Source organism: Pseudophryne corroboree, unplaced genomic scaffold, assembly GCF_028390025.1.
Source record: "Pseudophryne corroboree isolate aPseCor3 unplaced genomic scaffold, aPseCor3.hap2 scaffold_643, whole genome shotgun sequence".
In the NCBI taxonomy this organism is placed as follows: domain Eukaryota; kingdom Metazoa; phylum Chordata; class Amphibia; order Anura; family Myobatrachidae; genus Pseudophryne; species Pseudophryne corroboree.
The window spans coordinates 72,214-144,302 of NW_026970232.1; positions in this window are offsets into that span (position 1 = coordinate 72,214).

Below are 72,089 nucleotides of genomic sequence, written 5' to 3' on the forward strand. Positions count from 1 at the left end.
ATCTATCTTAACTTACCTTTAGGCTTATCTAATTACAATCTATCTTATCTATATATATATCTTATCTATAATATTATCTATTTACAGTTAGCTTAACTTATCCATCTACCTTATCTATCTACCTTATCTATCTATCTATCTATCTATCTATCTATCTATCTATCTATCTATCTATCATCATTACCATGCTCGTTGTTGCAGGGGTGAGCAGGTGACTGGTGCTGTGGCAGATTGGGGAGCCACTACTAATACCTTCTTTGCCCCTTCCCTATTGCCCTATTTTTTAAGCATCAATGTATACCAGTGACATATTATCAGTAATTAATAATTATTAATTACCTGTCCTGGGTCTTCTTCTGCTGTAGTTGACCTTTGATCGTTGCCGTGAGAAGTTTTGAGTCAAGGGGGCCTCGCAGTAAGCAGGGATGTAGCTTGCTTGATGTTCTCCTCACATGCTGCTTCATGGAGAATGCCCACCTGGAAAAGGGAGAGAAGCGTGATAATATGTTCCTGGCAGACAATGATGCTTAAAAAAGACAAAGGTGCAACGTCGGGCATGATAATGATTTTATCTTAACTCTAATATTATTTATTTACAATCTATCTTATCTAAATATCTATCTTAACTTACCTTTAGGCTTATCTAATTACAATCTATCTTATCTATATATATATCTTATCTATAATATTATCTATTTACAGTTAGCTTAACTTATCCATCTACCTTATCTATCTACCTTATCTATCTATCTATCTATCTATCTATCTATCTATCTATCTATCTATCTATCTATCTATCTATCATCATTACCATGCTCGTTGTTGCAGGGGTGAGCAGGTGACTGGTGCTGTGGCAGATTGGGGAGCCACTACTAATACCTTCTTTGCCCCTTCCCTATTGCCCTATTTTTTAAGCATCAATGTATACCAGTGACATATTATCAGTAATTAATAATTATTAATTACCTGTCCTGGGTCTTCTTCTGCTGTAGTTGACCTTTGATCGTTGCCGTGAGAAGTTTTGAGTCAAGGGGGCCTCGCAGTAAGCAGGGATGTAGCTTGCTTGATGTTCTCCTCACATGCTGCTTCATGGAGAATGCCCACCTGGAAAAGGGAGAGAAGCGTGATAATATGTTCCTGGCAGACAATGATGCTTAAAAAAGACAAAGGTGCAACGTCGGGCATGATAATGATTTTATCTTAACTCTATTACAATCTATCTTATCTATATATATATATCTTATCTCTAATATTATCTATTTACAGTTAGCTTAACTTATCCATCTACCTTATCTATCTACCTTATCTATCTATCTATCTATCTATCTATCTATCTATCTATCTATCTATCATCATTACCATGCTCGTTGTTGCAGGGGTGAGCAGGTGACTGGTGCTGTGGCAGATTGGGGAGCCACTACTAATACCTTCTTTGCCCCTTCCCTATTGCCCTATTTTTTAAGCATCAATGTATACCAGTGACATATTATCAGTAATTAATAATTATTAATTACCTGTCCTGGGTCTTCTTCTGCTGTAGTTCACCTTTGATCGCTGCCGTGAGAAGTTTTGAGTCAAGGGGGCCTCGCAGTAAGCAGGGATGTAGCTTGCTTGATGTTCTCCTCACATGCTGCTTCATGGAGAATGGCCACCTGGAAAAGGGAGAGAAGCGTGATAATATGTTCCTGGCAGACAATGATGCTTAAAAAAGACAAAGGTGCAACTTCGGGCATGATAATGATTTTATCTTAACTCTAATATTATTTATTTACAATCTATCTTATCTAAATATCTATCTTAACTTACCTTTAAGCTTAATGAATACAAAAAATGTGCAGTAGTATTGGCGCTGAGTCCGTAAGATGTACCCTTATATTACTAAGGGAATATATAAATGAGATCTAGTTGGATCCACAAACTTGAAAAAGGTCTAAAATAAATGACCGAAACGCGTTGTTACACTGGATTGAACACTGGACCTGGGAACGGTGAACACCTGGCAAAGGACCAAGAAGCTGATTTTTGCCCTGTGCGGTGGTGCCGGGCTACATCAGCGCCGGACCAGCATTGCTTCCTTAAGCTAGCCCACCGCAGGGCCACCAAAGGGTGAGAGACTTACCATCTGCTTACTGCACCAGCACTTTAACCAAGTCACTGTCTCCCAGCTCCAGTTGCACATATATGTACTGTATCGTGTCCATTAAGTTTGCATTTTTAATTTTTTAAACTTCATTCTATGTTGTGTATGTATGTTCAATAAAATGTACTGTACTTCATACATCAACTAGATCTCATTTATATATTCCCTTAGTAATATAAGGGTACATCTTACGGACTCAGCGCCAATACTACTGCACATTTTTTGTATTCATTGAGTATCCAGGGATTTTGTGTTTGTCCCTATCCGTGTAGTTAGTAAGGCTGCCTTGTCTGCTTTTATTGCGCAACCCTTGTGAATGCACATCCATTTCTTTGTTACCTTTAAGCTTATCTAATTACAATCTATCTTATCTATATATATATCTTATCTCTAATATTATCTATTTACAGTTAGCTTAACTTATCCATCTACCTTATCTATCTACCTTATCTATCTACCTTATCTATCTATCTATCTATCTATCTATCTATCTATCTATCTATCTATCATCATTACCATGCTCGTTGTTGCAGGGGTGAGCAGGTGACTGGTGCTGTGGCAGATTGGGGAACCACTACTAATACCTTCTTTGCCCCTTCCCTATTGCCCTATTTTTTAAGCATCAATGTATTCCAATGACATATTATCAGTAATTAATAATTATTAATTACCTGTCCTGGGTCTTCTTCTGTTGTAGTTCACCTTTGATCGTTGCCGTGAGAAGTTTTGAGTCAAGGGGGCCTCGCAGTAAGCAGGGATGTAGCTTGCTTGATGTTCTCCTCACATGCTGCTTCATGGAGAATGCCCACCTGGAAAAGGGAGAGAAGCGTGATAATATGTTCCTGGCAGACAATGATGCTTAAAAAAGACAAAGGAGCAACGACGGGCATGATAATGATTTTATCTTAACTCTAATATTATTTATTTACAATCTATCTTATCTAAATATCTATCTTAACTTACCTTTAGGCTTATCTAATTACAATCTATCTTATCTATATATATATCTTATCTATAATATTATCTATTTACAGTTAGCTTAACTTATCCATCTACCTTATCTATCTACCTTATCTATCTATCTATCTATCTATCTATCTATCTATCTATCTATCTATCTATCATCATTACCATGCTCGTTGTTGCAGGGGTGAGCAGGTGACTGGTGCTGTGGCAGATTGGGGAGCCACTACTAATACCTTCTTTGCCCCTTCCCTATTGCCCTATTTTTTAAGCATCAATGTATACCAGTGACATATTATCAGTAATTAATAATTATTAATTACCTGTCCTGGGTCTTCTTCTGCTGTAGTTGACCTTTGATCGTTGCCGTGAGAAGTTTTGAGTCAAGGGGGCCTCGCAGTAAGCAGGGATGTAGCTTGCTTGATGTTCTCCTCACATGCTGCTTCATGGAGAATGCCCACCTGGAAAAGGGAGAGAAGCGTGATAATATGTTCCTGGCAGACAATGATGCTTAAAAAAGACAAAGGTGCAACGTCGGGCATGATAATGATTTTATCTTAACTCTAATATTATTTATTTACAATCTATCTTATCTAAATATCTATCTTAACTTACCTTTAGGCTTATCTAATTACAATCTATCTTATCTATATATATATCTTATCTATAATATTATCTATTTACAGTTAGCTTAACTTATCCATCTACCTTATCTATCTATCTATCTATCTATCTATCTATCTATCTATCTATCTATCTATCATCATTACCATGCTCGTTGTTGCAGGGGTGAGCAGGTGACTGGTGCTGTGGCAGATTGGGGAGCCACTACTAATACCTTCTTTGCCCCTTCCCTATTGCCCTATTTTTTAAGCATCAATGTATACCAGTGACATATTATCAGTAATTAATAATTATTAATTACCTGTCCTGGGTCTTCTTCTGCTGTAGTTCACCTTTGATCGTTGCCGTGAGAAGTTTTGAGTCAAGGGGGCCTCGCAGTAAGCAGGGATGTAGCTTGCTTGATGTTCTCCTCACATGCTGCTTCATGGAGAATGCCCACCTGGAAAAGGGAGAGAAGCGTGATAATATGTTCCTGGCAGACAATGATGCTTAAAAAAGACAAAGGTGCAACGTCGGGCATGATAATGATTTTATCTTAACTCTAATATTATTTATTTACAATCTATCTTATCTAAATATCTATCTTAACTTACCTTTAAGCTTATCTAATTACAATCTATCTTATCTATATATATATCTTATCTCTAATATTATCTATTTACAGTTAGCTTAACTTATCCATCTACCTTATCTATCTACCTTATCTATCTACCTTATCTATCTATCTATCTATCTATCTATCTATCTATCTATCTATCTATCTATCATCATTACCATGCTCGTTGTTGCAGGGGTGAGCAGGTGACTGGTGCTGTGGCAGATTGGGGAACCACTACTAATACCTTCTTTGCCCCTTCCCTATTGCCCTATTTTTTAAGCATCAATGTATTCCAATGACATATTATCAGTAATTAATAATTATTAATTACCTGTCCTGGGTCTTCTTCTGTTGTAGTTCACCTTTGATCGTTGCCGTGAGAAGTTTTGAGTCAAGGGGGCCTCGCAGTAAGCAGGGATGTAGCTTGCTTGATGTTCTCCTCACATGCTGCTTCATGGAGAATGCCCACCTGGAAAAGGGAGAGAAGCGTGATAATATGTTCCTGGCAGACAATGATGCTTAAAAAAGACAAAGGTGCAACGTCGGGCATGATAATGATTTTATCTTAACTCTAATATTATTTATTTACAATCTATCTTATCTAAATATCTATCTTAACTTACCTTTAAGCTTATCTAATTACAATCTATCTTATCTATATATATATATCTTATCTCTAATATTATCTATTTACAGTTAGCTTAACTTATCCATCTACCTTATCTATCTACCTTATCTATCTATCTATCTATCTATCTATCTATCTATCTATCTATCTATCTATCTATCTATCTATCTATCTATCATCATTACCATGCTCGTTGTTGCAGGGGTGAGCAGGTGACTGGTGCTGCGGCAGATTGGGGAGCCACTACTAATACCTTCTTTGCCCCTTCCCTATTGCCCTATTTTTTAAGCATCTATGTATATTAGTGACATATTATCAGTAATTAATAATTATTAATTACCTGTCCTGGGTCTTCTTCTGCTGTAGTTCACCTTTGATCGTTGCCGTGAGAAGTTTTGAGTCAAGGGGGCCTCGCAGTAAGCAGGGATGTAGCTTGCTTGATGTTCTCCTCACATGCTGCTTCATGGAGAATGCCCACCTGGAAAAGGGAGAGAAGCGTGATAATATGTTCCTGGCAGACAATGATGCTTAAAAAAGACAAAGGTGCAACGTCGGGCATGATAATGATTTTATCTTAACTCTAATATTATTTATTTACAATCTATCTTATCTAAATATCTATCTTAACTTACCTTTAGGCTTATCTAATTACAATCTATCTTATCTATATATATATCTTATCTATAATATTATCTATTTACAGTTAGCTTAACTTATCCATCTACCTTATCTATCTATCTATCTATCTATCTATCTATCTATCTATCTATCTATCTATCTATCTATCTATCTATCTATCTATCATCATTACCATGCTCGTTGTTGCAGGGGTGAGCAGGTGACTGGTGCTGTGGCAGATTGGGGAGCCACTACTAATACCTTCTTTGCCCCTTCCCTATTGCCCTATTTTTTAAGCATCAATGTATACCAGTGACATATTATCAGTAATTAATAATTATTAATTACCTGTCCTGGGTCTTCTTCTGCTGTAGTTGACCTTTGATCGTTGCCGTGAGAAGTTTTGAGTCAAGGGGGCCTCGCAGTAAGCAGGGATGTAGCTTGCTTGATGTTCTCCTCACATGCTGCTTCATGGAGAATGCCCACCTGGAAAAGGGAGAGAAGCGTGATAATATGTTCCTGGCAGACAATGATGCTTAAAAAAGACAAAGGTGCAACGTCGGGCATGATAATGATTTTATCTTAACTCTAATATTATTTATTTACAATCTATCTTATCTAAATATCTATCTTAACTTACCTTTAGGCTTATCTAATTACAATCTATCTTATCTATATATATATCTTATCTATAATATTATCTATTTACAGTTAGCTTAACTTATCCATCTACCTTATCTATCTACCTTATCTATCTATCTATCTATCTATCTATCTATCTATCTATCTATCTATCTATCTATCATCATTACCATGCTCGTTGTTGCAGGGGTGAGCAGGTGACTGGTGCTGTGGCAGATTGGGGAGCCACTACTAATACCTTCTTTGCCCCTTCCCTATTGCCCTATTTTTTAAGCATCAATGTATACCAGTGACATATTATCAGTAATTAATAATTATTAATTACCTGTCCTGGGTCTTCTTCTGCTGTAGTTCACCTTTGATCGTTGCCGTGAGAAGTTTTGAGTCAAGGGGGCCTCGCAGTAAGCAGGGATGTAGCTTGCTTGATGTTCTCCTCACATGCTGCTTCATGGAGAATGCCCACCTGGAAAAGGGAGAGAAGCGTGATAATATGTTCCTGGCAGACAATGATGCTTAAAAAAGACAAAGGTGCAACGTCGGGCATGATAATGATTTTATCTTAACTCTAATATTATTTATTTACAATCTATCTTATCTAAATATCTATCTTAACTTACCTTTAGGCTTATCTAATTACAATCTATCTTATCTATATATATATCTTATCTATAATATTATCTATTTACAGTTAGCTTAACTTATCCATCTACCTTATCTATCTATCTATCTATCTATCTATCTATCTATCTATCTATCTATCTATCTATCTATCTATCTATCATCATTACCATGCTCGTTGTTGCAGGGGTGAGCAGGTGACTGGTGCTGTGGCAGATTGGGGAGCCACTACTAATACCTTCTTTGCCCCTTCCCTATTGCCCTATTTTTTAAGCATCAATGTATACCAGTGACATATTATCAGTAATTAATAATTATTAATTACCTGTCCTGGGTCTTCTTCTGCTGTAGTTGACCTTTGATCGTTGCCGTGAGAAGTTTTGAGTCAAGGGGGCCTCGCAGTAAGCAGGGATGTAGCTTGCTTGATGTTCTCCTCACATGCTGCTTCATGGAGAATGCCCACCTGGAAAAGGGAGAGAAGCGTGATAATATGTTCCTGGCAGACAATGATGCTTAAAAAAGACAAAGGTGCAACGTCGGGCATGATAATGATTTTATCTTAACTCTAATATTATTTATTTACAATCTATCTTATCTAAATATCTATCTTAACTTACCTTTAGGCTTATCTAATTACAATCTATCTTATCTATATATATATCTTATCTATAATATTATCTATTTACAGTTAGCTTAACTTATCCATCTACCTTATCTATCTACCTTATCTATCTATCTATCTATCTATCTATCTATCTATCTATCTATCTATCTATCTATCATCATTACCATGCTCGTTGTTGCAGGGGTGAGCAGGTGACTGGTGCTGTGGCAGATTGGGGAGCCACTACTAATACCTTCTTTGCCCCTTCCCTATTGCCCTATTTTTTAAGCATCAATGTATACCAGTGACATATTATCAGTAATTAATAATTATTAATTACCTGTCCTGGGTCTTCTTCTGCTGTAGTTCACCTTTGATCGCTGCCGTGAGAAGTTTTGAGTCAAGGGGGCCTCGCAGTAAGCAGGGATGTAGCTTGCTTGATGTTCTCCTCACATGCTGCTTCATGGAGAATGCCCACCTGGAAAAGGGAGAGAAGCGTGATAATATGTTCCTGGCAGACAATGATGCTTAAAAAAGACAAAGGTGCAACGTCGGGCATGATAATGATTTTATCTTAACTCTAATATTATTTATTTACAATCTATCTTATCTAAATATCTATCTTAACTTACCTTTAAGCTTATCTAATTACAATCTATCTTATCTATATATATATCTTATCTCTAATATTATCTATTTACAGTTAGCTTAACTTATCCATCTACCTTATCTATCTACCTTATCTATCTACCTTATCTATCTATCTATCTATCTATCTATCTATCTATCTATCTATCATCATTACCATGCTCGTTGTTGCAGGGGTGAGCAGGTGACTGGTGCTGTGGCAGATTGGGGAACCACTACTAATACCTTCTTTGCCCCTTCCCTATTGCCCTATTTTTTAAGCATCAATGTATTCCAATGACATATTATCAGTAATTAATAATTATTAATTACCTGTCCTGGGTCTTCTTCTGTTGTAGTTCACCTTTGATCGTTGCCGTGAGAAGTTTTGAGTCAAGGGGGCCTCGCAGTAAGCAGGGATGTAGCTTGCTTGATGTTCTCCTCACATGCTGCTTCATGGAGAATGCCCACCTGGAAAAGGGAGAGAAGCGTGATAATATGTTCCTGGCAGACAATGATGCTTAAAAAAGACAAAGGTGCAACGTCGGGCATGATAATGATTTTATCTTAACTCTAATATTATTTATTTACAATCTATCTTATCTAAATATCTATCTTAACTTACCTTTAAGCTTATCTAATTACAATCTATCTTATCTATATATATATATCTTATCTCTAATATTATCTATTTACAGTTAGCTTAACTTATCCATCTACCTTATCTATCTACCTTATCTATCTATCTATCTATCTATCTATCTATCTATCTATCTATCTATCTATCATCATTACCATGCTCGTTGTTGCAGGGGTGAGCAGGTGACTGGTGCTGCGGCAGATTGGGGAGCCACTACTAATACCTTCTTTGCCCCTTCCCTATTGCCCTATTTTTTAAGCATCTATGTATATTAGTGACATATTATCAGTAATTAATAATTATTAATTACCTGTCCTGGGTCTTCTTCTGCTGTAGTTCACCTTTGATCGTTGCCGTGAGAAGTTTTGAGTCAAGGGGGCCTCGCAGTAAGCAGGGATGTAGCTTGCTTGATGTTCTCCTCACATGCTGCTTCATGGAGAATGCCCACCTGGAAAAGGGAGAGAAGCGTGATAATATGTTCCTGGCAGACAATGATGCTTAAAAAAGACAAAGGTGCAACGTCGGGCATGATAATGATTTTATCTTAACTCTAATATTATTTATTTACAATCTATCTTATCTAAATATCTATCTTAACTTACCTTTAGGCTTATCTAATTACAATCTATCTTATCTATATATATATCTTATCTATAATATTATCTATTTACAGTTAGCTTAACTTATCCATCTACCTTATCTATCTACCTTATCTATCTATCTATCTATCTATCTATCTATCTATCTATCTATCTATCTATCTATCTATCATCATTACCATGCTCGTTGTTGCAGGGGTGAGCAGGTGACTGGTGCTGTGGCAGATTGGGGAGCCACTACTAATACCTTCTTTGCCCCTTCCCTATTGCCCTATTTTTTAAGCATCAATGTATACCAGTGACATATTATCAGTAATTAATAATTATTAATTACCTGTCCTGGGTCTTCTTCTGCTGTAGTTGACCTTTGATCGTTGCCGTGAGAAGTTTTGAGTCAAGGGGGCCTCGCAGTAAGCAGGGATGTAGCTTGCTTGATGTTCTCCTCACATGCTGCTTCATGGAGAATGCCCACCTGGAAAAGGGAGAGAAGCGTGATAATATGTTCCTGGCAGACAATGATGCTTAAAAAAGACAAAGGTGCAACGTCGGGCATGATAATGATTTTATCTTAACTCTAATATTATTTATTTACAATCTATCTTATCTAAATATCTATCTTAACTTACCTTTAAGCTTATCTAATTACAATCTATCTTATCTATATATATATCTTATCTCTAATATTATCTATTTACAGTTAGCTTAACTTATCCATCTACCTTATCTATCTACCTTATCTATCTACCTTATCTATCTATCTATCTATCTATCTATCTATCTATCTATCTATCTATCTATCATCATTACCATGCTCGTTGTTGCAGGGGTGAGCAGGTGACTGGTGCTGCGGCAGATTGGGGAGCCACTACTAATACCTTCTTTGCCCCTTCCCTATTGCCCTATTTTTTAAGCATCTATGTATATTAGTGACATATTATCAGTAATTAATAATTATTAATTACCTGTCCTGGGTCTTCTTCTGCTGTAGTTCACCTTTGATCGTTGCCGTGAGAAGTTTTGAGTCAAGGGGGCCTCGCAGTAAGCAGGGATGTAGCTTGCTTGATGTTCTCCTCACATGCTGCTTCATGGAGAATGCCCACCTGGAAAAGGGAGAGAAGCGTGATAATATGTTCCTGGCAGACAATGATGCTTAAAAAAGACAAAGGTGCAACGTCGGGCATGATAATGATTTTATCTTAACTCTAATATTATTTATTTACAATCTATCTTATCTAAATATCTATCTTAACTTACCTTTAGGCTTATCTAATTACAATCTATCTTATCTATATATATATCTTATCTATAATATTATCTATTTACAGTTAGCTTAACTTATCCATCTACCTTATCTATCTACCTTATCTATCTATCTATCTATCTATCTATCTATCTATCTATCTATCTATCTATCTATCTATCTATCTATCATCATTACCATGCTCGTTGTTGCAGGGGTGAGCAGGTGACTGGTGCTGTGGCAGATTGGGGAGCCACTACTAATACCTTCTTTGCCCCTTCCCTATTGCCCTATTTTTTAAGCATCAATGTATACCAGTGACATATTATCAGTAATTAATAATTATTAATTACCTGTCCTGGGTCTTCTTCTGCTGTAGTTGACCTTTGATCGTTGCCGTGAGAAGTTTTGAGTCAAGGGGGCCTCGCAGTAAGCAGGGATGTAGCTTGCTTGATGTTCTCCTCACATGCTGCTTCATGGAGAATGCCCACCTGGAAAAGGGAGAGAAGCGTGATAATATGTTCCTGGCAGACAATGATGCTTAAAAAAGACAAAGGTGCAACGTCGGGCATGATAATGATTTTATCTTAACTCTAATATTATTTATTTACAATCTATCTTATCTAAATATCTATCTTAACTTACCTTTAGGCTTATCTAATTACAATCTATCTTATCTATATATATATATCTTATCTATAATATTATCTATTTACAGTTAGCTTAACTTATCCATCTACCTTATCTATCTACCTTATCTATCTATCTATCTATCTATCTATCTATCTATCTATCTATCTATCTATCTATCTATCTATCTATCATCATTACCATGCTCGTTGTTGCAGGGGTGAGCAGGTGACTGGTGCTGTGGCAGATTGGGGAGCCACTACTAATACCTTCTTTGCCCCTTCCCTATTGCCCTATTTTTTAAGCATCAATGTATACCAGTGACATATTATCAGTAATTAATAATTATTAATTACCTGTCCTGGGTCTTCTTCTGCTGTAGTTGACCTTTGATCGTTGCCGTGAGAAGTTTTGAGTCAAGGGGGCCTCGCAGTAAGCAGGGATGTAGCTTGCTTGATGTTCTCCTCACATGCTGCTTCATGGAGAATGCCCACCTGGAAAAGGGAGAGAAGCGTGATAATATGTTCCTGGCAGACAATGATGCTTAAAAAAGACAAAGGTGCAACGTCGGGCATGATAATGATTTTATCTTAACTCTATTACAATCTATCTTATCTATATATATATATCTTATCTCTAATATTATCTATTTACAGTTAGCTTAACTTATCCATCTACCTTATCTATCTACCTTATCTATCTATCTATCTATCTATCTATCTATCTATATCTATCTATCATCATTACCATGCTCGTTGTTGCAGGGGTGAGCAGGTGACTGGTGCTGTGGCAGATTGGGGAACCACTACTAATACCTTCTTTGCCCCTTCCCTATTGCCCTATTTTTTAAGCATCAATGTATTCCAGTGACATATTATCAGTAATTAATAATTATTAATTACCTGTCCTGGGTCTTCTTCTGTTGTAGTTCACCTTTGATCGTTGCCGTGAGAAGTTTTGAGTCAAGGGGGCCTCGCAGTAAGCAGGGATGTAGCTTGCTTGATGTTCTCCTCACATGCTGCTTCATGGAGAATGCCCACCTGGAAAAGGGAGAGAAGCGTGATAATATGTTCCTGGCAGACAATGATGCTTAAAAAAGACAAAGGTGCAACGTCGGGCATGATAATGATTTTATCTTAACTCTAATATTATTTATTTACAATCTATCTTATCTAAATATCTATCTTAACTTACCTTTAAGCTTATCTAATTACAATCTATCTTATCTATATATATATCTTATCTCTAATATTATCTATTTACAGTTAGCTTAACTTATCCATCTACCTTATCTATCTACCTTATCTATCTATCTATCTATCTATCTATCTATCTATCTATCTATCTATCTATCTATCTATCATCATTACCATGCTCGTTGTTGCAGGGGTGAGCAGGTGACTGGTGCTGTGGCAGATTGGGGAGCCACTACTAATACCTTCTTTGCCCCTTCCCTATTGCCCTATTTTTTAAGCATCAATGTATACCAGTGACATATTATCAGTAATTAATAATTATTAATTACCTGTCCTGGGTCTTCTTCTGCTGTAGTTCACCTTTGATCGTTGCCGTGAGAAGTTTTGAGTCAAGGGGGCCTCGCAGTAAGCAGGGATGTAGCTTGCTTGATGTTCTCCTCACATGCTGCTTCATGGAGAATGCCCACCTGGAAAAGGGAGAGAAGCGTGATAATATGTTCCTGGCAGACAATGATGCTTAAAAAAGACAAAGGTGCAACGTCGGGCATGATAATGATTTTATCTTAACTCTAATATTATTTATTTACAATCTATCTTATCTAAATATCTATCTTAACTTACCTTTAGGCTTATCTAATTACAATCTATCTTATCTATATATATATCTTATCTATAATATTATCTATTTACAGTTAGCTTAACTTATCCATCTACCTTATCTATCTACCTTATCTATCTATCTATCTATCTATCTATCTATCTATCTATCTATCTATCTATCTATCTATCTATCTATCATCATTACCATGCTCGTTGTTGCAGGGGTGAGCAGGTGACTGGTGCTGTGGCAGATTGGGGAGCCACTACTAATACCTTCTTTGCCCCTTCCCTATTGCCCTATTTTTTAAGCATCAATGTATACCAGTGACATATTATCAGTAATTAATAATTATTAATTACCTGTCCTGGGTCTTCTTCTGCTGTAGTTCACCTTTGATCGTTGCCGTGAGAAGTTTTGAGTCAAGGGGGCCTCGCAGTAAGCAGGGATGTAGCTTGCTTGATGTTCTCCTCACATGCTGCTTCATGGAGAATGCCCACCTGGAAAAGGGAGAGAAGCGTGATAATATGTTCCTGGCAGACAATGATGCTTAAAAAAGACAAAGGTGCAACGTCGGGCATGATAATGATTTTATCTTAACTCTATTACAATCTATCTTATCTATATATATATCTTATCTCTAATATTATCTATTTACAGTTAGCTTAACTTATCCATCTACCTTATCTATCTACCTTATCTATCTATCTATCTATCTATCTATCTATCTATCTATCTATCTATCTATCATCATTACCATGCTCGTTGTTGCAGAGGTGAGCAGGTGACTGGTGCTGTGGCAGATTGGGGAGCCACTACTAATACCTTCTTTGCCCCTTCCCTATTGCCCTATTTTTTAAGCATCAATGTATACCAGTGACATATTATCAGTAATTAATAATTATTAATTACCTGTCCTGGGTCTTCTTCTGCTGTAGTTCACCTTTGATCGTTGCCGTGAGAAGTTTTGAGTCAAGGGGGCCTCGCAGTAAGCAGGGATGTAGCTTGCTTGATGTTCTCCTCACATGCTGCTTCATGGAGAATGCCCACCTGGAAAAGGGAGAGAAGCGTGATAATATGTTCCTGGCAGACAATGATGCTTAAAAAAGACAAAGGTGCAACGTCGGGCATGATAATGATTTTATCTTAACTCTAATATTATTTATTTACAATCTATCTTATCTAAATATCTATCTTAACTTACCTTTAAGCTTATCTAATTACAATCTATCTTATCTATATATATATCTTATCTCTAATATTATCTATTTACAGTTAGCTTAACTTATCCATCTACCTTATCTATCTACCTTATCTATCTATCTATCTATCTATCTATCTATCTATCTATCTATCTATCTATCTATCTATCATCATTACCATGCTCGTTGTTGCAGGGGTGAGCAGGTGACTGGTGCTGTGGCAGATTGGGGAGCCACTACTAATACCTTCTTTGCCCCTTCCCTATTGCCCTATTTTTTAAGCATCAATGTATACCAGTGACATATTATCAGTAATTAATAATTATTAATTACCTGTCCTGGGTCTTCTTCTGCTGTAGTTCACCTTTGATCGCTGCCGTGAGAAGTTTTGAGTCAAGGGGGCCTCGCAGTAAGCAGGGATGTAGCTTGCTTGATGTTCTCCTCACATGCTGCTTCATGGAGAATGCCCACCTGGAAAAGGGAGAGAAGCGTGATAATATGTTCCTGGCAGACAATGATGCTTAAAAAAGACAAAGGTGCAACTTCGGGCATGATAATGATTTTATCTTAACTCTAATATTATTTATTTACAATCTATCTTATCTAAATATCTATCTTAACTTACCTTTAAGCTTAATGAATACAAAAAATGTGCAGTAGTATTGGCGCTGAGTCCGTAAGATGTACCCTTATATTACTAAGGGAATATATAAATGAGATCTAGTTGGATCCACAAACTTGAAAAAGGTCTAAAATAAATGACCGAAACGCGTTGTTACACTGGATTGAACACTGGACCTGGGAACGGTGAACACCTGGCAAAGGACCAAGAAGCTGATTTTTGCCCTGTGCGGTGGTGCCGGGCTACATCAGCGCCGGACCAGCATTGCTTCCTTAAGCTAGCCCACCGCAGGGCCACCAAAGGGTGAGAGACTTACCATCTGCTTACTGCACCAGCACTTTAACCAAGTCACTGTCTCCCAGCTCCAGTTGCACATATATGTACTGTATCGTGTCCATTAAGTTTGCATTTTTAATTTTTTAAACTTCATTCTATGTTGTGTATGTATGTTCAATAAAATGTACTGTACTTCATACATCAACTAGATCTCATTTATATATTCCCTTAGTAATATAAGGGTACATCTTACGGACTCAGCGCCAATACTACTGCACATTTTTTGTATTCATTGAGTATCCAGGGATTTTGTGTTTGTCCCTATCCGTGTAGTTAGTAAGGCTGCCTTGTCTGCTTTTATTGCGCAACCCTTGTGAATGCACATCCATTTCTTTGTTACCTTTAAGCTTATCTAATTACAATCTATCTTATCTATATATATATCTTATCTCTAATATTATCTATTTACAGTTAGCTTAACTTATCCATCTACCTTATCTATCTACCTTATCTATCTACCTTATCTATCTATCTATCTATCTATCTATCTATCTATCTATCTATCTATCTATCATCATTACCATGCTCGTTGTTGCAGGGGTGAGCAGGTGACTGGTGCTGTGGCAGATTGGGGAACCACTACTAATACCTTCTTTGCCCCTTCCCTATTGCCCTATTTTTTAAGCATCAATGTATTCCAATGACATATTATCAGTAATTAATAATTATTAATTACCTGTCCTGGGTCTTCTTCTGTTGTAGTTCACCTTTGATCGTTGCCGTGAGAAGTTTTGAGTCAAGGGGGCCTCGCAGTAAGCAGGGATGTAGCTTGCTTGATGTTCTCCTCACATGCTGCTTCATGGAGAATGCCCACCTGGAAAAGGGAGAGAAGCGTGATAATATGTTCCTGGCAGACAATGATGCTTAAAAAAGACAAAGGAGCAACGACGGGCATGATAATGATTTTATCTTAACTCTAATATTATTTATTTACAATCTATCTTATCTAAATATCTATCTTAACTTACCTTTAGGCTTATCTAATTACAATCTATCTTATCTATATATATATCTTATCTATAATATTATCTATTTACAGTTAGCTTAACTTATCCATCTACCTTATCTATCTATCTATCTATCTATCTATCTATCTATCTATCTATCTATCATCATTACCATGCTCGTTGTTGCAGGGGTGAGCAGGTGACTGGTGCTGTGGCAGATTGGGGAGCCACTACTAATACCTTCTTTGCCCCTTCCCTATTGCCCTATTTTTTAAGCATCAATGTATACCAGTGACATATTATCAGTAATTAATAATTATTAATTACCTGTCCTGGGTCTTCTTCTGCTGTAGTTGACCTTTGATCGTTGCCGTGAGAAGTTTTGAGTCAAGGGGGCCTCGCAGTAAGCAGGGATGTAGCTTGCTTGATGTTCTCCTCACATGCTGCTTCATGGAGAATGCCCACCTGGAAAAGGGAGAGAAGCGTGATAATATGTTCCTGGCAGACAATGATGCTTAAAAAAGACAAAGGTGCAACGTCGGGCATGATAATGATTTTATCTTAACTCTAATATTATTTATTTACAATCTATCTTATCTAAATATCTATCTTAACTTACCTTTAGGCTTATCTAATTACAATCTATCTTATCTATATATATATCTTATCTATAATATTATCTATTTACAGTTAGCTTAACTTATCCATCTACCTTATCTATCTACCTTATCTATCTATCTATCTATCTATCTATCTATCTATCTATCTATCTATCTATCTATCTATCTATCTATCATCATTACCATGCTCGTTGTTGCAGGGGTGAGCAGGTGACTGGTGCTGTGGCAGATTGGGGAGCCACTACTAATACCTTCTTTGCCCCTTCCCTATTGCCCTATTTTTTAAGCATCAATGTATACCAGTGACATATTATCAGTAATTAATAATTATTAATTACCTGTCCTGGGTCTTCTTCTGCTGTAGTTCACCTTTGATCGTTGCCGTGAGAAGTTTTGAGTCAAGGGGGCCTCGCAGTAAGCAGGGATGTAGCTTGCTTGATGTTCTCCTCACATGCTGCTTCATGGAGAATGCCCACCTGGAAAAGGGAGAGAAGCGTGATAATATGTTCCTGGCAGACAATGATGCTTAAAAAAGACAAAGGTGCAACGTCGGGCATGATAATGATTTTATCTTAACTCTAATATTATTTATTTACAATCTATCTTATCTAAATATCTATCTTAACTTACCTTTAAGCTTATCTAATTACAATCTATCTTATCTATATATATATCTTATCTCTAATATTATCTATTTACAGTTAGCTTAACTTATCCATCTACCTTATCTATCTACCTTATCTATCTATCTATCTATCTATCTATCTATCTATCTATCTATCTATCATCATTACCATGCTCGTTGTTGCAGGGGTGAGCAGGTGACTGGTGCTGTGGCAGATTGGGGAGCCACTACTAATACCTTCTTTGCCCCTTCCCTATTGCCCTATTTTTTAAGCATCAATGTATACCAGTGACATATTATCAGTAATTAATAATTATTAATTACCTGTCCTGGGTCTTCTTCTGCTGTAGTTCACCTTTGATCGCTGCCGTGAGAAGTTTTGAGTCAAGGGGGCCTCGCAGTAAGCAGGGATGTAGCTTGCTTGATGTTCTCCTCACATGCTGCTTCATGGAGAATGCCCACCTGGAAAAGGGAGAGAAGCGTGATAATATGTTCCTGGCAGACAATGATGCTTAAAAAAGACAAAGGTGCAACTTCGGGCATGATAATGATTTTATCTTAACTCTAATATTATTTATTTACAATCTATCTTATCTAAATATCTATCTTAACTTACCTTTAAGCTTAATGAATACAAAAAATGTGCAGTAGTATTGGCGCTGAGTCCGTAAGATGTACCCTTATATTACTAAGGGAATATATAAATGAGATCTAGTTGGATCCACAAACTTGAAAAAGGTCTAAAATAAATGACCGAAACGCGTTGTTACACTGGATTGAACACTGGACCTGGGAACGGTGAACACCTGGCAAAGGACCAAGAAGCTGATTTTTGCCCTGTGCGGTGGTGCCGGGCTACATCAGCGCCGGACCAGCATTGCTTCCTTAAGCTAGCCCACCGCAGGGCCACCAAAGGGTGAGAGACTTACCATCTGCTTACTGCACCAGCACTTTAACCAAGTCACTGTCTCCCAGCTCCAGTTGCACATATATGTACTGTATCGTGTCCATTAAGTTTGCATTTTTAATTTTTTAAACTTCATTCTATGTTGTGTATGTATGTTCAATAAAATGTACTGTACTTCATACATCAACTAGATCTCATTTATATATTCCCTTAGTAATATAAGGGTACATCTTACGGACTCAGCGCCAATACTACTGCACATTTTTTGTATTCATTGAGTATCCAGGGATTTTGTGTTTGTCCCTATCCGTGTAGTTAGTAAGGCTGCCTTGTCTGCTTTTATTGCGCAACCCTTGTGAATGCACATCCATTTCTTTGTTACCTTTAAGCTTATCTAATTACAATCTATCTTATCTATATATATATCTTATCTCTAATATTATCTATTTACAGTTAGCTTAACTTATCCATCTACCTTATCTATCTACCTTATCTATCTACCTTATCTATCTATCTATCTATCTATCTATCTATCTATCTATCTATCTATCTATCTATCATCATTACCATGCTCGTTGTTGCAGGGGTGAGCAGGTGACTGGTGCTGTGGCAGATTGGGGAACCACTACTAATACCTTCTTTGCCCCTTCCCTATTGCCCTATTTTTTAAGCATCAATGTATTCCAATGACATATTATCAGTAATTAATAATTATTAATTACCTGTCCTGGGTCTTCTTCTGTTGTAGTTCACCTTTGATCGTTGCCGTGAGAAGTTTTGAGTCAAGGGGGCCTCGCAGTAAGCAGGGATGTAGCTTGCTTGATGTTCTCCTCACATGCTGCTTCATGGAGAATGCCCACCTGGAAAAGGGAGAGAAGCGTGATAATATGTTCCTGGCAGACAATGATGCTTAAAAAAGACAAAGGAGCAACGACGGGCATGATAATGATTTTATCTTAACTCTAATATTATTTATTTACAATCTATCTTATCTAAATATCTATCTTAACTTACCTTTAGGCTTATCTAATTACAATCTATCTTATCTATATATATATCTTATCTATAATATTATCTATTTACAGTTAGCTTAACTTATCCATCTACCTTATCTATCTATCTATCTATCTATCTATCTATCTATCTATCTATCTATCATCATTACCATGCTCGTTGTTGCAGGGGTGAGCAGGTGACTGGTGCTGTGGCAGATTGGGGAGCCACTACTAATACCTTCTTTGCCCCTTCCCTATTGCCCTATTTTTTAAGCATCAATGTATACCAGTGACATATTATCAGTAATTAATAATTATTAATTACCTGTCCTGGGTCTTCTTCTGCTGTAGTTGACCTTTGATCGTTGCCGTGAGAAGTTTTGAGTCAAGGGGGCCTCGCAGTAAGCAGGGATGTAGCTTGCTTGATGTTCTCCTCACATGCTGCTTCATGGAGAATGCCCACCTGGAAAAGGGAGATAAGCGTGATAATATGTTCCTGGCAGACAATGATGCTTAAAAAAGACAAAGGTGCAACGTCGGGCATGATAATGATTTTATCTTAACTCTAATATTATTTATTTACAATCTATCTTATCTAAATATCTATCTTAACTTACCTTTAGGCTTATCTAATTACAATCTATCTTATCTATATATATATCTTATCTATAATATTATCTATTTACAGTTAGCTTAACTTATCCATCTACCTTATCTATCTACCTTATCTATCTATCTATCTATCTATCTATCTATCTATCTATCTATCTATCATCATTACCATGCTCGTTGTTGCAGGGGTGAGCAGGTGACTGGTGCTGTGGCAGATTGGGGAGCCACTACTAATACCTTCTTTGCCCCTTCCCTATTGCCCTATTTTTTAAGCATCAATGTATACCAGTGACATATTATCAGTAATTAATAATTATTAATTACCTGTCCTGGGTCTTCTTCTGCTGTAGTTCACCTTTGATCGTTGCCGTGAGAAGTTTTGAGTCAAGGGGGCCTCGCAGTAAGCAGGGATGTAGCTTGCTTGATGTTCTCCTCACATGCTGCTTCATGGAGAATGCCCACCTGGAAAAGGGAGAGAAGCGTGATAATATGTTCCTGGCAGACAATGATGCTTAAAAAAGACAAAGGTGCAACGTCGGGCATGATAATGATTTTATCTTAACTCTATTACAATCTATCTTATCTATATATATATCTTATCTCTAATATTATCTATTTACAGTTAGCTTAACTTATCCATCTACCTTATCTATCTACCTTATCTATCTATCTATCTATCTATCTATCTATCTATCTATATCTATCTATCATCATTACCATGCTCGTTGTTGCAGGGGTGAGCAGGTGACTGGTGCTGTGGCAGATTGGGGAACCACTACTAATACCTTCTTTGCCCCTTCCCTATTGCCCTATTTTTTAAGCATCAATGTATTCCAGTGACATATTATCAGTAATTAATAATTATTAATTACCTGTCCTGGGTCTTCTTCTGTTGTAGTTCACCTTTGATCGTTGCCGTGAGAAGTTTTGAGTCAAGGGGGCCTCGCAGTAAGCAGGGATGTAGCTTGCTTGATGTTCTCCTCACATGCTGCTTCATGGAGAATGCCCACCTGGAAAAGGGAGAGAAGCGTGATAATATGTTCCTGGCAGACAATGATGCTTAAAAAAGACAAAGGTGCAACGTCGGGCATGATAATGATTTTATCTTAACTCTAATATTATTTATTTACAATCTATCTTATCTAAATATCTATCTTAACTTACCTTTAAGCTTATCTAATTACAATCTATCTTATCTATATATATATCTTATCTCTAATATTATCTATTTACAGTTAGCTTAACTTATCCATCTACCTTATCTATCTACCTTATCTATCTATCTATCTATCTATCTATCTATCTATCTATCTATCTATCTATCTATCTATCATCATTACCATGCTCGTTGTTGCAGGGGTGAGCAGGTGACTGGTGCTGTGGCAGATTGGGGAGCCACTACTAATACCTTCTTTGCCCCTTCCCTATTGCCCTATTTTTTAAGCATCAATGTATACCAGTGACATATTATCAGTAATTAATAATTATTAATTACCTGTCCTGGGTCTTCTTCTGCTGTAGTTCACCTTTGATCGTTGCCGTGAGAAGTTTTGAGTCAAGGGGGCCTCGCAGTAAGCAGGGATGTAGCTTGCTTGATGTTCTCCTCACATGCTGCTTCATGGAGAATGCCCACCTGGAAAAGGGAGAGAAGCGTGATAATATGTTCCTGGCAGACAATGATGCTTAAAAAAGACAAAGGTGCAACGTCGGGCATGATAATGATTTTATCTTAACTCTAATATTATTTATTTACAATCTATCTTATCTAAATATCTATCTTAACTTACCTTTAAGCTTATCTAATTACAATCTATCTTATCTATATATATATCTTATCTCTAATATTATCTATTTACAGTTAGCTTAACTTATCCATCTACCTTATCTATCTACCTTATCTATCTATCTATCTATCTATCTATCTATCTATCTATCTATCTATCTATCTATCTATCTATCATCATTACCATGCTCGTTGTTGCAGGGGTGAGCAGGTGACTGGTGCTGTGGCAGATTGGGGAGCCACTACTAATACCTTCTTTGCCCCTTCCCTATTGCCCTATTTTTTAAGCATCAATGTATACCAGTGACATATTATCAGTAATTAATAATTATTAATTACCTGTCCTGGGTCTTCTTCTGCTGTAGTTCACCTTTGATCGCTGCCGTGAGAAGTTTTGAGTCAAGGGGGCCTCGCAGTAAGCAGGGATGTAGCTTGCTTGATGTTCTCCTCACATGCTGCTTCATGGAGAATGCCCACCTGGAAAAGGGAGAGAAGCGTGATAATATGTTCCTGGCAGACAATGATGCTTAAAAAAGACAAAGGTGCAACTTCGGGCATGATAATGATTTTATCTTAACTCTAATATTATTTATTTACAATCTATCTTATCTAAATATCTATCTTAACTTACCTTTAAGCTTAATGAATACAAAAAATGTGCAGTAGTATTGGCGCTGAGTCCGTAAGATGTACCCTTATATTACTAAGGGAATATATAAATGAGATCTAGTTGGATCCACAAACTTGAAAAAGGTCTAAAATAAATGACCGAAACGCGTTGTTACACTGGATTGAACACTGGACCTGGGAACGGTGAACACCTGGCAAAGGACCAAGAAGCTGATTTTTGCCCTGTGCGGTGGTGCCGGGCTACATCAGCGCCGGACCAGCATTGCTTCCTTAAGCTAGCCCACCGCAGGGCCACCAAAGGGTGAGAGACTTACCATCTGCTTACTGCACCAGCACTTTAACCAAGTCACTGTCTCCCAGCTCCAGTTGCACATATATGTACTGTATCGTGTCCATTAAGTTTGCATTTTTAATTTTTTAAACTTCATTCTATGTTGTGTATGTATGTTCAATAAAATGTACTGTACTTCATACATCAACTAGATCTCATTTATATATTCCCTTAGTAATATAAGGGTACATCTTACGGACTCAGCGCCAATACTACTGCACATTTTTTGTATTCATTGAGTATCCAGGGATTTTGTGTTTGTCCCTATCCGTGTAGTTAGTAAGGCTGCCTTGTCTGCTTTTATTGCGCAACCCTTGTGAATGCACATCCATTTCTTTGTTACCTTTAAGCTTATCTAATTACAATCTATCTTATCTATATATATATCTTATCTCTAATATTATCTATTTACAGTTAGCTTAACTTATCCATCTACCTTATCTATCTACCTTATCTATCTACCTTATCTATCTATCTATCTATCTATCTATCTATCTATCTATCTATCTATCATCATTACCATGCTCGTTGTTGCAGGGGTGAGCAGGTGACTGGTGCTGTGGCAGATTGGGGAACCACTACTAATACCTTCTTTGCCCCTTCCCTATTGCCCTATTTTTTAAGCATCAATGTATTCCAATGACATATTATCAGTAATTAATAATTATTAATTACCTGTCCTGGGTCTTCTTCTGTTGTAGTTCACCTTTGATCGTTGCCGTGAGAAGTTTTGAGTCAAGGGGGCCTCGCAGTAAGCAGGGATGTAGCTTGCTTGATGTTCTCCTCACATGCTGCTTCATGGAGAATGCCCACCTGGAAAAGGGAGAGAAGCGTGATAATATGTTCCTGGCAGACAATGATGCTTAAAAAAGACAAAGGAGCAACGACGGGCATGATAATGATTTTATCTTAACTCTAATATTATTTATTTACAATCTATCTTATCTAAATATCTATCTTAACTTACCTTTAAGCTTATCTAATTACAATCTATCTTATCTATATATATATATATCTTATCTCTAATATTATCTATTTACAGTTAGCTTAACTTATCCATCTACCTTATCTATCTACCTTATCTATCTATCTATCTATCTATCTATCTATCTATCTATCTATCTATCTATCATCATTACCATGCTCGTTGTTGCAGGGGTGAGCAGGTGACTGGTGCTGCAGCAGATTGGGGAGCCACTACTAATACCTTCTTTGCCCCTTCCCTATTGCCCTATTTTTTAAGCATCTATGTATATTAGTGACATATTATCAGTAATTAATAATTATTAATTACCTGTCCTGGGTCTTCTTCTGCTGTAGTTCACCTTTGATCGTTGCCGTGAGAAGTTTTGAGTCAAGGGGGCCTCGCAGTAAGCAGGGATGTAGCTTGCTTGATGTTCTCCTCACATGCTGCTTCATGGAGAATGCCCACCTGGAAAAGGGAGAGAAGCGTGATAATATGTTCCTGGCAGACAATGATGCTTAAAAAAGACAAAGGTGCAACGTCGGGCATGATAATGATTTTATCTTAACTCTAATATTATTTATTTACAATCTATCTTATCTAAATATCTATCTTAACTTACCTTTATGCTTATCTAATTACAATCTATCTTATCTATATATATATCTTATCTATAATATTATCTATTTACAGTTAGCTTAACTTATCCATCTACCTTATCTATCTACCTTATCTATCTATCTATCTATCTATCTATCTATCTATCTATCTATCTATCTATCTATCATCATTACCATGCTCGTTGTTGCAGGGGTGAGCAGGTGACTGGTGCTGTGGCAGATTGGGGAGCCACTACTAATACCTTCTTTGCCCCTTCCCTATTGCCCTATTTTTTAAGCATCAATGTATACCAGTGACATATTATCAGTAATTAATAATTATTAATTACCTGTCCTGGGTCTTCTTCTGCTGTAGTTGACCTTTGATCGTTGCCGTGAGAAGTTTTGAGTCAAGGGGGCCTCGCAGTAAGCAGGGATGTAGCTTGCTTGATGTTCTCCTCACATGCTGCTTCATGGAGAATGCCCACCTGGAAAAGGGAGAGAAGCGTGATAATATGTTCCTGGCAGACAATGATGCTTAAAAAAGACAAAGGTGCAACGTCGGGCATGATAATGATTTTATCTTAACTCTAATATTATTTATTTACAATCTATCTTATCTAAATATCTATCTTAACTTACCTTTAGGCTTATCTAATTACAATCTATCTTATCTATATATATATCTTATCTATAATATTATCTATTTACAGTTAGCTTAACTTATCCATCTACCTTATCTATCTACCTTATCTATCTATCTATCTATCTATCTATCTATCTATCTATCTATCTATCTATCTATCATCATTACCATGCTCGTTGTTGCAGGGGTGAGCAGGTGACTGGTGCTGTGGCAGATTGGGGAGCCACTACTAATACCTTCTTTGCCCCTTCCCTATTGCCCTATTTTTTAAGCATCAATGTATACCAGTGACATATTATCAGTAATTAATAATTATTAATTACCTGTCCTGGGTCTTCTTCTGCTGTAGTTCACCTTTGATCGTTGCCGTGAGAAGTTTTGAGTCAAGGGGGCCTCGCAGTAAGCAGGGATGTAGCTTGCTTGATGTTCTCCTCACATGCTGCTTCATGGAGAATGCCCACCTGGAAAAGGGAGAGAAGCGTGATAATATGTTCCTGGCAGACAATGATGCTTAAAAAAGACAAAGGTGCAACGTCGGGCATGATAATGATTTTATCTTAACTCTATTACAATCTATCTTATCTATATATATATATCTTATCTCTAATATTATCTATTTACAGTTAGCTTAACTTATCCATCTACCTTATCTATCTACCTTATCTATCTATCTATCTATCTATCTATATCTATCTATCATCATTACCATGCTCGTTGTTGCAGGGGTGAGCAGGTGACTGGTGCTGTGGCAGATTGGGGAACCACTACTAATACCTTCTTTGCCCCTTCCCTATTGCCCTATTTTTTAAGCATCAATGTATTCCAGTGACATATTATCAGTAATTAATAATTATTAATTACCTGTCCTGGGTCTTCTTCTGTTGTAGTTCACCTTTGATCGTTGCCGTGAGAAGTTTTGAGTCAAGGGGGCCTTGCAGTAAGCAGGGATGTAGCTTGCTTGATGTTCTCCTCACATGCTGCTTCATGGAGAATGCCCACCTGGAAAAGGGAGAGAAGCGTGATAATATGTTCCTGGCAGACAATGATGCTTAAAAAAGACAAAGGTGCAACGTCGGGCATGATAATGATTTTATCTTAACTCTAATATTATTTATTTACAATCTATCTTATCTAAATATCTATCTTAACTTAACTTTAAGCTTATCTAATTACAATCTATCTTATCTATATATATATCTTATCTCTAATATTATCTATTTACAGTTAGCTTAACTTATCCATCTACCTTATCTATCTACCTTATCTATCTATCTATCTATCTATCTATCTATCTATCTATCTATCTATCTATCTATCATCATTACCATGCTCGTTGTTGCAGGGGTGAGCAGGTGACTGGTGCTGTGGCAGATTGGGGAGCCACTACTAATACCTTCTTTGCCCCTTCCCTATTGCCCTATTTTTTAAGCATCAATGTATACCAGTGACATATTATCAGTAATTAATAATTATTAATTACCTGTCCTGGGTCTTCTTCTGCTGTAGTTCACCTTTGATCGTTGCCGTGAGAAGTTTTGAGTCAAGGGGGCCTCGCAGTAAGCAGGGATGTAGCTTGCTTGATGTTCTCCTCACATGCTGCTTCATGGAGAATGCCCACCTGGAAAAGGGAGAGAAGCGTGATAATATGTTCCTGGCAGACAATGATGCTTAAAAAAGACAAAGGTGCAACGTCGGGCATGATAATGATTTTATCTTAACTCTAATATTATTTATTTACAATCTATCTTATCTAAATATCTATCTTAACTTACCTTTAGGCTTATCTAATTACAATCTATCTTATCTATATATATATCTTATCTATAATATTATCTATTTACAGTTAGCTTAACTTATCCATCTACCTTATCTATCTACCTTATCTATCTATCTATCTATCTATCTATCTATCTATCTATCTATCTATCATCATTACCATGCTCGTTGTTGCAGGGGTGAGCAGGTGACTGGTGCTGTGGCAGATTGGGGAGCCACTACTAATACCTTCTTTGCCCCTTCCCTATTGCCCTATTTTTTAAGCATCAATGTATACCAGTGACATATTATCAGTAATTAATAATTATTAATTACCTGTCCTGGGTCTTCTTCTGCTGTAGTTCACCTTTGATCGTTGCCGTGAGAAGTTTTGAGTCAAGGGGGCCTCGCAGTAAGCAGGGATGTAGCTTGCTTGATGTTCTCCTCACATGCTGCTTCATGGAGAATGCCCACCTGGAAAAGGGAGAGAAGCGTGATAATATGTTCCTGGCAGACAATGATGCTTAAAAAAGACAAAGGTGCAACGTCGGGCATGATAATGATTTTATCTTAACTCTATTACAATCTATCTTATCTATATATATATCTTATCTCTAATATTATCTATTTACAGTTAGCTTAACTTATCCATCTACCTTATCTATCTACCTTATCTATCTATCTATCTATCTATCTATATCTATCTATCATCATTACCATGCTCGTTGTTGCAGGGGTGAGCAGGTGACTGGTGCTGTGGCAGATTGGGGAACCACTACTAATACCTTCTTTGCCCCTTCCCTATTGCCCTATTTTTTAAGCATCAATGTATTCCAGTGACATATTATCAGTAATTAATAATTATTAATTACCTGTCCTGGGTCTTCTTCTGTTGTAGTTCACCTTTGATCGTTGCCGTGAGAAGTTTTGAGTCAAGGGGGCCTCGCAGTAAGCAGGGATGTAGCTTGCTTGATGTTCTCCTCACATGCTGCTTCATGGAGAATGCCCACCTGGAAAAGGGAGAGAAGCGTGATAATATGTTCCTGGCAGACAATGATGCTTAAAAAAGACAAAGGTGCAACGTCGGGCATGATAATGATTTTATCTTAACTCTAATATTATTTATTTACAATCTATCTTATCTAAATATCTATCTTAACTTACCTTTAAGCTTATCTAATTACAATCTATCTTATCTATATATATATCTTATCTCTAATATTATCTATTTACAGTTAGCTTAACTTATCCATCTACCTTATCTATCTACCTTATCTATCTATCTATCTATCTATCTATCTATCTATCTATCTATCTATCTATCTATCTATCTATCTATCATCATTACCATGCTCGTTGTTGCAGGGGTGAGCAGGTGACTGGTGCTGTGGCAGATTGGGGAGCCACTACTAATACCTTCTTTGCCCCTTCCCTATTGCCCTATTTTTTAAGCATCAATGTATACCAGTGACATATTATCAGTAATTAATAATTATTAATTACCTGTCCTGGGTCTTCTTCTGCTGTAGTTCACCTTTGATCGTTGCCGTGAGAAGTTTTGAGTCAAGGGGGCCTCGCAGTAAGCAGGGATGTAGCTTGCTTGATGTTCTCCTCACATGCTGCTTCATGGAGAATGCCCACCTGGAAAAGGGAGAGAAGCGTGATAATATGTTCCTGGCAGACAATGATGCTTAAAAAAGACAAAGGTGCAACGTCGGGCATGATAATGATTTTATCTTAACTCTAATATTATTTATTTACAATCTATCTTATCTAAATATCTATCTTAACTTACCTTTAAGCTTATCTAATTACAATCTATCTTATCTATATATATATCTTATCTCTAATATTATCTATTTACAGTTAGCTTAACTTATCCATCTACCTTATCTATCTACCTTATCTATCTATCTATCTATCTATCTATCTATCTATCTATCTATCTATCTATCTATCATCATTACCATGCTCGTTGTTGCAGGGGTGAGCAGGTGACTGGTGCTGTGGCAGATTGGGGAGCCACTACTAATACCTTCTTTGCCCCTTCCCTATTGCCCTATTTTTTAAGCATCAATGTATACCAGTGACATATTATCAGTAATTAATAATTATTAATTACCTGTCCTGGGTCTTCTTCTGCTGTAGTTCACCTTTGATCGCTGCCGTGAGAAGTTTTGAGTCAAGGGGGCCTCGCAGTAAGCAGGGATGTAGCTTGCTTGATGTTCTCCTCACATGCTGCTTCATGGAGAATGCCCACCTGGAAAAGGGAGAGAAGCGTGATAATATGTTCCTGGCAGACAATGATGCTTAAAAAAGACAAAGGTGCAACTTCGGGCATGATAATGATTTTATCTTAACTCTAATATTATTTATTTACAATCTATCTTATCTAAATATCTATCTTAACTTACCTTTAAGCTTAATGAATACAAAAAATGTGCAGTAGTATTGGCGCTGAGTCCGTAAGATGTACCCTTATATTACTAAGGGAATATATAAATGAGATCTAGTTGGATCCACAAACTTGAAAAAGGTCTAAAATAAATGACCGAAACGCGTTGTTACACTGGATTGAACACTGGACCTGGGAACGGTGAACACCTGGCAAAGGACCAAGAAGCTGATTTTTGCCCTGTGCGGTGGTGCCGGGCTACATCAGCGCCGGACCAGCATTGCTTCCTTAAGCTAGCCCACCGCAGGGCCACCAAAGGGTGAGAGACTTACCATCTGCTTACTGCACCAGCACTTTAACCAAGTCACTGTCTCCCAGCTCCAGTTGCACATATATGTACTGTATCGTGTCCATTAAGTTTGCATTTTTAATTTTTTAAACTTCATTCTATGTTGTGTATGTATGTTCAATAAAATGTACTGTACTTCATACATCAACTAGATCTCATTTATATATTCCCTTAGTAATATAAGGGTACATCTTACGGACTCAGCGCCAATACTACTGCACATTTTTTGTATTCATTGAGTATCCAGGGATTTTGTGTTTGTCCCTATCCGTGTAGTTAGTAAGGCTGCCTTGTCTGCTTTTATTGCGCAACCCTTGTGAATGCACATCCATTTCTTTGTTACCTTTAAGCTTATCTAATTACAATCTATCTTATCTATATATATATCTTATCTCTAATATTATCTATTTACAGTTAGCTTAACTTATCCATCTACCTTATCTATCTACCTTATCTATCTACCTTATCTATCTATCTATCTATCTATCTATCTATCTATCTATCTATCTATCATCATTACCATGCTCGTTGTTGCAGGGGTGAGCAGGTGACTGGTGCTGTGGCAGATTGGGGAACCACTACTAATACCTTCTTTGCCCCTTCCCTATTGCCCTATTTTTTAAGCATCAATGTATTCCAATGACATATTATCAGTAATTAATAATTATTAATTACCTGTCCTGGGTCTTCTTCTGTTGTAGTTCACCTTTGATCGTTGCCGTGAGAAGTTTTGAGTCAAGGGGGCCTCGCAGTAAGCAGGGATGTAGCTTGCTTGATGTTCTCCTCACATGCTGCTTCATGGAGAATGCCCACCTGGAAAAGGGAGAGAAGCGTGATAATATGTTCCTGGCAGACAATGATGCTTAAAAAAGACAAAGGAGCAACGACGGGCATGATAATGATTTTATCTTAACTCTAATATTATTTATTTACAATCTATCTTATCTAAATATCTATCTTAACTTACCTTTAAGCTTATCTAATTACAATCTATCTTATCTATATATATATATATCTTATCTCTAATATTATCTATTTACAGTTAGCTTAACTTATCCATCTACCTTATCTATCTACCTTATCTATCTATCTATCTATCTATCTATCTATCTATCTATCTATCTATCTATCATCATTACCATGCTCGTTGTTGCAGGGGTGAGCAGGTGACTGGTGCTGCAGCAGATTGGGGAGCCACTACTAATACCTTCTTTGCCCCTTCCCTATTGCCCTATTTTTTAAGCATCTATGTATATTAGTGACATATTATCAGTAATTAATAATTATTAATTACCTGTCCTGGGTCTTCTTCTGCTGTAGTTCACCTTTGATCGTTGCCGTGAGAAGTTTTGAGTCAAGGGGGCCTCGCAGTAAGCAGGGATGTAGCTTGCTTGATGTTCTCCTCACATGCTGCTTCATGGAGAATGCCCACCTGGAAAAGGGAGAGAAGCGTGATAATATGTTCCTGGCAGACAATGATGCTTAAAAAAGACAAAGGTGCAACGTCGGGCATGATAATGATTTTATCTTAACTCTAATATTATTTATTTACAATCTATCTTATCTAAATATCTATCTTAACTTACCTTTAGGCTTATCTAATTACAATCTATCTTATCTATATATATATCTTATCTATAATATTATCTATTTACAGTTAGCTTAACTTATCCATCTACCTTATCTATCTACCTTATCTATCTATCTATCTATCTATCTATCTATCTATCTATCTATCTATCTATCTATCTATCTATCATCATTACCATGCTCGTTGTTGCAGGGGTGAGCAGGTGACTGGTGCTGTGGCAGATTGGGGAGCCACTACTAATACCTTCTTTGCCCCTTCCCTATTGCCCTATTTTTTAAGCATCAATGTATACCAGTGACATATTATCAGTAATTAATAATTATTAATTACCTGTCCTGGGTCTTCTTCTGCTGTAGTTGACCTTTGATCGTTGCCGTGAGAAGTTTTGAGTCAAGGGGGCCTCGCAGTAAGCAGGGATGTAGCTTGCTTGATGTTCTCCTCACATGCTGCTTCATGGAGAATGCCCACCTGGAAAAGGGAGAGAAGCGTGATAATATGTTCCTGGCAGACAATGATGCTTAAAAAAGACAAAGGTGCAACGTCGGGCATGATAATGATTTTATCTTAACTCTAATATTATTTATTTACAATCTATCTTATCTAAATATCTATCTTAACTTACCTTTAGGCTTATCTAATTACAATCTATCTTATCTATATATATATCTTATCTATAATATTATCTATTTACAGTTAGCTTAACTTATCCATCTACCTTATCTATCTACCTTATCTATCTATCTATCTATCTATCTATCTATCTATCTATCTATCTATCTATCATCATTACCATGCTCGTTGTTGCAGGGGTGAGCAGGTGACTGGTGCTGTGGCAGATTGGGGAGCCACTACTAATACCTTCTTTGCCCCTTCCCTATTGCCCTATTTTTTAAGCATCAATGTATACCAGTGACATATTATCAGTAATTAATAATTATTAATTACCTGTCCTGGGTCTTCTTCTGCTGTAGTTCACCTTTGATCGTTGCCGTGAGAAGTTTTGAGTCAAGGGGGCCTCGCAGTAAGCAGGGATGTAGCTTGCTTGATGTTCTCCTCACATGCTGCTTCATGGAGAATGCCCACCTGGAAAAGGGAGAGAAGCGTGATAATATGTTCCTGGCAGACAATGATGCTTAAAAAAGACAAAGGTGCAACGTCGGGCATGATAATGATTTTATCTTAACTCTATTACAATCTATCTTATCTATATATATATATCTTATCTCTAATATTATCTATTTACAGTTAGCTTAACTTATCCATCTACCTTATCTATCTACCTTATCTATCTATCTATCTATCTATCTATCTATATCTATCTATCATCATTACCATGCTCGTTGTTGCAGGGGTGAGCAGGTGACTGGTGCTGTGGCAGATTGGGGAACCACTACTAATACCTTCTTTGCCCCTTCCCTATTGCCCTATTTTTTAAGCATCAATGTATTCCAGTGACATATTATCAGTAATTAATAATTATTAATTACCTGTCCTGGGTCTTCTTCTGTTGTAGTTCACCTTTGATCGTTGCCGTGAGAAGTTTTGAGTCAAGGGGGCCTTGCAGTAAGCAGGGATGTAGCTTGCTTGATGTTCTCCTCACATGCTGCTTCATGGAGAATGCCCACCTGGAAAAGGGAGAGAAGCGTGATAATATGTTCCTGGCAGACAATGATGCTTAAAAAAGACAAAGGTGCAACGTCGGGCATGATAATGATTTTATCTTAACTCTAATATTATTTATTTACAATCTATCTTATCTAAATATCTATCTTAACTTAACTTTAAGCTTATCTAATTACAATCTATCTTATCTATATATATATCTTATCTCTAATATTATCTATTTACAGTTAGCTTAACTTATCCATCTACCTTATCTATCTACCTTATCTATCTATCTATCTATCTATCTATCTATCTATCTATCTATCTATCTATCTATCTATCTATCATCATTACCATGCTCGTTGTTGCAGGGGTGAGCAGGTGACTGGTGCTGTGGCAGATTGGGGAGCCACTACTAATACCTTCTTTGCCCCTTCCCTATTGCCCTATTTTTTAAGCATCAATGTATACCAGTGACATATTATCAGTAATTAATAATTATTAATTACCTGTCCTGGGTCTTCTTCTGCTGTAGTTCACCTTTGATCGTTGCCGTGAGAAGTTTTGAGTCAAGGGGGCCTCGCAGTAAGCAGGGATGTAGCTTGCTTGATGTTCTCCTCACATGCTGCTTCATGGAGAATGCCCACCTGGAAAAGGGAGAGAAGCGTGATAATATGTTCCTGGCAGACAATGATGCTTAAAAAAGACAAAGGTGCAACGTCGGGCATGATAATGATTTTATCTTAACTCTAATATTATTTATTTACAATCTATCTTATCTAAATATCTATCTTAACTTACCTTTAGGCTTATCTAATTACAATCTATCTTATCTATATATATATCTTATCTATAATATTATCTATTTACAGTTAGCTTAACTTATCCATCTACCTTATCTATCTACCTTATCTATCTATCTATCTATCTATCTATCTATCTATCTATCTATCATCATTACCATGCTCGTTGTTGCAGGGGTGAGCAGGTGACTGGTGCTGTGGCAGATTGGGGAGCCACTACTAATACCTTCTTTGCCCCTTCCCTATTGCCCTATTTTTTAAGCATCAATGTATACCAGTGACATATTATCAGTAATTAATAATTATTAATTACCTGTCCTGGGTCTTCTTCTGCTGTAGTTCACCTTTGATCGTTGCCGTGAGAAGTTTTGAGTCAAGGGGGCCTCGCAGTAAGCAGGGATGTAGCTTGCTTGATGTTCTCCTCACATGCTGCTTCATGGAGAATGCCCACCTGGAAAAGGGAGAGAAGCGTGATAATATGTTCCTGGCAGACAATGATGCTTAAAAAAGACAAAGGTGCAACGTCGGGCATGATAATGATTTTATCTTAACTCTATTACAATCTATCTTATCTATATATATATCTTATCTCTAATATTATCTATTTACAGTTAGCTTAACTTATCCATCTACCTTATCTATCTACCTTATCTATCTATCTATCTATCTATCTATATCTATCTATCATCATTACCATGCTCGTTGTTGCAGGGGTGAGCAGGTGACTGGTGCTGTGGCAGATTGGGGAACCACTACTAATACCTTCTTTGCCCCTTCCCTATTGCCCTATTTTTTAAGCATCAATGTATTCCAGTGACATATTATCAGTAATTAATAATTATTAATTACCTGTCCTGGGTCTTCTTCTGTTGTAGTTCACCTTTGATCGTTGCCGTGAGAAGTTTTGAGTCAAGGGGGCCTCGCAGTAAGCAGGGATGTAGCTTGCTTGATGTTCTCCTCACATGCTGCTTCATGGAGAATGCCCACCTGGAAAAGGGAGAGAAGCGTGATAATATGTTCCTGGCAGACAATGATGCTTAAAAAAGACAAAGGTGCAACGTCGGGCATGATAATGATTTTATCTTAACTCTAATATTATTTATTTACAATCTATCTTATCTAAATATCTATCTTAACTTACCTTTAAGCTTATCTAATTACAATCTATCTTATCTATATATATATCTTATCTCTAATATTATCTATTTACAGTTAGCTTAACTTATCCATCTACCTTATCTATCTACCTTATCTATCTATCTATCTATCTATCTATCTATCTATCTATCTATCTATCTATCATCATTACCATGCTCGTTGTTGCAGGGGTGAGCAGGTGACTGGTGCTGTGGCAGATTGGGGAGCCACTACTAATACCTTCTTTGCCCCTTCCCTATTGCCCTATTTTTTAAGCATCAATGTATACCAGTGACATATTATCAGTAATTAATAATTATTAATTACCTGTCCTGGGTCTTCTTCTGCTGTAGTTCACCTTTGATCGTTGCCGTGAGAAGTTTTGAGTCAAGGGGGCCTCGCAGTAAGCAGGGATGTAGCTTGCTTGATGTTCTCCTCACATGCTGCTTCATGGAGAATGCCCACCTGGAAAAGGGAGAGAAGCGTGATAATATGTTCCTGGCAGACAATGATGCTTAAAAAAGACAAAGGTGCAACGTCGGGCATGATAATGATTTTATCTTAACTCTAATATTATTTATTTACAATCTATCTTATCTAAATATCTATCTTAACTTACCTTTAAGCTTATCTAATTACAATCTATCTTATCTATATATATATCTTATCTCTAATATTATCTATTTACAGTTAGCTTAACTTATCCATCTACCTTATCTATCTACCTTATCTATCTATCTATCTATCTATCTATCTATCTATCTATCTATCTATCTATCTATCTATCATCATTACCATGCTCGTTGTTGCAGGGGTGAGCAGGTGACTGGTGCTGTGGCAGATTGGGGAGCCACTACTAATACCTTCTTTGCCCCTTCCCTATTGCCCTATTTTTTAAGCATCAATGTATACCAGTGACATATTATCAGTAATTAATAATTATTAATTACCTGTCCTGGGTCTTCTTCTGCTGTAGTTCACCTTTGATCGCTGCCGTGAGAAGTTTTGAGTCAAGGGGGCCTCGCAGTAAGCAGGGATGTAGCTTGCTTGATGTTCTCCTCACATGCTGCTTCATGGAGAATGCCCACCTGGAAAAGGGAGAGAAGCGTGATAATATGTTCCTGGCAGACAATGATGCTTAAAAAAGACAAAGGTGCAACTTCGGGCATGATAATGATTTTATCTTAACTCTAATATTATTTATTTACAATCTATCTTATCTAAATATCTATCTTAACTTACCTTTAAGCTTAATGAATACAAAAAATGTGCAGTAGTATTGGCGCTGAGTCCGTAAGATGTACCCTTATATTACTAAGGGAATATATAAATGAGATCTAGTTGGATCCACAAACTTGAAAAAGGTCTAAAATAAATGACCGAAACGCGTTGTTACACTGGATTGAACACTGGACCTGGGAACGGTGAACACCTGGCAAAGGACCAAGAAGCTGATTTTTGCCCTGTGCGGTGGTGCCGGGCTACATCAGCGCCGGACCAGCATTGCTTCCTTAAGCTAGCCCACCGCAGGGCCACCAAAGGGTGAGAGACTTACCATCTGCTTACTGCACCAGCACTTTAACCAAGTCACTGTCTCCCAGCTCCAGTTGCACATATATGTACTGTATCGTGTCCATTAAGTTTGCATTTTTAATTTTTTAAACTTCATTCTATGTTGTGTATGTATGTTCAATAAAATGTACTGTACTTCATACATCAACTAGATCTCATTTATATATTCCCTTAGTAATATAAGGGTACATCTTACGGACTCAGCGCCAATACTACTGCACATTTTTTGTATTCATTGAGTATCCAGGGATTTTGTGTTTGTCCCTATCCGTGTAGTTAGTAAGGCTGCCTTGTCTGCTTTTATTGCGCAACCCTTGTGAATGCACATCCATTTCTTTGTTACCTTTAAGCTTATCTAATTACAATCTATCTTATCTATATATATATCTTATCTCTAATATTATCTATTTACAGTTAGCTTAACTTATCCATCTACCTTATCTATCTACCTTATCTATCTACCTTATCTATCTATCTATCTATCTATCTATCTATCTATCTATCTATCTATCTATCATCATTACCATGCTCGTTGTTGCAGGGGTGAGCAGGTGACTGGTGCTGTGGCAGATTGGGGAACCACTACTAATACCTTCTTTGCCCCTTCCCTATTGCCCTATTTTTTAAGCATCAATGTATTCCAATGACATATTATCAGTAATTAATAATTATTAATTACCTGTCCTGGGTCTTCTTCTGTTGTAGTTCACCTTTGATCGTTGCCGTGAGAAGTTTTGAGTCAAGGGGGCCTCGCAGTAAGCAGGGATGTAGCTTGCTTGATGTTCTCCTCACATGCTGCTTCATGGAGAATGCCCACCTGGAAAAGGGAGAGAAGCGTGATAATATGTTCCTGGCAGACAATGATGCTTAAAAAAGACAAAGGAGCAACGACGGGCATGATAATGATTTTATCTTAACTCTAATATTATTTATTTACAATCTATCTTATCTAAATATCTATCTTAACTTACCTTTAAGCTTATCTAATTACAATCTATCTTATCTATATATATATATATCTTATCTCTAATATTATCTATTTACAGTTAGCTTAACTTATCCATCTACCTTATCTATCTACCTTATCTATCTATCTATCTATCTATCTATCTATCTATCTATCTATCTATCTATCTATCTATCATCATTACCATGCTCGTTGTTGCAGGGGTGAGCAGGTGACTGGTGCTGCAGCAGATTGGGGAGCCACTACTAATACCTTCTTTGCCCCTTCCCTATTGCCCTATTTTTTAAGCATCTATGTATATTAGTGACATATTATCAGTAATTAATAATTATTAATTACCTGTCCTGGGTCTTCTTCTGCTGTAGTTCACCTTTGATCGTTGCCGTGAGAAGTTTTGAGTCAAGGGGGCCTCGCAGTAAGCAGGGATGTAGCTTGCTTGATGTTCTCCTCACATGCTGCTTCATGGAGAATGCCCACCTGGAAAAGGGAGAGAAGCGTGATAATATGTTCCTGGCAGACAATGATGCTTAAAAAAGACAAAGGTGCAACGTCGGGCATGATAATGATTTTATCTTAACTCTAATATTATTTATTTACAATCTATCTTATCTAAATATCTATCTTAACTTACCTTTAGGCTTATCTAATTACAATCTATCTTATCTATATATATATCTTATCTATAATATTATCTATTTACAGTTAGCTTAACTTATCCATCTACCTTATCTATCTACCTTATCTATCTATCTATCTATCTATCTATCTATCTATCTATCTATCTATCTATCTATCTATCTATCTATCTATCATCATTACCATGCTCGTTGTTGCAGGGGTGAGCAGGTGACTGGTGCTGTGGCAGATTGGGGAGCCACTACTAATACCTTCTTTGCCCCTTCCCTATTGCCCTATTTTTTAAGCATCAATGTATACCAGTGACATATTATCAGTAATTAATAATTATTAATTACCTGTCCTGGGTCTTCTTCTGCTGTAGTTGACCTTTGATCGTTGCCGTGAGAAGTTTTGAGTCAAGGGGGCCTCGCAGTAAGCAGGGATGTAGCTTGCTTGATGTTCTCCTCACATGCTGCTTCATGGAGAATGCCCACCTGGAAAAGGGAGAGAAGCGTGATAATATGTTCCTGGCAGACAATGATGCTTAAAAAAGACAAAGGTGCAACGTCGGGCATGATAATGATTTTATCTTAACTCTAATATTATTTATTTACAATCTATCTTATCTAAATATCTATCTTAACTTACCTTTAGGCTTATCTAATTACAATCTATCTTATCTATATATATATCTTATCTATAATATTATCTATTTACAGTTAGCTTAACTTATCCATCTACCTTATCTATCTACCTTATCTATCTATCTATCTATCTATCTATCTATCTATCTATCTATCTATCTATCTATCTATCTATCATCATTACCATGCTCGTTGTTGCAGGGGTGAGCAGGTGACTGGTGCTGTGGCAGATTGGGGAGCCACTACTAATACCTTCTTTGCCCCTTCCCTATTGCCCTATTTTTTAAGCATCAATGTATACCAGTGACATATTATCAGTAATTAATAATTATTAATTACCTGTCCTGGGTCTTCTTCTGCTGTAGTTCACCTTTGATCGTTGCCGTGAGAAGTTTTGAGTCAAGGGGGCCTCGCAGTAAGCAGGGATGTAGCTTGCTTGATGTTCTCCTCACATGCTGCTTCATGGAGAATGCCCACCTGGAAAAGGGAGAGAAGCGTGATAATATGTTCCTGGCAGACAATGATGCTTAAAAAAGACAAAGGTGCAACGTCGGGCATGATAATGATTTTATCTTAACTCTATTACAATCTATCTTATCTATATATATATATCTTATCTCTAATATTATCTATTTACAGTTAGCTTAACTTATCCATCTACCTTATCTATCTACCTTATCTATCTATCTATCTATCTATCTATCTATCTATATCTATCTATCATCATTACCATGCTCGTTGTTGCAGGGGTGAGCAGGTGACTGGTGCTGTGGCAGATTGGGGAACCACTACTAATACCTTCTTTGCCCCTTCCCTATTGCCCTATTTTTTAAGCATCAATGTATTCCAGTGACATATTATCAGTAATTAATAATTATTAATTACCTGTCCTGGGTCTTCTTCTGTTGTAGTTCACCTTTGATCGTTGCCGTGAGAAGTTTTGAGTCAAGGGGGCCTTGCAGTAAGCAGGGATGTAGCTTGCTTGATGTTCTCCTCACATGCTGCTTCATGGAGAATGCCCACCTGGAAAAGGGAGAGAAGCGTGATAATATGTTCCTGGCAGACAATGATGCTTAAAAAAGACAAAGGTGCAACGTCGGGCATGATAATGATTTTATCTTAACTCTAATATTATTTATTTACAATCTATCTTATCTAAATATCTATCTTAACTTAACTTTAAGCTTATCTAATTACAATCTATCTTATCTATATATATATCTTATCTCTAATATTATCTATTTACAGTTAGCTTAACTTATCCATCTACCTTATCTATCTACCTTATCTATCTATCTATCTATCTATCTATCTATCTATCTATCTATCTATCTATCTATCTATCATCATTACCATGCTCGTTGTTGCAGGGGTGAGCAGGTGACTGGTGCTGTGGCAGATTGGGGAGCCACTACTAATACCTTCTTTGCCCCTTCCCTATTGCCCTATTTTTTAAGCATCAATGTATACCAGTGACATATTATCAGTAATTAATAATTATTAATTACCTGTCCTGGGTCTTCTTCTGCTGTAGTTCACCTTTGATCGCTGCCGTGAGAAGTTTTGAGTCAAGGGGGCCTCGCAGTAAGCAGGGATGTAGCTTGCTTGATGTTCTCCTCACATGCTGCTTCATGGAGAATGCCCACCTGGAAAAGGGAGAGAAGCGTGATAATATGTTCCTGGCAGACAATGATGCTTAAAAAAGACAAAGGTTCAACGTCGGGCATGATAATGATTTTATCTTAACTCTAATATTATTTATTTACAATCTATCTTATCTAAATATCTATCTTAACTTACCTTTAAGCTTATCTAATTACAATCTATCTTATCTATATATATATCTTATCTCTAATATTATCTATTTACAGTTAGCTTAACTTATCCATCTACCTTATCTATCTACCTTATCTATCTATCTATCTATCTATCTATCTATCTATCTATCTATCTATCTATCTATCATCATTACCATGCTCGTTGTTGCAGGGGTGAGCAGGTGACTGGTGCTGTGGCAGATTGGGGAACCACTACTAATACCTTCTTTGCCCCTTCCCTATTGCCCTATTTTTTAAGCATCAATGTATTCCAATGACATATTATCAGTAATTAATAATTATTAATTACCTGTCCTGGGTCTTCTTCTGTTGTAGTTCACCTTTGATCGTTGCCGTGAGAAGTTTTGAGTCAAGGGGGCCTCGCAGTAAGCAGGGATGTATCTTGCTTGATGTTCTCCTCACATGCTGCTTCATGGAGAATGCCCACCTGGAAAAGGGAGAGAAGCGTGATAATATGTTCCTGGCAGACAATGATGCTTAAAAAAGACAAAGGTGCAACGACGGGCATGATAATGATTTTATCTTAACTCTAATATTATTTATTTACAATCTATCTTATCTAAATATCTATCTTAACTTACCTTTAAGCTTATCTAATTACAATCTATCTTATCTATATATATATATCTTATCTCTAATATTATCTATTTACAGTTAGCTTAACTTATCCATCTACCTTATCTATCTACCTTATCTATCTATCTATCTATCTATCTATCTATCTATCTATCTATCTATCTATCTATCTATCTATCTATCATCATTACCATGCTCGTTGTTGCAGGGGTGAGCAGGTGACTGGTGCTGCGGCAGATTGGGGAGCCACTACTAATACCTTCTTTTCCCCTTCCCTATTGCCCTATTTTTTAAGCATCTATGTATATTAGTGACATATTATCAGTAATTAATAATTATTAATTACCCGTCCTGGGTCTTCTTCTGCTGTAGTTCACCTTTGATCGTTGCCGTGAGAAGTTTTGAGTCAAGGGGGCCTCGCAGTAAGCAGGGATGTAGCTTGCTTGATGTTCTCCTCACATGCTGCTTCATGGAGAATGCCCACCTGGAAAAGGGAGAGAAGCGTGATAATATGTTCCTGGCAGACAATGATGCTTAAAAAAGACAAAGGTGCAACGTCGGGCATGATAATGATTTTATCTTAACTCTAATATTATTTATTTACAATCTATCTTATCTAAATATCTATCTTAACTTACCTTTAGGCTTATCTAATTACAATCTATCTTATCTATATATATATCTTATCTATAATATTATCTATTTACAGTTAGCTTAACTTATCCATCTACCTTATCTATCTACCTTATCTATCTATCTATCTATCTATCTATCTATCTATCTATCTATCTATCTATCTATCATCATTACCATGCTCGTTGTTGCAGGGGTGAGCAGGTGACTGGTGCTGTGGCAGATTGGGGAGCCACTACTAATACCTTCTTTGCCCCTTCCCTATTGCCCTATTTTTTAAGCATCAATGTATACCAGTGACATATTATCAGTAATTAATAATTATTAATTACCTGTCCTGGGTCTTCTTCTGCTGTAGTTGACCTTTGATCGTTGCCGTGAGAAGTTTTGAGTCAAGGGGGCCTCGCAGTAAGCAGGGATGTAGCTTGCTTGATGTTCTCCTCACATGCTGCTTCATGGAGAATGCCCACCTGGAAAAGGGAGAGAAGCGTGATAATATGTTCCTGGCAGACAATGATGCTTAAAAAAGACAAAGGTGCAACGTCGGGCATGATAATGATTTTATCTTAACTCTAATATTATTTATTTACAATCTATCTTATCTAAATATCTATCTTAACTTACCTTTAGGCTTATCTAATTACAATCTATCTTATCTATATATATATCTTATCTATAATATTATCTATTTACAGTTAGCTTAACTTATCCATCTACCTTATCTATCTACCTTATCTATCTATCTATCTATCTATCTATCTATCTATCTATCTATCTATCTATCTATCTATCTATCATCATTACCATGCTCGTTGTTGCAGGGGTGAGCAGGTGACTGGTGCTGTGGCAGATTGGGGAGCCACTACTAATACCTTCTTTGCCCCTTCCCTATTGCCCTATTTTTTAAGCATCAATGTATACCAGTGACATATTATCAGTAATTAATAATTATTAATTACCTGTCCTGGGTCTTCTTCTGCTGTAGTTCACCTTTGATCGTTGCCGTGAGAAGTTTTGAGTCAAGGGGGCCTCGCAGTAAGCAGGGATGTAGCTTGCTTGATGTTCTCCTCACATGCTGCTTCATGGAGAATGCCCACCTGGAAAAGGGAGAGAAGCGTGATAATATGTTCCTGGCAGACAATGATGCTTAAAAAAGACAAAGGTGCAACGTCGGGCATGATAATGATTTTATCTTAACTCTATTACAATCTATCTTATCTATATATATATATCTTATCTCTAATATTATCTATTTACAGTTAGCTTAACTTATCCATCTACCTTATCTATCTACCTTATCTATCTATCTATCTATCTATCTATCTATATCTATCTATCATCATTACCATGCTCGTTGTTGCAGGGGTGAGCAGGTGACTGGTGCTGTGGCAGATTGGGGAACCACTACTAATACCTTCTTTGCCCCTTCCCTATTGCCCTATTTTTTAAGCATCAATGTATTCCAGTGACATATTATCAGTAATTAATAATTATTAATTACCTGTCCTGGGTCTTCTTCTGTTGTAGTTCACCTTTGATCGTTGCCGTGAGAAGTTTTGAGTCAAGGGGGCCTCGCAGTAAGCAGGGATGTAGCTTGCTTGATGTTCTCCTCACATGCTGCTTCATGGAGAATGCCCACCTGGAAAAGGGAGAGAAGCGTGATAATATGTTCCTGGCAGACAATGATGCTTAAAAAAGACAAAGGTGCAACGTCGGGCATGATAATGATTTTATCTTAACTCTAATATTATTTATTTACAATCTATCTTATCTAAATATCTATCTTAACTTAACTTTAAGCTTATCTAATTACAATCTATCTTATCTATATATATATCTTATCTCTAATATTATCTATTTACAGTTAGCTTAACTTATCCATCTACCTTATCTATCTACCTTATCTATCTATCTATCTATCTATCTATCTATCTATCTATCTATCTATCTATCTATCTATCATCATTACCATGCTCGTTGTTGCAGGGGTGAGCAGGTGACTGGTGCTGTGGCAGATTGGGGAGCCACTACTAATACCTTCTTTGCCCCTTCCCTATTGCCCTATTTTTTAAGCATCAATGTATACCAGTGACATATTATCAGTAATTAATAATTATTAATTACCTGTCCTGGGTCTTCTTCTGCTGTAGTTCACCTTTGATCGCTGCCGTGAGAAGTTTTGAGTCAAGGGGGCCTCGCAGTAAGCAGGGATGTAGCTTGCTTGATGTTCTCCTCACATGCTGCTTCATGGAGAATGCCCACCTGGAAAAGGGAGAGAAGCGTGATAATATGTTCCTGGCAGACAATGATGCTTAAAAAAGACAAAGGTGCAACGTCGGGCATGATAATGATTTTATCTTAACTCTAATATTATTTATTTACAATCTATCTTATCTAAATATCTATCTTAACTTACCTTTAAGCTTATCTAATTACAATCTATCTTATCTATATATATATCTTATCTCTAATATTATCTATTTACAGTTAGCTTAACTTATCCATCTACCTTATCTATCTACCTTATCTATCTACCTTATCTATCTATCTATCTATCTATCTATCTATCTATCTATCTATCTATCTATCTATCTATCTATCTATCATCATTACCATGCTCGTTGTTGCAGGGGTGAGCAGGTGACTGGTGCTGTGGCAGATTGGGGAACCACTACTAATACCTTCTTTGCCCCTTCCCTATTGCCCTATTTTTTAAGCATCAATGTATTCCAATGACATATTATCAGTAATTAATAATTATTAATTACCTGTCCTGGGTCTTCTTCTGTTGTAGTTCACCTTTGATCGTTGCCGTGAGAAGTTTTGAGTCAAGGGGGCCTCGCAGTAAGCAGGGATGTAGCTTGCTTGATGTTCTCCTCACATGCTGCTTCATGGAGAATGCCCACCTGGAAAAGGGAGAGAAGCGTGATAATATGTTCCTGGCAGACAATGATGCTTAAAAAAGACAAAGGAGCAACGACGGGCATGATAATGATTTTATCTTAACTCTAATATTATTTATTTACAATCTATCTTATCTAAATATCTATCTTAACTTACCTTTAAGCTTATCTAATTACAATCTATCTTATCTATATATATATATATCTTATCTCTAATATTATCTATTTACAGTTAGCTTAACTTATCCATCTACCTTATCTATCTACCTTATCTATCTATCTATCTATCTATCTATCTATCTATCTATCTATCTATCTATCTATCTATCTATCATCATTACCATGCTCGTTGTTGCAGGGGTGAGCAGGTGACTGGTGCTGCAGCAGATTGGGGAGCCACTACTAATACCTTCTTTGCCCCTTCCCTATTGCCCTATTTTTTAAGCATCTATGTATATTAGTGACATATTATCAGTAATTAATAATTATTAATTACCTGTCCTGGGTCTTCTTCTGCTGTAGTTCACCTTTGATCGTTGCCGTGAGAAGTTTTGAGTCAAGGGGGCCTCGCAGTAAGCAGGGATGTAGCTTGCTTGATGTTCTCCTCACATGCTGCTTCATGGAGAATGCCCACCTGGAAAAGGGAGAGAAGCGTGATAATATGTTCCTGGCAGACAATGATGCTTAAAAAAGACAAAGGTGCAACGTCGGGCATGATAATGATTTTATCTTAACTCTAATATTATTTATTTACAATCTATCTTATCTAAATATCTATCTTAACTTACCTTTAGGCTTATCTAATTACAATCTATCTTATCTATATATATATCTTATCTATAATATTATCTATTTACAGTTAGCTTAACTTATCCATCTACCTTATCTATCTACCTTATCTATCTATCTATCTATCTATCTATCTATCTATCTATCTATCTATCTATCTATCTATCTATCTATCTATCATCATTACCATGCTCGTTGTTGCAGGGGTGAGCAGGTGACTGGTGCTGTGGCAGATTGGGGAGCCACTACTAATACCTTCTTTGCCCCTTCCCTATTGCCCTATTTTTTAAGCATCAATGTATACCAGTGACATATTATCAGTAATTAATAATTATTAATTACCTGTCCTGGGTCTTCTTCTGCTGTAGTTGACCTTTGATCGTTGCCGTGAGAAGTTTTGAGTCAAGGGGGCCTCGCAGTAAGCAGGGATGTAGCTTGCTTGATGTTCTCCTCACATGCTGCTTCATGGAGAATGCCCACCTGGAAAAGGGAGAGAAGCGTGATAATATGTTCCTGGCAGACAATGATGCTTAAAAAAGACAAAGGTGCAACGTCGGGCATGATAATGATTTTATCTTAACTCTAATATTATTTATTTACAATCTATCTTATCTAAATATCTATCTTAACTTACCTTTAGGCTTATCTAATTACAATCTATCTTATCTATATATATATCTTATCTATAATATTATCTATTTACAGTTAGCTTAACTTATCCATCTACCTTATCTATCTACCTTATCTATCTATCTATCTATCTATCTATCTATCTATCTATCTATCTATCTATCTATCTATCTATCTATCTATCATCATTACCATGCTCGTTGTTGCAGGGGTGAGCAGGTGACTGGTGCTGTGGCAGATTGGGGAGCCACTACTAATACCTTCTTTGCCCCTTCCCTATTGCCCTATTTTTTAAGCATCAATGTATACCAGTGACATATTATCAGTAATTAATAATTATTAATTACCTGTCCTGGGTCTTCTTCTGCTGTAGTTCACCTTTGATCGTTGCCGTGAGAAGTTTTGAGTCAAGGGGGCCTCGCAGTAAGCAGGGATGTAGCTTGCTTGATGTTCTCCTCACATGCTGCTTCATGGAGAATGCCCACCTGGAAAAGGGAGAGAAGCGTGATAATATGTTCCTGGCAGACAATGATGCTTAAAAAAGACAAAGGTGCAACGTCGGGCATGATAATGATTTTATCTTAACTCTATTACAATCTATCTTATCTATATATATATATCTTATCTCTAATATTATCTATTTACAGTTAGCTTAACTTATCCATCTACCTTATCTATCTACCTTATCTATCTATCTATCTATCTATCTATCTATATCTATCTATCATCATTACCATGCTCGTTGTTGCAGGGGTGAGCAGGTGACTGGTGCTGTGGCAGATTGGGGAACCACTACTAATACCTTCTTTGCCCCTTCCCTATTGCCCTATTTTTTAAGCATCAATGTATTCCAGTGACATATTATCAGTAATTAATAATTATTAATTACCTGTCCTGGGTCTTCTTCTGTTGTAGTTCACCTTTGATCGTTGCCGTGAGAAGTTTTGAGTCAAGGGGGCCTTGCAGTAAGCAGGGATGTAGCTTGCTTGATGTTCTCCTCACATGCTGCTTCATGGAGAATGCCCACCTGGAAAAGGGAGAGAAGCGTGATAATATGTTCCTGGCAGACAATGATGCTTAAAAAAGACAAAGGTGCAACGTCGGGCATGATAATGATTTTATCTTAACTCTAATATTATTTATTTACAATCTATCTTATCTAAATATCTATCTTAACTTAACTTTAAGCTTATCTAATTACAATCTATCTTATCTATATATATATCTTATCTCTAATATTATCTATTTACAGTTAGCTTAACTTATCCATCTACCTTATCTATCTACCTTATCTATCTATCTATCTATCTATCTATCTATCTATCTATCTATCTATCTATCTATCTATCATCATTACCATGCTCGTTGTTGCAGGGGTGAGCAGGTGACTGGTGCTGTGGCAGATTGGGGAGCCACTACTAATACCTTCTTTGCCCCTTCCCTATTGCCCTATTTTTTAAGCATCAATGTATACCAGTGACATATTATCAGTAATTAATAATTATTAATTACCTGTCCTGGGTCTTCTTCTGCTGTAGTTCACCTTTGATCGCTGCCGTGAGAAGTTTTGAGTCAAGGGGGCCTCGCAGTAAGCAGGGATGTAGCTTGCTTGATGTTCTCCTCACATGCTGCTTCATGGAGAATGCCCACCTGGAAAAGGGAGAGAAGCGTGATAATATGTTCCTGGCAGACAATGATGCTTAAAAAAGACAAAGGTTCAACGTCGGGCATGATAATGATTTTATCTTAACTCTAATATTATTTATTTACAATCTATCTTATCTAAATATCTATCTTAACTTACCTTTAAGCTTATCTAATTACAATCTATCTTATCTATATATATATCTTATCTCTAATATTATCTATTTACAGTTAGCTTAACTTATCCATCTACCTTATCTATCTACCTTATCTATCTATCTATCTATCTATCTATCTATCTATCTATCTATCTATCTATCATCATTACCATGCTCGTTGTTGCAGGGGTGAGCAGGTGACTGGTGCTGTGGCAGATTGGGGAACCACTACTAATACCTTCTTTGCCCCTTCCCTATTGCCCTATTTTTTAAGCATCAATGTATTCCAATGACATATTATCAGTAATTAATAATTATTAATTACCTGTCCTGGGTCTTCTTCTGTTGTAGTTCACCTTTGATCGTTGCCGTGAGAAGTTTTGAGTCAAGGGGGCCTCGCAGTAAGCAGGGATGTATCTTGCTTGATGTTCTCCTCACATGCTGCTTCATGGAGAATGCCCACCTGGAAAAGGGAGAGAAGCGTGATAATATGTTCCTGGCAGACAATGATGCTTAAAAAAGACAAAGGTGCAACGACGGGCATGATAATGATTTTATCTTAACTCTAATATTATTTATTTACAATCTATCTTATCTAAATATCTATCTTAACTTACCTTTAAGCTTATCTAATTACAATCTATCTTATCTATATATATATATCTTATCTCTAATATTATCTATTTACAGTTAGCTTAACTTATCCATCTACCTTATCTATCTACCTTATCTATCTATCTATCTATCTATCTATCTATCTATCTATCTATCTATCTATCTATCTATCTATCATCATTACCATGCTCGTTGTTGCAGGGGTGAGCAGGTGACTGGTGCTGCGGCAGATTGGGGAGCCACTACTAATACCTTCTTTTCCCCTTCCCTATTGCCCTATTTTTTAAGCATCTATGTATATTAGTGACATATTATCAGTAATTAATAATTATTAATTACCCGTCCTGGGTCTTCTTCTGCTGTAGTTCACCTTTGATCGTTGCCGTGAGAAGTTTTGAGTCAAGGGGGCCTCGCAGTAAGCAGGGATGTAGCTTGCTTGATGTTCTCCTCACATGCTGCTTCATGGAGAATGCCCACCTGGAAAAGGGAGAGAAGCGTGATAATATGTTCCTGGCAGACAATGATGCTTAAAAAAGACAAAGGTGCAACGTCGGGCATGATAATGATTTTATCTTAACTCTAATATTATTTATTTACAATCTATCTTATCTAAATATCTATCTTAACTTACCTTTAGGCTTATCTAATTACAATCTATCTTATCTATATATATATCTTATCTATAATATTATCTATTTACAGTTAGCTTAACTTATCCATCTACCTTATCTATCTACCTTATCTATCTATCTATCTATCTATCTATCTATCTATCTATCTATCTATCTATCATCATTACCATGCTCGTTGTTGCAGGGGTGAGCAGGTGACTGGTGCTGTGGCAGATTGGGGAGCCACTACTAATACCTTCTTTGCCCCTTCCCTATTGCCCTATTTTTTAAGCATCAATGTATACCAGTGACATATTATCAGTAATTAATAATTATTAATTACCTGTCCTGGGTCTTCTTCTGCTGTAGTTGACCTTTGATCGTTGCCGTGAGAAGTTTTGAGTCAAGGGGGCCTCGCAGTAAGCAGGGATGTAGCTTGCTTGATGTTCTCCTCACATGCTGCTTCATGGAGAATGCCCACCTGGAAAAGGGAGAGAAGCGTGATAATATGTTCCTGGCAGACAATGATGCTTAAAAAAGACAAAGGTGCAACGTCGGGCATGATAATGATTTTATCTTAACTCTAATATTATTTATTTACAATCTATCTTATCTAAATATCTATCTTAACTTACCTTTAGGCTTATCTAATTACAATCTATCTTATCTATATATATATCTTATCTATAATATTATCTATTTACAGTTAGCTTAACTTATCCATCTACCTTATCTATCTACCTTATCTATCTATCTATCTATCTATCTATCTATCTATCTATCTATCTATCTATCTATCTATCTATCATCATTACCATGCTCGTTGTTGCAGGGGTGAGCAGGTGACTGGTGCTGTGGCAGATTGGGGAGCCACTACTAATACCTTCTTTGCCCCTTCCCTATTGCCCTATTTTTTAAGCATCAATGTATACCAGTGACATATTATCAGTAATTAATAATTATTAATTACCTGTCCTGGGTCTTCTTCTGCTGTAGTTCACCTTTGATCGTTGCCGTGAGAAGTTTTGAGTCAAGGGGGCCTCGCAGTAAGCAGGGATGTAGCTTGCTTGATGTTCTCCTCACATGCTGCTTCATGGAGAATGCCCACCTGGAAAAGGGAGAGAAGCGTGATAATATGTTCCTGGCAGACAATGATGCTTAAAAAAGACAAAGGTGCAACGTCGGGCATGATAATGATTTTATCTTAACTCTATTACAATCTATCTTATCTATATATATATATCTTATCTCTAATATTATCTATTTACAGTTAGCTTAACTTATCCATCTACCTTATCTATCTACCTTATCTATCTATCTATCTATCTATCTATCTATATCTATCTATCATCATTACCATGCTCGTTGTTGCAGGGGTGAGCAGGTGACTGGTGCTGTGGCAGATTGGGGAACCACTACTAATACCTTCTTTGCCCCTTCCCTATTGCCCTATTTTTTAAGCATCAATGTATTCCAGTGACATATTATCAGTAATTAATAATTATTAATTACCTGTCCTGGGTCTTCTTCTGTTGTAGTTCACCTTTGATCGTTGCCGTGAGAAGTTTTGAGTCAAGGGGGCCTCGCAGTAAGCAGGGATGTAGCTTGCTTGATGTTCTCCTCACATGCTGCTTCATGGAGAATGCCCACCTGGAAAAGGGAGAGAAGCGTGATAATATGTTCCTGGCAGACAATGATGCTTAAAAAAGACAAAGGTGCAACGTCGGGCATGATAATGATTTTATCTTAACTCTAATATTATTTATTTACAATCTATCTTATCTAAATATCTATCTTAACTTAACTTTAAGCTTATCTAATTACAATCTATCTTATCTATATATATATCTTATCTCTAATATTATCTATTTACAGTTAGCTTAACTTATCCATCTACCTTATCTATCTACCTTATCTATCTATCTATCTATCTATCTATCTATCTATCTATCTATCTATCTATCTATCTATCTATCATCATTACCATGCTCGTTGTTGCAGGGGTGAGCAGGTGACTGGTGCTGTGGCAGATTGGGGAGCCACTACTAATACCTTCTTTGCCCCTTCCCTATTGCCCTATTTTTTAAGCATCAATGTATACCAGTGACATATTATCAGTAATTAATAATTATTAATTACCTGTCCTGGGTCTTCTTCTGCTGTAGTTCACCTTTGATCGCTGCCGTGAGAAGTTTTGAGTCAAGGGGGCCTCGCAGTAAGCAGGGATGTAGCTTGCTTGATGTTCTCCTCACATGCTGCTTCATGGAGAATGCCCACCTGGAAAAGGGAGAGAAGCGTGATAATATGTTCCTGGCAGACAATGATGCTTAAAAAAGACAAAGGTGCAACGTCGGGCATGATAATGATTTTATCTTAACTCTAATATTATTTATTTACAATCTATCTTATCTAAATATCTATCTTAACTTACCTTTAAGCTTATCTAATTACAATCTATCTTATCTATATATATATCTTATCTCTAATATTATCTATTTACAGTTAGCTTAACTTATCCATCTACCTTATCTATCTACCTTATCTATCTACCTTATCTATCTATCTATCTATCTATCTATCTATCTATCTATCTATCTATCTATCTATCTATCTATCATCATTACCATGCTCGTTGTTGCAGGGGTGAGCAGGTGACTGGTGCTGTGGCAGATTGGGGAACCACTACTAATACCTTCTTTGCCCCTTCCCTATTGCCCTATTTTTTAAGCATCAATGTATTCCAATGACATATTATCAGTAATTAATAATTATTAATTACCTGTCCTGGGTCTTCTTCTGTTGTAGTTCACCTTTGATCGTTGCCGTGAGAAGTTTTGAGTCAAGGGGGCCTCGCAGTAAGCAGGGATGTAGCTTGCTTGATGTTCTCCTCACATGCTGCTTCATGGAGAATGCCCACCTGGAAAAGGGAGAGAAGCGTGATAATATGTTCCTGGCAGACAATGATGCTTAAAAAAGACAAAGGAGCAACGACGGGCATGATAATGATTTTATCTTAACTCTAATATTATTTATTTACAATCTATCTTATCTAAATATCTATCTTAACTTACCTTTAAGCTTATCTAATTACAATCTATCTTATCTATATATATATATATCTTATCTCTAATATTATCTATTTACAGTTAGCTTAACTTATCCATCTACCTTATCTATCTACCTTATCTATCTATCTATCTATCTATCTATCTATCTATCTATCTATCTATCTATCTATCTATCTATCTATCTATCTATCTATCTATCTATCATCATTACCATGCTCGTTGTTGCAGGGGTGAGCAGGTGACTGGTGCTGCAGCAGATTGGGGAGCCACTACTAATACCTTCTTTGCCCCTTCCCTATTGCCCTATTTTTTAAGCATCTATGTATATTAGTGACATATTATCAGTAATTAATAATTATTAATTACCTGTCCTGGGTCTTCTTCTGCTGTAGTTCACCTTTGATCGTTGCCGTGAGAAGTTTTGAGTCAAGGGGGCCTCGCAGTAAGCAGGGATGTAGCTTGCTTGATGTTCTCCTCACATGCTGCTTCATGGAGAATGCCCACCTGGAAAAGGGAGAGAAGCGTGATAATATGTTCCTGGCAGACAATGATGCTTAAAAAAGACAAAGGTGCAACGTCGGGCATGATAATGATTTTATCTTAACTCTAATATTATTTATTTACAATCTATCTTATCTAAATATCTATCTTAACTTACCTTTAGGCTTATCTAATTACAATCTATCTTATCTATATATATATCTTATCTATAATATTATCTATTTACAGTTAGCTTAACTTATCCATCTACCTTATCTATCTACCTTATCTATCTATCTATCTATCTATCTATCTATCTATCTATCTATCTATCTATCATCATTACCATGCTCGTTGTTGCAGGGGTGAGCAGGTGACTGGTGCTGTGGCAGATTGGGGAGCCACTACTAATACCTTCTTTGCCCCTTCCCTATTGCCCTATTTTTTAAGCATCAATGTATACCAGTGACATATTATCAGTAATTAATAATTATTAATTACCTGTCCTGGGTCTTCTTCTGCTGTAGTTGACCTTTGATCGTTGCCGTGAGAAGTTTTGAGTCAAGGGGGCCTCGCAGTAAGCAGGGATGTAGCTTGCTTGATGTTCTCCTCACATGCTGCTTCATGGAGAATGCCCACCTGGAAAAGGGAGAGAAGCGTGATAATATGTTCCTGGCAGACAATGATGCTTAAAAAAGACAAAGGTGCAACGTCGGGCATGATAATGATTTTATCTTAACTCTAATATTATTTATTTACAATCTATCTTATCTAAATATCTATCTTAACTTACCTTTAGGCTTATCTAATTACAATCTATCTTATCTATATATATATCTTATCTATAATATTATCTATTTACAGTTAGCTTAACTTATCCATCTACCTTATCTATCTACCTTATCTATCTATCTATCTATCTATCTATCTATCTATCTATCTATCTATCTATCTATCTATCTATCATCATTACCATGCTCGTTGTTGCAGGGGTGAGCAGGTGACTGGTGCTGTGGCAGATTGGGGAGCCACTACTAATACCTTCTTTGCCCCTTCCCTATTGCCCTATTTTTTAAGCATCAATGTATACCAGTGACATATTATCAGTAATTAATAATTATTAATTACCTGTCCTGGGTCTTCTTCTGCTGTAGTTCACCTTTGATCGTTGCCGTGAGAAGTTTTGAGTCAAGGGGGCCTCGCAGTAAGCAGGGATGTAGCTTGCTTGATGTTCTCCTCACATGCTGCTTCATGGAGAATGCCCACCTGGAAAAGGGAGAGAAGCGTGATAATATGTTCCTGGCAGACAATGATGCTTAAAAAAGACAAAGGTGCAACGTCGGGCATGATAATGATTTTATCTTAACTCTATTACAATCTATCTTATCTATATATATATATCTTATCTCTAATATTATCTATTTACAGTTAGCTTAACTTATCCATCTACCTTATCTATCTACCTTATCTATCTATCTATCTATCTATCTATATCTATCTATCATCATTACCATGCTCGTTGTTGCAGGGGTGAGCAGGTGACTGGTGCTGTGGCAGATTGGGGAACCACTACTAATACCTTCTTTGCCCCTTCCCTATTGCCCTATTTTTTAAGCATCAATGTATTCCAGTGACATATTATCAGTAATTAATAATTATTAATTACCTGTCCTGGGTCTTCTTCTGTTGTAGTTCACCTTTGATCGTTGCCGTGAGAAGTTTTGAGTCAAGGGGGCCTTGCAGTAAGCAGGGATGTAGCTTGCTTGATGTTCTCCTCACATGCTGCTTCATGGAGAATGCCCACCTGGAAAAGGGAGAGAAGCGTGATAATATGTTCCTGGCAGACAATGATGCTTAAAAAAGACAAAGGTGCAACGTCGGGCATGATAATGATTTTATCTTAACTCTAATATTATTTATTTACAATCTATCTTATCTAAATATCTATCTTAACTTAACTTTAAGCTTATCTAATTACAATCTATCTTATCTATATATATATCTTATCTCTAATATTATCTATTTACAGTTAGCTTAACTTATCCATCTACCTTATCTATCTACCTTATCTATCTATCTATCTATCTATCTATCTATCTATCTATCTATCTATCTATCATCATTACCATGCTCGTTGTTGCAGGGGTGAGCAGGTGACTGGTGCTGTGGCAGATTGGGGAGCCACTACTAATACCTTCTTTGCCCCTTCCCTATTGCCCTATTTTTTAAGCATCAATGTATACCAGTGACATATTATCAGTAATTAATAATTATTAATTACCTGTCCTGGGTCTTCTTCTGCTGTAGTTCACCTTTGATCGCTGCCGTGAGAAGTTTTGAGTCAAGGGGGCCTCGCAGTAAGCAGGGATGTAGCTTGCTTGATGTTCTCCTCACATGCTGCTTCATGGAGAATGCCCACCTGGAAAAGGGAGAGAAGCGTGATAATATGTTCCTGGCAGACAATGATGCTTAAAAAAGACAAAGGTTCAACGTCGGGCATGATAATGATTTTATCTTAACTCTAATATTATTTATTTACAATCTATCTTATCTAAATATCTATCTTAACTTACCTTTAAGCTTATCTAATTACAATCTATCTTATCTATATATATATCTTATCTCTAATATTATCTATTTACAGTTAGCTTAACTTATCCATCTACCTTATCTATCTACCTTATCTATCTATCTATCTATCTATCTATCTATCTATCTATCTATCTATCTATCTATCTATCTATCTATCTATCATCATTACCATGCTCGTTGTTGCAGGGGTGAGCAGGTGACTGGTGCTGTGGCAGATTGGGGAACCACTACTAATACCTTCTTTGCCCCTTCCCTATTGCCCTATTTTTTAAGCATCAATGTATTCCAATGACATATTATCAGTAATTAATAATTATTAATTACCTGTCCTGGGTCTTCTTCTGTTGTAGTTCACCTTTGATCGTTGCCGTGAGAAGTTTTGAGTCAAGGGGGCCTCGCAGTAAGCAGGGATGTATCTTGCTTGATGTTCTCCTCACATGCTGCTTCATGGAGAATGCCCACCTGGAAAAGGGAGAGAAGCGTGATAATATGTTCCTGGCAGACAATGATGCTTAAAAAAGACAAAGGTGCAACGTCGGGCATGATAATGATTTTATCTTAACTCTAATATTATTTATTTACAATCTATCTTATCTAAATATCTATCTTAACTTAACTTTAAGCTTATCTAATTACAATCTATCTTATCTATATATATATCTTATCTCTAATATTATCTATTTACAGTTAGCTTAACTTATCCATCTACCTTATCTATCTACCTTATCTATCTATCTATCTATCTATCTATCTATCTATCTATCTATCTATCATCATTACCATGCTCGTTGTTGCAGGGGTGAGCAGGTGACTGGTGCTGTGGCAGATTGGGGAGCCACTACTAATACCTTCTTTGCCCCTTCCCTATTGCCCTATTTTTTAAGCATCAATGTATACCAGTGACATATTATCAGTAATTAATAATTATTAATTACCTGTCCTGGGTCTTCTTCTGCTGTAGTTCACCTTTGATCGCTGCCGTGAGAAGTTTTGAGTCAAGGGGGCCTCGCAGTAAGCAGGGATGTAGCTTGCTTGATGTTCTCCTCACATGCTGCTTCATGGAGAATGCCCACCTGGAAAAGGGAGAGAAGCGTGATAATATGTTCCTGGCAGACAATGATGCTTAAAAAAGACAAAGGTTCAACGTCGGGCATGATAATGATTTTATCTTAACTCTAATATTATTTATTTACAATCTATCTTATCTAAATATCTATCTTAACTTACCTTTAAGCTTATCTAATTACAATCTATCTTATCTATATATATATCTTATCTCTAATATTATCTATTTACAGTTAGCTTAACTTATCCATCTACCTTATCTATCTACCTTATCTATCTATCTATCTATCTATCTATCTATCTATCTATCTATCTATCTATCTATCTATCTATCATCATTACCATGCTCGTTGTTGCAGGGGTGAGCAGGTGACTGGTGCTGTGGCAGATTGGGGAACCACTACTAATACCTTCTTTGCCCCTTCCCTATTGCCCTATTTTTTAAGCATCAATGTATTCCAATGACATATTATCAGTAATTAATAATTATTAATTACCTGTCCTGGGTCTTCTTCTGTTGTAGTTCACCTTTGATCGTTGCCGTGAGAAGTTTTGAGTCAAGGGGGCCTCGCAGTAAGCAGGGATGTATCTTGCTTGATGTTCTCCTCACATGCTGCTTCATGGAGAATGCCCACCTGGAAAAGGGAGAGAAGCGTGATAATATGTTCCTGGCAGACAATGATGCTTAAAAAAGACAAAGGTGCAACGACGGGCATGATAATGATTTTATCTTAACTCTAATATTATTTATTTACAATCTATCTTATCTAAATATCTATCTTAACTTACCTTTAAGCTTATCTAATTACAATCTATCTTATCTATATATATATATCTTATCTCTAATATTATCTATTTACAGTTAGCTTAACTTATCCATCTACCTTATCTATCTACCTTATCTATCTATCTATCTATCTATCTATCTATCTATCTATCTATCTATCTATCATCATTACCATGCTCGTTGTTGCAGGGGTGAGCAGGTGACTGGTGCTGCGGCAGATTGGGGAGCCACTACTAATACCTTCTTTTCCCCTTCCCTATTGCCCTATTTTTTAAGCATCTATGTATATTAGTGACATATTATCAGTAATTAATAATTATTAATTACCCGTCCTGGGTCTTCTTCTGCTGTAGTTCACCTTTGATCGTTGCCGTGAGAAGTTTTGAGTCAAGGGGGCCTCGCAGTAAGCAGGGATGTAGCTTGCTTGATGTTCTCCTCACATGCTGCTTCATGGAGAATGCCCACCTGGAAAAGGGAGAGAAGCGTGATAATATGTTCCTGGCAGACAATGATGCTTAAAAAAGACAAAGGTGCAACGTCGGGCATGATAATGATTTTATCTTAACTCTAATATTATTTATTTACAATCTATCTTATCTAAATATCTATCTTAACTTACCTTTAGGCTTATCTAATTACAATCTATCTTATCTATATATATATCTTATCTATAATATTATCTATTTACAGTTAGCTTAACTTATCCATCTACCTTATCTATCTACCTTATCTATCTATCTATCTATCTATCTATCTATCTATCTATCTATCTATCTATCTATCTATCATCATTACCATGCTCGTTGTTGCAGGGGTGAGCAGGTGACTGGTGCTGTGGCAGATTGGGGAGCCACTACTAATACCTTCTTTGCCCCTTCCCTATTGCCCTATTTTTTAAGCATCAATGTATACCAGTGACATATTATCAGTAATTAATAATTATTAATTACCTGTCCTGGGTCTTCTTCTGCTGTAGTTGACCTTTGATCGTTGCCGTGAGAAGTTTTGAGTCAAGGGGGCCTCGCAGTAAGCAGGGATGTAGCTTGCTTGATGTTCTCCTCACATGCTGCTTCATGGAGAATGCCCACCTGGAAAAGGGAGAGAAGCGTGATAATATGTTCCTGGCAGACAATGATGCTTAAAAAAGACAAAGGTGCAACGTCGGGCATGATAATGATTTTATCTTAACTCTAATATTATTTATTTACAATCTATCTTATCTAAATATCTATCTTAACTTACCTTTAGGCTTATCTAATTACAATCTATCTTATCTATATATATATCTTATCTATAATATTATCTATTTACAGTTAGCTTAACTTATCCATCTACCTTATCTATCTACCTTATCTATCTATCTATCTATCTATCTATCTATCTATCTATCTATCTATCTATCTATCTATCTATCTATCTATCATCATTACCATGCTCGTTGTTGCAGGGGTGAGCAGGTGACTGGTGCTGTGGCAGATTGGGGAGCCACTACTAATACCTTCTTTGCCCCTTCCCTATTGCCCTATTTTTTAAGCATCAATGTATACCAGTGACATATTATCAGTAATTAATAATTATTAATTACCTGTCCTGGGTCTTCTTCTGCTGTAGTTCACCTTTGATCGTTGCCGTGAGAAGTTTTGAGTCAAGGGGGCCTCGCAGTAAGCAGGGATGTAGCTTGCTTGATGTTCTCCTCACATGCTGCTTCATGGAGAATGCCCACCTGGAAAAGGGAGAGAAGCGTGATAATATGTTCCTGGCAGACAATGATGCTTAAAAAAGACAAAGGTGCAACGTCGGGCATGATAATGATTTTATCTTAACTCTATTACAATCTATCTTATCTATATATATATATCTTATCTCTAATATTATCTATTTACAGTTAGCTTAACTTATCCATCTACCTTATCTATCTACCTTATCTATCTATCTATCTATCTATATCTATCTATCATCATTACCATGCTCGTTGTTGCAGGGGTGAGCAGGTGACTGGTGCTGTGGCAGATTGGGGAACCACTACTAATACCTTCTTTGCCCCTTCCCTATTGCCCTATTTTTTAAGCATCAATGTATTCCAGTGACATATTATCAGTAATTAATAATTATTAATTACCTGTCCTGGGTCTTCTTCTGTTGTAGTTCACCTTTGATCGTTGCCGTGAGAAGTTTTGAGTCAAGGGGGCCTTGCAGTAAGCAGGGATGTAGCTTGCTTGATGTTCTCCTCACATGCTGCTTCATGGAGAATGCCCACCTGGAAAAGGGAGAGAAGCGTGATAATATGTTCCTGGCAGACAATGATGCTTAAAAAAGACAAAGGTGCAACGTCGGGCATGATAATGATTTTATCTTAACTCTAATATTATTTATTTACAATCTATCTTATCTAAATATCTATCTTAACTTAACTTTAAGCTTATCTAATTACAATCTATCTTATCTATATATATATCTTATCTCTAATATTATCTATTTACAGTTAGCTTAACTTATCCATCTACCTTATCTATCTACCTTATCTATCTATCTATCTATCTATCTATCTATCTATCTATCTATCTATCTATCATCATTACCATGCTCGTTGTTGCAGGGGTGAGCAGGTGACTGGTGCTGTGGCAGATTGGGGAGCCACTACTAATACCTTCTTTGCCCCTTCCCTATTGCCCTATTTTTTAAGCATCAATGTATACCAGTGACATATTATCAGTAATTAATAATTATTAATTACCTGTCCTGGGTCTTCTTCTGCTGTAGTTCACCTTTGATCGCTGCCGTGAGAAGTTTTGAGTCAAGGGGGCCTCGCAGTAAGCAGGGATGTAGCTTGCTTGATGTTCTCCTCACATGCTGCTTCATGGAGAATGCCCACCTGGAAAAGGGAGAGAAGCGTGATAATATGTTCCTGGCAGACAATGATGCTTAAAAAAGACAAAGGTTCAACGTCGGGCATGATAATGATTTTATCTTAACTCTAATATTATTTATTTACAATCTATCTTATCTAAATATCTATCTTAACTTACCTTTAAGCTTATCTAATTACAATCTATCTTATCTATATATATATATCTTATCTCTAATATTATCTATTTACAGTTAGCTTAACTTATCCATCTACCTTATCTATCTACCTTATCTATCTATCTATCTATCTATCTATCTATCTATCTATCTATCTATCTATCTATCTATCTATCATCATTACCATGCTCGTTGTTGCAGGGGTGAGCAGGTGACTGGTGCTGTGGCAGATTGGGGAACCACTACTAATACCTTCTTTGCCCCTTCCCTATTGCCCTATTTTTTTAAGCATCAATGTATTCCAATGACATATTATCAGTAATTAATAATTATTAATTACCTGTCCTGGGTCTTCTTCTGTTGTAGTTCACCTTTGATCGTTGCCGTGAGAAGTTTTGAGTCAAGGGGGCCTCGCAGTAAGCAGGGATGTAGCTTGCTTGATGTTCTCCTCACATGCTGCTTCATGGAGAATGCCCACCTGGAAAAGGGAGAGAAGCGTGATAATATGTTCCTGGCAGACAATGATGCTTAAAAAAGACAAAGGAGCAACGACGGGCATGATAATGATTTTATCTTAACTCTAATATTATTTATTTACAATCTATCTTATCTAAATATCTATCTTAACTTACCTTTAAGCTTATCTAATTACAATCTATCTTATCTATATATATATATATCTTATCTCTAATATTATCTATTTACAGTTAGCTTAACTTATCCATCTACCTTATCTATCTACCTTATCTATCTATCTATCTATCTATCTATCTATCTATCTATCTATCTATCATCATTACCATGCTCGTTGTTGCAGGGGTGAGCAGGTGACTGGTGCTGCAGCAGATTGGGGAGCCACTACTAATACCTTCTTTGCCCCTTCCCTATTGCCCTATTTTTTAAGCATCTATGTATATTAGTGACATATTATCAGTAATTAATAATTATTAATTACCTGTCCTGGGTCTTCTTCTGCTGTAGTTCACCTTTGATCGTTGCCGTGAGAAGTTTTGAGTCAAGGGGGCCTCGCAGTAAGCAGGGATGTAGCTTGCTTGATGTTCTCCTCACATGCTGCTTCATGGAGAATGCCCACCTGGAAAAGGGAGAGAAGCGTGATAATATGTTCCTGGCAGACAATGATGCTTAAAAAAGACAAAGGTGCAACGTCGGGCATGATAATGATTTTATCTTAACTCTAATATTATTTATTTACAATCTATCTTATCTAAATATCTATCTTAACTTACCTTTAGGCTTATCTAATTACAATCTATCTTATCTATATATATATCTTATCTATAATATTATCTATTTACAGTTAGCTTAACTTATCCATCTACCTTATCTATCTACCTTATCTATCTATCTATCTATCTATCTATCTATCTATCTATCTATCTATCTATCTATCATCATTACCATGCTCGTTGTTGCAGGGGTGAGCAGGTGACTGGTGCTGTGGCAGATTGGGGAGCCACTACTAATACCTTCTTTGCCCCTTCCCTATTGCCCTATTTTTTAAGCATCAATGTATACCAGTGACATATTATCAGTAATTAATAATTATTAATTACCTGTCCTGGGTCTTCTTCTGCTGTAGTTGACCTTTGATCGTTGCCGTGAGAAGTTTTGAGTCAAGGGGGCCTCGCAGTAAGCAGGGATGTAGCTTGCTTGATGTTCTCCTCACATGCTGCTTCATGGAGAATGCCCACCTGGAAAAGGGAGAGAAGCGTGATAATATGTTCCTGGCAGACAATGATGCTTAAAAAAGACAAAGGTGCAACGTCGGGCATGATAATGATTTTATCTTAACTCTAATATTATTTATTTACAATCTATCTTATCTAAATATCTATCTTAACTTACCTTTAGGCTTATCTAATTACAATCTATCTTATCTATATATATATCTTATCTATAATATTATCTATTTACAGTTAGCTTAACTTATCCATCTACCTTATCTATCTACCTTATCTATCTATCTATCTATCTATCTATCTATCTATCTATCTATCTATCATCATTACCATGCTCGTTGTTGCAGGGGTGAGCAGGTGACTGGTGCTGTGGCAGATTGGGGAGCCACTACTAATACCTTCTTTGCCCCTTCCCTATTGCCCTATTTTTTAAGCATCAATGTATACCAGTGACATATTATCAGTAATTAATAATTATTAATTACCTGTCCTGGGTCTTCTTCTGCTGTAGTTCACCTTTGATCGTTGCCGTGAGAAGTTTTGAGTCAAGGGGGCCTCGCAGTAAGCAGGGATGTAGCTTGCTTGATGTTCTCCTCACATGCTGCTTCATGGAGAATGCCCACCTGGAAAAGGGAGAGAAGCGTGATAATATGTTCCTGGCAGACAATGATGCTTAAAAAAGACAAAGGTGCAACGTCGGGCATGATAATGATTTTATCTTAACTCTAATATTATTTATTTACAATCTATCTTATCTAAATATCTATCTTAACTTACCTTTAGGCTTATCTAATTACAATCTATCTTATCTATATATATATCTTATCTATAATATTATCTATTTACAGTTAGCTTAACTTATCCATCTACCTTATCTATCTACCTTATCTATCTATCTATCTATCTATCTATCTATCTATCTATCTATCTATCTATCTATCATCATTACCATGCTCGTTGTTGCAGGGGTGAGCAGGTGACTGGTGCTGTGGCAGATTGGGGAGCCACTACTAATACCTTCTTTGCCCCTTCCCTATTGCCCTATTTTTTAAGCATCAATGTATACCAGTGACATATTATCAGTAATTAATAATTATTAATTACCTGTCCTGGGTCTTCTTCTGCTGTAGTTGACCTTTGATCGTTGCCGTGAGAAGTTTTGAGTCAAGGGGGCCTCGCAGTAAGCAGGGATGTAGCTTGCTTGATGTTCTCCTCACATGCTGCTTCATGGAGAATGCCCACCTGGAAAAGGGAGAGAAGCGTGATAATATGTTCCTGGCAGACAATGATGCTTAAAAAAGACAAAGGTGCAACGTCGGGCATGATAATGATTTTATCTTAACTCTAATATTATTTATTTACAATCTATCTTATCTAAATATCTATCTTAACTTACCTTTAGGCTTATCTAATTACAATCTATCTTATCTATATATATATCTTATCTATAATATTATCTATTTACAGTTAGCTTAACTTATCCATCTACCTTATCTATCTACCTTATCTATCTATCTATCTATCTATCTATCTATCTATCTATCTATCTATCTATCTATCATCATTACCATGCTCGTTGTTGCAGGGGTGAGCAGGTGACTGGTGCTGTGGCAGATTGGGGAGCCACTACTAATACCTTCTTTGCCCCTTCCCTATTGCCCTATTTTTTAAGCATCAATGTATACCAGTGACATATTATCAGTAATTAATAATTATTAATTACCTGTCCTGGGTCTTCTTCTGCTGTAGTTCACCTTTGATCGTTGCCGTGAGAAGTTTTGAGTCAAGGGGGCCTCGCAGTAAGCAGGGATGTAGCTTGCTTGATGTTCTCCTCACATGCTGCTTCATGGAGAATGCCCACCTGGAAAAGGGAGAGAAGCGTGATAATATGTTCCTGGCAGACAATGATGCTTAAAAAAGACAAAGGTGCAACGTCGGGCATGATAATGATTTTATCTTAACTCTATTACAATCTATCTTATCTATATATATATATCTTATCTCTAATATTATCTATTTACAGTTAGCTTAACTTATCCATCTACCTTATCTATCTACCTTATCTATCTATCTATCTATCTATATCTATCTATCATCATTACCATGCTCGTTGTTGCAGGGGTGAGCAGGTGACTGGTGCTGTGGCAGATTGGGGAACCACTACTAATACCTTCTTTGCCCCTTCCCTATTGCCCTATTTTTTAAGCATCAATGTATTCCAGTGACATATTATCAGTAATTAATAATTATTAATTACCTGTCCTGGGTCTTCTTCTGTTGTAGTTCACCTTTGATCGTTGCCGTGAGAAGTTTTGAGTCAAGGGGGCCTTGCAGTAAGCAGGGATGTAGCTTGCTTGATGTTCTCCTCACATGCTGCTTCATGGAGAATGCCCACCTGGAAAAGGGAGAGAAGCGTGATAATATGTTCCTGGCAGACAATGATGCTTAAAAAAGACAAAGGTGCAACGTCGGGCATGATAATGATTTTATCTTAACTCTAATATTATTTATTTACAATCTATCTTATCTAAATATCTATCTTAACTTAACTTTAAGCTTATCTAATTACAATCTATCTTATCTATATATATATCTTATCTCTAATATTATCTATTTACAGTTAGCTTAACTTATCCATCTACCTTATCTATCTACCTTATCTATCTATCTATCTATCTATCTATCTATCTATCTATCTATCTATCTATCTATCTATCTATCATCATTACCATGCTCGTTGTTGCAGGGGTGAGCAGGTGACTGGTGCTGTGGCAGATTGGGGAGCCACTACTAATACCTTCTTTGCCCCTTCCCTATTGCCCTATTTTTTAAGCATCAATGTATACCAGTGACATATTATCAGTAATTAATAATTATTAATTACCTGTCCTGGGTCTTCTTCTGCTGTAGTTCACCTTTTATCGCTGCCGTGAGAAGTTTTGAGTCAAGGGGGCCTCGCAGTAAGCAGGGATGTAGCTTGCTTGATGTTCTCCTCACATGCTGCTTCATGGAGAATGCCCACCTGGAAAAGGGAGAGAAGCGTGATAATATGTTCCTGGCAGACAATGATGCTTAAAAAAGACAAAGGTTCAACGTCGGGCATGATAATGATTTTATCTTAACTCTAATATTATTTATTTACAATCTATCTTATCTAAATATCTATCTTAACTTACCTTTAAGCTTATCTAATTACAATCTATCTTATCTATATATATATCTTATCTCTAATATTATCTATTTACAGTTAGCTTAACTTATCCATCTACCTTATCTATCTACCTTATCTATCTATCTATCTATCTATCTATCTATCTATCTATCTATCTATCTATCATCATTACCATGCTCGTTGTTGCAGGGGTGAGCAGGTGACTGGTGCTGTGGCAGATTGGGGAACCACTACTAATACCTTCTTTGCCCCTTCCCTATTGCCCTATTTTTTAAGCATCAATGTATTCCAATGACATATTATCAGTAATTAATAATTATTAATTACCTGTCCTGGGTCTTCTTCTGTTGTAGTTCACCTTTGATCGTTGCCGTGAGAAGTTTTGAGTCAAGGGGGCCTCGCAGTAAGCAGGGATGTAGCTTGCTTGATGTTCTCCTCACATGCTGCTTCATGGAGAATGCCCACCTGGAAAAGGGAGAGAAGCGTGATAATATGTTCCTGGCAGACAATGATGCTTAAAAAAGACAAAGGAGCAACGACGGGCATGATAATGATTTTATCTTAACTCTAATATTATTTATTTACAATCTATCTTATCTAAATATCTATCTTAACTTACCTTTAAGCTTATCTAATTACAATCTATCTTATCTATATATATATATATCTTATCTCTAATATTATCTATTTACAGTTAGCTTAACTTATCCATCTACCTTATCTATCTACCTTATCTATCTATCTATCTATCTATCTATCTATCTATCTATCTATCATCATTACCATGCTCGTTGTTGCAGGGGTGAGCAGGTGACTGGTGCTGCAGCAGATTGGGGAGCCACTACTAATACCTTCTTTGCCCCTTCCCTATTGCCCTATTTTTTAAGCATCTATGTATATTAGTGACATATTATCAGTAATTAATAATTATTAATTACCTGTCCTGGGTCTTCTTCTGCTGTAGTTCACCTTTGATCGTTGCCGTGAGAAGTTTTGAGTCAAGGGGGCCTCGCAGTAAGCAGGGATGTAGCTTGCTTGATGTTCTCCTCACATGCTGCTTCATGGAGAATGCCCACCTGGAAAAGGGAGAGAAGCGTGATAATATGTTCCTGGCAGACAATGATGCTTAAAAAAGACAAAGGTGCAACGTCGGGCATGATAATGATTTTATCTTAACTCTAATATTATTTATTTACAATCTATCTTATCTAAATATCTATCTTAACTTACCTTTAGGCTTATCTAATTACAATCTATCTTATCTATATATATATCTTATCTATAATATTATCTATTTACAGTTAGCTTAACTTATCCATCTACCTTATCTATCTACCTTATCTATCTATCTATCTATCTATCTATCTATCTATCTATCTATCTATCTATCTATCTATCATCATTACCATGCTCGTTGTTGCAGGGGTGAGCAGGTGACTGGTGCTGTGGCAGATTGGGGAGCCACTACTAATACCTTCTTTGCCCCTTCCCTATTGCCCTATTTTTTAAGCATCAATGTATACCAGTGACATATTATCAGTAATTAATAATTATTAATTACCTGTCCTGGGTCTTCTTCTGCTGTAGTTGACCTTTGATCGTTGCCGTGAGAAGTTTTGAGTCAAGGGGGCCTCGCAGTAAGCAGGGATGTAGCTTGCTTGATGTTCTCCTCACATGCTGCTTCATGGAGAATGCCCACCTGGAAAAGGGAGAGAAGCGTGATAATATGTTCCTGGCAGACAATGATGCTTAAAAAAGACAAAGGTGCAACGTCGGGCATGATAATGATTTTATCTTAACTCTAATATTATTTATTTACAATCTATCTTATCTAAATATCTATCTTAACTTACCTTTAGGCTTATCTAATTACAATCTATCTTATCTATATATATATCTTATCTATAATATTATCTATTTACAGTTAGCTTAACTTATCCATCTACCTTATCTATCTACCTTATCTATCTATCTATCTATCTATCTATCTATCTATCTATCTATCTATCTATCTATCTATCTATCTATCTATCTATCATCATTACCATGCTCGTTGTTGCAGGGGTGAGCAGGTGACTGGTGCTGTGGCAGATTGGGGAGCCACTACTAATACCTTCTTTGCCCCTTCCCTATTGCCCTATTTTTTAAGCATCAATGTATACCAGTGACATATTATCAGTAATTAATAATTATTAATTACCTGTCCTGGGTCTTCTTCTGCTGTAGTTCACCTTTGATCGTTGCCGTGAGAAGTTTTGAGTCAAGGGGGCCTCGCAGTAAGCAGGGATGTAGCTTGCTTGATGTTCTCCTCACATGCTGCTTCATGGAGAATGCCCACCTGGAAAAGGGAGAGAAGCGTGATAATATGTTCCTGGCAGACAATGATGCTTAAAAAAGACAAAGGTGCAACGTCGGGCATGATAATGATTTTATCTTAACTCTATTACAATCTATCTTATCTATATATATATATCTTATCTCTAATATTATCTATTTACAGTTAGCTTAACTTATCCATCTACCTTATCTATCTACCTTATCTATCTATCTATCTATCTATCTATCTATCTATATCTATCTATCATCATTACCATGCTCGTTGTTGCAGGGGTGAGCAGGTGACTGGTGCTGTGGCAGATTGGGGAACCACTACTAATACCTTCTTTGCCCCTTCCCTATTGCCCTATTTTTTAAGCATCAATGTATTCCAGTGACATATTATCAGTAATTAATAATTATTAATTACCTGTCCTGGGTCTTCTTCTGTTGTAGTTCACCTTTGATCGTTGCCGTGAGAAGTTTTGAGTCAAGGGGGGCCTTGCAGTAAGCAGGGATGTAGCTTGCTTGATGTTCTCCTCACATGCTGCTTCATGGAGAATGCCCACCTGGAAAAGGGAGAGAAGCGTGATAATATGTTCCTGGCAGACAATGATGCTTAAAAAAGACAAAGGTGCAACGTCGGGCATGATAATGATTTTATCTTAACTCTAATATTATTTATTTACAATCTATCTTATCTAAATATCTATCTTAACTTAACTTTAAGCTTATCTAATTACAATCTATCTTATCTATATATATATCTTATCTCTAATATTATCTATTTACAGTTAGCTTAACTTATCCATCTACCTTATCTATCTACCTTATCTATCTATCTATCTATCTATCTATCTATCTATCTATCTATCTATCTATCATCATTACCATGCTCGTTGTTGCAGGGGTGAGCAGGTGACTGGTGCTGTGGCAGATTGGGGAGCCACTACTAATACCTTCTTTGCCCCTTCCCTATTGCCCTATTTTTTAAGCATCAATGTATACCAGTGACATATTATCAGTAATTAATAATTATTAATTACCTGTCCTGGGTCTTCTTCTGCTGTAGTTCACCTTTGATCGCTGCCGTGAGAAGTTTTGAGTCAAGGGGGCCTCGCAGTAAGCAGGGATGTAGCTTGCTTGATGTTCTCCTCACATGCTGCTTCATGGAGAATGCCCACCTGGAAAAGGGAGAGAAGCGTGATAATATGTTCCTGGCAGACAATGATGCTTAAAAAAGACAAAGGTTCAACGTCGGGCATGATAATGATTTTATCTTAACTCTAATATTATTTATTTACAATCTATCTTATCTAAATATCTATCTTAACTTACCTTTAAGCTTATCTAATTACAATCTATCTTATCTATATATATATCTTATCTCTAATATTATCTATTTACAGTTAGCTTAACTTATCCATCTACCTTATCTATCTACCTTATCTATCTATCTATCTATCTATCTATCTATCTATCTATCTATCTATCTATCATCATTACCATGCTCGTTGTTGCAGGGGTGAGCAGGTGACTGGTGCTGTGGCAGATTGGGGAACCACTACTAATACCTTCTTTGCCCCTTCCCTATTGCCCTATTTTTTAAGCATCAATGTATTCCAATGACATATTATCAGTAATTAATAATTATTAATTACCTGTCCTGGGTCTTCTTCTGTTGTAGTTCACCTTTGATCGTTGCCGTGAGAAGTTTTGAGTCAAGGGGGCCTCGCAGTAAGCAGGGATGTATCTTGCTTGATGTTCTCCTCACATGCTGCTTCATGGAGAATGCCCACCTGGAAAAGGGAGAGAAGCGTGATAATATGTTCCTGGCAGACAATGATGCTTAAAAAAGACAAAGGTGCAACGACGGGCATGATAATGATTTTATCTTAACTCTAATATTATTTATTTACAATCTATCTTATCTAAATATCTATCTTAACTTACCTTTAAGCTTATCTAATTACAATCTATCTTATCTATATATATATATCTTATCTCTAATATTATCTATTTACAGTTAGCTTAACTTATCCATCTACCTTATCTATCTACCTTATCTATCTATCTATCTATCTATCTATCTATCTATCTATCTATCTATCTATCTATCTATCTATCTATCATCATTACCATGCTCGTTGTTGCAGGGGTGAGCAGGTGACTGGTGCTGCGGCAGATTGGGGAGCCACTACTAATACCTTCTTTTCCCCTTCCCTATTGCCCTATTTTTTAAGCATCTATGTATATTAGTGACATATTATCAGTAATTAATAATTATTAATTACCCGTCCTGGGTCTTCTTCTGCTGTAGTTCACCTTTGATCGTTGCCGTGAGAAGTTTTGAGTCAAGGGGGCCTCGCAGTAAGCAGGGATGTAGCTTGCTTGATGTTCTCCTCACATGCTGCTTCATGGAGAATGCCCACCTGGAAAAGGGAGAGAAGCGTGATAATATGTTCCTGGCAGACAATGATGCTTAAAAAAGACAAAGGTGCAACGTCGGGCATGATAATGATTTTATCTTAACTCTAATATTATTTATTTACAATCTATCTTATCTAAATATCTATCTTAACTTACCTTTAGGCTTATCTAATTACAATCTATCTTATCTATATATATATCTTATCTATAATATTATCTATTTACAGTTAGCTTAACTTATCCATCTACCTTATCTATCTACCTTATCTATCTATCTATCTATCTATCTATCTATCTATCTATCTATCTATCTATCTATCTATCTATCTATCTATCATCATTACCATGCTCGTTGTTGCAGGGGTGAGCAGGTGACTGGTGCTGTGGCAGATTGGGGAGCCACTACTAATACCTTCTTTGCCCCTTCCCTATTGCCCTATTTTTTAAGCATCAATGTATACCAGTGACATATTATCAGTAATTAATAATTATTAATTACCTGTCCTGGGTCTTCTTCTGCTGTAGTTCACCTTTGATCGTTGCCGTGAGAAGTTTTGAGTCAAGGGGGCCTCGCAGTAAGCAGGGATGTAGCTTGCTTGATGTTCTCCTCACATGCTTCTTCATGGAGAATGCCCACCTGGAAAAGGGAGAGAAGCGTGATAATATGTTCCTGGCAGACAATGATGCTTAAAAAAGACAAAGGTGCAACGTCGGGCATGATAATGATTTTATCTTAACTCTAATATTATTTATTTACAATCTATCTTATCTAAATATCTATCTTAACTTACCTTTAGGCTTATCTAATTACAATCTATCTTATCTATATATATATCTTATCTATAATATTATCTATTTACAGTTAGCTTAACTTATCCATCTACCTTATCTATCTACCTTATCTATCTATCTATCTATCTATCTATCTATCTATCTATCTATCTATCTATCTATCTATCTATCTATCATCATTACCATGCTCGTTGTTGCAGGGGTGAGCAGGTGACTGGTGCTGTGGCAGATTGGGGAGCCACTACTAATACCTTCTTTGCCCCTTCCCTATTGCCCTATTTTTTAAGCATCAATGTATACCAGTGACATATTATCAGTAATTAATAATTATTAATTACCTGTCCTGGGTCTTCTTCTGCTGTAGTTCACCTTTGATCGTTGCCGTGAGAAGTTTTGAGTCAAGGGGGCCTCGCAGTAAGCAGGGATGTAGCTTGCTTGATGTTCTCCTCACATGCTGCTTCATGGAGAATGCCCACCTGGAAAAGGGAGAGAAGCGTGATAATATGTTCCTGGCAGACAATGATGCTTAAAAAAGACAAAGGTTCAACGTCGGGCATGATAATGATTTTATCTTAACTCTAATATTATTTATTTACAATCTATCTTATCTAAATATCTATCTTAACTTACCTTTAAGCTTATCTAATTACAATCTATCTTATCTATATATATATCTTATCTCTAATATTATCTATTTACAGTTAGCTTAACTTATCCATCTACCTTATCTATCTACCTTATCTATCTATCTATCTATCTATCTATCTATCTATCTATCTATCTATCTATCTATCTATCTATCTATCTATCATCATTACCATGCTCGTTGTTGCAGGGGTGAGCAGGTGACTGGTGCTGTGGCAGATTGGGGAACCACTACTAATACCTTCTTTGCCCCTTCCCTATTGCCCTATTTTTTAAGCATCAATGTATTCCAATGACATATTATCAGTAATTAATAATTATTAATTACCTGTCCTGGGTCTTCTTCTGTTGTAGTTCACCTTTGATCGTTGCCGTGAGAAGTTTTGAGTCAAGGGGGCCTCGCAGTAAGCAGGGATGTAGCTTGCTTGATGTTCTCCTCACATGCTGCTTCATGGAGAATGCCCACCTGGAAAAGGGAGAGAAGCGTGATAATATGTTCCTGGCAGACAATGATGCTTAAAAAAGACAAAGGAGCAACGACGGGCATGATAATGATTTTATCTTAACTCTAATATTATTTATTTACAATCTATCTTATCTAAATATCTATCTTAACTTACCTTTAAGCTTATCTAATTACAATCTATCTTATCTATATATATATATATCTTATCTCTAATATTATCTATTTACAGTTAGCTTAACTTATCCATCTACCTTATCTATCTACCTTATCTATCTATCTATCTATCTATCTATCTATCTATCTATCTATCTATCTATCTATCATCATTACCATGCTCGTTGTTGCAGGGGTGAGCAGGTGACTGGTGCTGCAGCAGATTGGGGAGCCACTACTAATACCTTCTTTGCCCCTTCCCTATTGCCCTATTTTTTAAGCATCTATGTATATTAGTGACATATTATCAGTAATTAATAATTATTAATTACCTGTCCTGGGTCTTCTTCTGCTGTAGTTCACCTTTGATCGTTGCCGTGAGAAGTTTTGAGTCAAGGGGGCCTCGCAGTAAGCAGGGATGTAGCTTGCTTGATGTTCTCCTCACATGCTGCTTCATGGAGAATGCCCACCTGGAAAAGGGAGAGAAGCGTGATAATATGTTCCTGGCAGACAATGATGCTTAAAAAAGACAAAGGTGCAACGTCGGGCATGATAATGATTTTATCTTAACTCTAATATTATTTATTTACAATCTATCTTATCTAAATATCTATCTTAACTTACCTTTAGGCTTATCTAATTACAATCTATCTTATCTATATATATATCTTATCTATAATATTATCTATTTACAGTTAGCTTAACTTATCCATCTACCTTATCTATCTACCTTATCTATCTATCTATCTATCTATCTATCTATCTATCTATCTATCTATCTA